This window comes from Phoca vitulina, unplaced genomic scaffold (genome assembly GCF_004348235.1).
Source record: "Phoca vitulina isolate PV1807 unplaced genomic scaffold, GSC_HSeal_1.0 scaffold19, whole genome shotgun sequence".
NCBI lineage: Eukaryota > Metazoa > Chordata > Mammalia > Carnivora > Phocidae > Phoca > Phoca vitulina.
The window spans coordinates 24,112,577-24,182,677 of NW_022589722.1; the positions used below are offsets into that span (position 1 = coordinate 24,112,577).

Here is a 70,101-nt window from a genome sequence, read left to right on the forward strand (position 1 = left end):
TCTAGTGATGAAAACTGATTTTGAGCGAGCAGTTAGATGGGTCCTAGGATTCTGGCAGGGTGTGCAGGAGCCATGAGCACTCGGGTTAGGACACAATGCCCAGAGAAAGCACAGTTTAAGCAAAGACCTAAAGCATGGGTAGGAGCTGGCCAGAGATGGTGAGGAGAAAGAGTAAGTCAGGTGGAAGGAGTGGCATATACAAAGGCCCTGGGGCATGAGAGAACACGGTCTGACCAAGACAAAGAAGGATGGTCCATAGTGCTGTAGCATGGGGTGGCAGGCAGCCGTCAGCTTCCAGAGGGTCTCCCAGGTCATGTTATGGAGTCTCAATGCCATCCGGAGGGCAGTGGGAAGCCCCTGCAGAAGAATGATGTGATCAGTTGGCTTCCAAAGCTGGAGGTCCCAGGGAGCCCTAGCACTGCCCAGAGATGACACCAAAATGGCCAAAAGGGGACCCACAAGAACATGTGTCAACAGAGCACTTTGTCAAAGTCTATAATCACAATTTTGAGCCAAAAAAATGAGACTCTGCGGCAGACTGAACCTGCCATAAGTTTAAATCCTCAAGTATCAGATTTCAATCTTTGAAGGACTGACAAAAACTCTAGAGGCGTGGCCTCCCAAATAACTAGAACTGATGTCCCAGAAATATGACTCAACCTTAACCACGAGAACACACAAGTCAGAACCAAACTCTGGGCCGGAATCCCTGCGTGTTTGCGGCAACCCCTCTGAGCCTCTGTGTTGGTCTTAAAAACACTCTGCACACCCCAACCCCTGCTCCAGTGGACCCCACCTCTTGATCTTTTCTTGACACCCGACCTTTCTGCCTCCACGTCCTCAGCTCCCCCTGCTTGTGGCCCCTGCCTCACCACCTCCCACCCCGAGCTGCTGGGCGCCCAGAGACCTTCACTTCCCCAACACCCACCAGAGGCACTGCTGACCACTTCTTCAAAGGCCCTCAACTCGGGGTCTCGGACATGCCTGGTTTCCTCCTGGGCCTCCACCTGCTCCCTCCTCCCCGTCCCCCGTCCCTGTGGTAGCATTTCCCACCAGGGCTCCATAGACCAACACCTTGGTTCCCACCAGCAGCCCCTTCCATCCTGCCTCCCTGGCTGGGGGAAGCCCACCTCCCACCGACATGCTGCAAATGCCAGGTGCTCCGTTTCCCAGGATGCCTTGCATCCAGGTGTGAGCATAGACCTGCCTGGACCAAATGGGATGAGCACAGCCTTGGCGGCCGTGGCCAAACAGGTACAGACACCTGAAACTGCCCAAGCCATCTGGCAACCAGGAGGGAGGCCCAGCCTAGGGACACACTGCCTCTGGCTGACCCCAGACCTTGGCCCCATCCTACCCCACAGCACAGCCACCAAGGCCCACTGGAGGCTTCTGCCTCTTCCAGGCCCCACTGAAGTGAGCTTTCGAGGAGGCAGAGCCCGGGGCCACCTCTCGTGTGCACGTGACATGCATGTATACATATGCTTGACGTGCAAATGTGTGTATTCCGGTCCCCAGCAGAAACTACAGTCCCAACCCGAAACTCCTGCCGCCTGTGTTGGAAAGGGGAAGTGGGAGTCAGGGAGCAGCTGAGTGGAGGGTGGAGGCCTGGGAGGAGGAGCCGGGGGAGGGGGAAACCTGGGGCAGAACTAGGGCCGGGTCTGGATTCCTCCCAATCCCGCCCTCCACCCCACCCCATCTCAAGCCTCTGAGCCTTTGTTCATGCTGTTCCTTCAACCTGGAACACGTCCCACCCCCACCTTCGCTGAAGCACACACTCCTAATCGACCTTCCACAGGATTCTTTCCTTTCTTGTACAAGTATCCAAGACTCTGGACGGGCATCCCTGCTCTGGGAAGTCCTCACCGAGTGGGTCGGAGCCCCTCCAGCCACAGGCTTACCACTGAGTGTTGGTGGTGGCTGCTGAGTTTTCTGTCCCTACCACCCAGCCCTTGGGGTCACACTCAGGAACTCAGTGTGAAATGATGACTCTCACCTAACAACTCCCCTCCCCTCGAAATTCCACTTTGCGAGTCCCATGCTCGGACTCAAACATTTGGGGAGGGCCCACGTTCTCAGCCGTCTGAGCTGGGCGGCACAGCTAGATACCGGCTGGCCCTATATCCCATACACACCTGTGCCCTGAATACTGGGCCCCGACCTTTACACGTTTTGCTTTTGCAATCTCCTCCACACAAAAGAAGGAGGCATTCCTATCTTCTCTTTGCCCATAAGGAAGCCGACTCACAGGGGAAGGTCACGTGCCCCAGGCCACACGGGTAGAGCTGGGATCTGAGCCCGAGTCTCAGACGAACATAGAAAATGCACAGAAAGTTCAAACCACCTTAAATCCCACAACCCAGAGACTATCTGTTAACATTTTGGTGAATATCCTTCCATCACGTGTTGGTAGCCCAGGCATCAAACAAGTAAGCCATGAGCCAGAGACAACCATTTTGTTGACTTTCACCTTGTTCTCCAGCTCAGCATTTTGTAATTTTTAAAAAAAAAAACTAACTGCTTATTAATATCACACACAAATTTATAAATCCAGTGATCCTTGAAAAACGGAGATCTGGCCATCCCAAGCTCTTGTCTTTTCAAGGCAACAGTCTGCTGGCCCTGAGGACCAGCTGCCCACCTCACATGGGACAAGCCTCTCCACTTTGCCACAGCCCTACCATTCCCTGTTGTGTCCTCATTTCGCTTACCTGCCTGACCCCTGTCAGGCTGACAACCTCTCTGTAGGCATCTACAACAGCTAACATTTATCGAAAACCTACAACACGCCAAGCACCACTCAGACGTGCTTGACATGAGTTAACTTCTTTAATTCTCAAAGTAATGATATGAAGTAGGCACTATTATTATGCCCATTTTACAGATGAGGCAACTGGGGAACAATTGCCCAAGACCACGGTGAGAAAGCAGCAAAGTCGGGATTGGAACCCGGGCAGTCTGGCTCGAGAGTCTGCCTCCGACTCCGTGCTTTATGTAAAGACACACACACTCAGCCCGAGGTTGAGGATAATATTCCATACCAATCCATACAGTCTAGGATCATCTGTATCATAAAAACAAGAGAAGCTAAGAAGTCAAAACTTACCAAAAAAAAAAAAAAAAAAAAAAAAAAGCCAGAGTGGACATTTGTTGCTTTTTCCACCCAGTTTTCCTTCCTTTAAAGAACTGCCCTCCTCCTGGCCGTTCTGGCGGGCCTGTCCCTCCCCTCTCACCTCCCTCCCAACCAGGTTGCGGGGCATGTGACCCAGAACTGACCAATCATGGCGTTCCTCCTATGATATTGCAGGGATTGGTCCAGAGATAGGCATGTGACCCAGGCCTAGCCAATCAGTCTTTCCCTGAGATTTTCTTTTTTTTTTTTTTTTTTTTTGGTAGGCTGTCTTTCCAAAGTCAAAGGTGACCTAATGTGAGTGTGGCACTGTCTGTGGCTGGAATGGCTGCACTATGGAGAAAACCCATCTAAGAAAGAAACCACTCAGACAGACTGAGAGAATGGGCAAGAGAATGAGAGAGAGAGAGAGACATCTTAAGTCTCTGATTTCCATATCCCCAAGGTCAACCACATCCTCGACTCTCCAGGAACTGAGCCAGTAAACTCCAGCTTAAGCTAGACTGAGTTACATTTACTGAAAACCAAAAGATGCTTGAATTCTACATCCTCATTATTCTCTTCAGTGACTCACACTGGCCCATCATCTGGACTCAGCATAATTTATTAACCATTCAGTCCCTGATGAGCATTTGACTCTTTCCAAATTCCCCTGTTACCAACGGGATGCTGGGAAGAATCTTCATGGGCTCGTCCTTTTCCACATGTGTGCAATTATCTCATCAGGGGCAATTTCTTGACATGAACTTGGACATCAAAAGTGTTCTCTGCTGCCCTTGACCCCCATCCCTGCCTTTGACTTACTGAGCCATGGACTGTCTCCCAGGCCCAGCTTCCTCCTGTCCCTCTGTGCTACAGGCTCCCAGTAAGTCTTGCGGCCAAACCTGGACAAGGAATGACAGGTCGGGGGGATATCAGGCATGTTTGGAAAGCCCCCTCTGAAGCCCCACTTGCAGCTGGAGTATCATAGGCCAGAGCCTAAGCAGTCCTAAGATTCAGGGGTGCTCCGGGGCGCCTGGGTGGCTCGGTTGGTTGGGCGACTGCCTTCGGCTCGGGTCATGACCTGATCCTGGAGTCCCGGGATCGAGTCCCACATCGGGCTCTCTGCTCGGCGGGGAGTCTGCTTCTCCCTCTGACCCTCCCCCTCTCATGCTCTCTCTCTATCTCATTCTCTCTCTCAAATAAATAAATAAAATTTTTAAAAAAAGATTCAGAGGTGCTCCTTCTGCCAGGCCAGTACCTAGTCACGAGAAAAAAATGAGAAATCTCAGAAAATTATGAAAGGGAGGGACTTCAGAGATGATTCATCCCAGACACACACCCTGCCTACTACCTGCCGTGTCCTACCCGGTCCAGATGACTCAACCACATACCCCACGTGGGCCAGGATTTTTGTCTGTCTTGTTCCAATGCCAAGCACAGCACATGGCACATAGTGAATGTACATACATCTACTGACTGGATGGATGGATGGATGGATGGAAGGTTTACTCCAACTATACAGCCCAAATGGGCTCAAGGCAGGTTCTGCCCCTTACTCACTCTGTTAAGACCCTCTCTCTCCAGGTCTCAGTTATCACACATGTAAATGAGGTCATTGAATTAGACCATTCCTAAGCTCTTTCCAGCTCTCTTGCCCTCAAGTCAGCTATGTCCAACAGGTGAGGAATTCTGAGCTTGTGGGCAACAGAAAGCATCACCTACATGGATTTACTACAGTTGGATTCAAGTGCCAGACCTTTCCTACCTCTCCCCCAAGGGGTGGGCAAGCTATTAAACTTCTTTCTAAATGTTTGAAAGTGATGCTTGCGTAAGTTCAGAGTGGGAATGAAGTCAGACAGCGCAGAGCTTGAATCTGAGCTTGCCTCTTCCTGGCTGTGTGACCTTGAGCAAGTAACTTAACCTCTCTGAACTCAGTTTCCACATCTATAAAACAGGGATAGTAATACACTTTGTTGGGTTGTGGAAAAGATTAAATGAAAGTATGTGCAAGCACTTAGCATAGTGCCTGGCATGTAGTGAGCACTCCATAAATGGTGGTGGTGGAGGCTGTCTAAAGACCTCCCAGACCCCATGTCTGCAGACTGCTGTGTGTTGTTCCATAGCCAACTATGGACCTCCATGCAGTTCACATGGAGGAAGCAGACACCAATGTCAGGGAAAAGGGCTGACCTCAGGCCAGAAAGAGCCTCAGGAAGAGGCCTTTAAAGGAAGCCCTTCCCATCTTCATCTTTCTTCTTACCTGAAATTCAGGCACAATGGCTGGAAATCAGGCAGCCATTTTGGGCCATGAGGAGATCTTGAGGATAGAAGCAAAAAGTTAGAGGGAGCCTGGATCCCTGATTCCCAGGCTTCTATGAGAACAGTCCTATATTACCTACCTCAGGCTTCTTTCTCATAAGAGATAAATATACCTCTAATTTCTTTAAACCACTGTTATTTGGGCTTTCTGTGTCATATAAAGAAACCTAATTTTATCTGTCCCCATTTTGCAGATAAAAAAAAAAAAAAGAGGCTCAGATTAGAGAAATTTACACAACTAGCCAGTGCTGATTTGGGGTTTGAATCCAGGTCTCCACAGTTCCCCTCTAATTAAATCTCCCAAACCCATTGCCACCCACAATGAGAGGGTCTCTCCCTCCCAGACTACCTGCATACAAGCTGTTAGACATGGCCAGGGCTGGAAGAGCAGAGGGAAAGGAGCTGTGATCACAGAAGGCTTCACAGAGAATGTGGCATTTGAGTTGAGTCTTAAAGAATGAGTTAGTCATAATAACTGAACCATTTAACCAGCCCTTCAGACAGAATGGGAAGCCCCAGATGCCAGCTTGTAGCCCCAGGCAAGGTCCATCCATTGGGCCTGGCTGCAGCATTAGGGCATGTTTCAGGGGTCCCCAAGACCATCCTCAGGTTCGGTGATTCACCTGGAGGACTCACAGAACTTAGCACATAGTCTTACCTACAGCTCTGATCTATGACAGCAAAGGGGTACAAAGCAAACCCAGAGAAAGTGCCTGGAGTGAGGTCCGCAGGAAACCAGGTGTGAGTGCCCAAGAGTCCTCTCCCACTGGGGCCACCCAGGAGGCACTAAATCCTCCAGTAGCAAAGTGTGCAAACGCATGTGAGGTGCTGTCAACCCAGGAAGCTCAATAGAGACTCGGCACCCAGAGTTTTTATTGGGGGCCAGGCATGTAGGCACCCTCTGCCCAGCATATACCAAACTTGCAGACGCCCAAAACAAAAGTAGGTGTTCAGCATAACCCACAGTATTTGTACAGTTTAGGCTCAGTGAGCCACTCTCATCAGGGAATAGCAGGAACCCTCCAGAAACCCAAGTTCCCAGACACCAGCCAAAAGCCAAACCTGCAAGCAGGCCTTGTAAAGGATAACAGTCCCAATCCTGATGTGTTAACTTTTCTGCATGGGGAATGACACCTTCCTCCCCATTTCTGTTTTTGAAGTGATCCAGGAAATGGGTTTTTGTGCCTCAGACCCAGATGTGTAGAGAAAAATCTAGTTTACTATGGAGACCATTTCAACAAGTTTCCTAGAGAATGACCTTGAGTTAGGCACGGGCCCAAGGGCAACAGGGGGGCTGGTTCCAAGAGTCCTGAGAGCACAAGACTGGCAGGTCTGGCCCTGAGCTGGCCACTAACTCAAGTTCCAACTTTGTCAAGCATGTCCCAGAAATGAGCCTCGGTTTCCACTTCAATGAAAGGAAGGCGTTGGATTTCACCTGTATCGGTGAGCTTTCGCTGCGTAACAAACCACCCCAAAAGTTGGTGGCTCAAAACAGCAAACATTTGTTATTTCTCACAGTGCTATGGGACAGCCATGAGGGTGGGACTCCACTTAGTGGTCCTTCTCCCACTGTTGCCCAGGCTCACTCATGAGGCTGCAACCAGGTGGCAGTCAGGACGGCTGGGCCTTTCTCCACGTGGCCTCCCATTCCCCAGCAGGCTAGCCCAGGCTAGTTCCCATGGAAGCTGGGCAGGCAGGTGGCCAGAGAGAGACACAGCCCAGCCCAGATTCAAGGGGCAGAGAAATAGAGTCCACCTCTTGATGGGCAGAGTGGCAGGGTAGCCTTGCAAAGGGGGGTGCACACAGGGAAGGGTGGAAAATGTAGCCAGCTTTGGCATCAACCACACTATCCCTATGTTCCTTTCCTTCCTTCCTTCCTTCCTTCCTTCCTTCCTTCCTTCCTTCATTGCTCTTACCAGACATGGAGACACAGAGGTGACCTTGTCCTCATGGGGCCCCCTACAGCGTGGTAGGGAAACAGATGAAGAAATCAATGGGTGCCAGAAAAAGTTACACCGAGTGAGCATTTATTTTATAGATATTTCTTTACACAAGACTTTTTTCCACAAAGAAATTGGATCAGCCTGCCAGAAAAGGCACAAGGGAGAAAATTGGGATCCAGAAAGAAAATCAAAACCAAAAGGGAAAGGAGATAGTGCTCATTGAGGACCCACTATCCCAAGCATCCTACGCACATTCTCTCCCACCATCTTTTCTGTAACCCTGAGGTGAGCATTATCATTCCCTTTTATAGGTAAGTAAACTGTGGCTCATTGCAGATAAGTGGCCTTGCCCGAGTTCTCACAGGTCCCGAGTGGCAGAGCGGAGAGTCACACAGCTGAGTCTGGTCCCGAAGTCCATATGCTACAGTAGGGCAGCTGTAAAGGAGCCTCAGATTTGACTCTGAGTTTCCTAGCAGCCTGAGGGAAAAGAGAAACTAAACATATGATTGCCAATTGGTCACTAGATAGGAAAAAGCCAGACATGTCATGGAGGGAAAGCAAAGCCTTTCCTAGCACTGAATCCCTTTTCATTTTCCCAAGGGAGAGTAGACAAAAGAGAGCTTGTAGGGTAGAATCTTTGGGGCCCAGCTGTCCAAAGGTGACACTTCAGCTTATATCTGGGGAGGTTGCTAAGTAAAGTCCCACTGTCCCCTGGAGAAGACTGTGGCCCCCAGCAGCCATCATTCACTGTGTGCGCATGCGCGCGCGCGCGCGTGTGTGTGTGTGTGTGTGTGTGTGTGTCTGTGTGTGTGTGTCTGTGTGTGTCTGTGTCTGTGTGTGTGTGTGTGTGTCTGTCTCACTTTCTCTTTTTATCCCCCAACCCCTCCCTTTGCCTCTGTTGTCTCTAAATCTCCCTTGCCCGCACCCAAAAATGCAAAGAGTCCCTGCGACACGAAACTGCTGGTTTTAGGAAGTGCCGCTGTGTCGAGAGCCTGCACACCAGATCCCAGCAGACAGACTGACTTCCTCCCCACACGGGGCTGGGCGGGGCCCCCCGGAAGCGGCCTGCTGTAGCCGAGGTGACACATCTCTGCCCCGCCAGCTCCAGCAGCAGCTGGGTCAGGAGGAACGGCGGTACAGGCCACCCTTCCCCAGGGCCTCAGAATGGACCTGTGCCACCCAGGTAAGCACCTGGGGCCAACCTCTCTGGGCCTCAGTTTCCTCTTCTGTAAGATGGGGACAATAGTGCCTGCTTTCGCAGGATCCTGGAAGGAATCGATTAATAAATAGATGTAAGACAGGTGGGAAACGCAGAAGGAAGCAACAAATGTTTATGAGCTCAGGCTGGGTGCCAAGCTGTGCTCCAGGAGCTGGGAGTCCAGTGAACAAAGCAGGCCCTGTCCCTTCCCGCCTGAGCTCACGCTCCAGATGGGGAGACAGACAGTAAAGGTATTAATGTAATATGTCAGGAGGTGACAAGCAGGAGGAAGAATAGCCAAGTAGGTAAGGATGATGGGAGAAGGTGGTCGAGAAGGGCTCAGGAAGAGACACCATTTGGGCAGAGGCCTGGAGGAGGGAGGGAGTGATCCATATGGGTTTCTGGGGAAGGAATATTCCCGGGGGAAGGAACCGTCAGTGCAAGAAAGGTTGCTCGAGGTGAAGATGATGATGTTGGTGACAATGGCTGTCTGGGCAGCACAAGGGCCCTGAAGCTCCCGTTTGGCCTTTGGGGATGGGGGGATGAGGACTGCCTTTGGGGAGGCTGAGGCCACCACCTAGAGCACTGGTGGAGGGGGGCCAGGGAGGAGCAGCAGAGAACCAGGGCTGAGACCCTCCCCAGTGAGCAGGACCGTGTGTCCGGGGGGAAAGAGGAGAGGCACAGTTGGCACAGCTGGGAGGGGAGAGAACAGGATGGTGCTGCGTTTCTGCAAGGCACGGAGAAGAAGTGGGACAAAGCCTCTGTGCCCCATGCTCAGAATATCCCAGCATTGCCTGGAAGTCCAGAAGCCGAGCGCGGCCAGGAGCTGTCCAGGTCCCCAGGTTCAGGTGACATCCACCCTGTGAGCAACAGAACCCTTTCTTCAAACAAAACCTAACACGGAGCGGTCTGACCCCGCCCCCCAGGCCTCCCGGGCCCTGCGGGCTCTGGGGAACCCAGTCAGAGAACCACCCATCCCTCTCAACTGCCTTTCGGCTTTTGGTGGCAGGTGGCTCACAGACTGGGCGGGCTCCAGGAGCATGTCTTAGGTGGTGCCTAGAAGACAAGAGGGGACCCAGCGAGGAGCAGCGCCGGGCTCAAGGTCACTCAGCAGATACGAGGCGACAGGAGCGAGGGAGGTCATGTCCGCACACACTGCCTGGCTTCCCACCCTTCTTACCTTGTTCTTTCGGGGCTTCACAGACTGAGTCCTTCAGAACGGGGATGGTTGTCTCCACAATGAGGAAATGGAGGCTCCCAGAGGTGAACTAGAGGAGAAGGCTGACTTGCTTGACGTCAGAGGGCCAGAGCAGGGACAAGAGCCTGCAAAGAGAGCCACGGGTTAGCCTGGGCTGTGGGAGACGGGAGGCCAGAAGCTGGGGTGCTGCTCTGCTTTAGGCTGGCCCTGGGGAAAAGTGGACTGAGTAAAGTCAATGCAGGTGGTGTGTTGGGAGGTCTGAGATCTCCGTGGATTGGTCCATCCATCCATCCATTCATTCATTCATGCTATCAACAGTCCTCCTGTGTGCAGGTCCTGTGCTGGGCAGTGTTGGGGACAGCAGTGACCCCGCTGTGGGCCCAGCCGTGGGGGAGCTGCTGGTCCAGGATGTGGGGGAGGGGAAGACAGATCCTGCAGCACAATGACCCAGGGCCGATGAGGAAGCGACTCCTTCCACCTGGGAGGGGGAGAGCCAGGAAAACTTCCTGGAGGAGTCAGAGGGAGGGAAGGAAGGTCATCCTCCATTACCCAGAGTGGGTCTTAATCAAAGCTCCTCCACAGCCAGGTGACTTCCCCTCTCTGAGCTCAGATTCATCATCTGTCAGTGGGCACCATCCTCCCGGCCCGAGCTGGGAGAGTAAGTAGGGACTGGGAGTCAGCCCCACCTGGCTCAGGTCCCAGCTTGGCACCAACCCACCCTTGGCCGTGATGGGCCTTTTCCTTCTTTTTTTTTTTTTTTTTTTAAGATTTTATTTATTGAGCGAGATAGTGATAGAGAGAGAGCATGAGAGGGGGAGAGTCAGAGGGAGAAGCAGACTCCCCACTGAGCAGGGAGCCCGATGCGGGACTCGATCCCTGGACTCCAGGATCATGACCTGAGCCGAAGGCAGTCGCTTAAACAACTGAGCCACCCAGGCGCCCCGGGCCTTTTCCTTCTGTGGGCTCCGGCTCCCCATCTGCACTGTAGACAGGATGATGACCAAGGTCCCCCAGGACAGCCTCCCCTCCTGCCATGTGTTCTGCCCAGAAGCAGATCAGGCCCCTCCCCCAGGGCCTGCCGGGAAGGCTAGAGGTCCAGGCAGCAAAGCCCCTACGTGACCAAAGATAGCACCTTTGGGCTGGTGCAGGGAGGCTGGGCGTAGTCAAAAATAGACACAGCTTGGCTCTGGGGGTGGGGAGGAAGCCACACGACACCCACAGAGCCTCGGGGGCTGGGCTGGGGAGCAGCTCCGCCAGACACCCCCTCCTGCCCCCGTGCCCCTCATGCTGAGACTCTGAGGCACCTCTGCCCTCGGGGCCCCAGGATCGCACCCTCCTCCTGCCCTGGAAAGGGGAAGCAGGGCCAGCTGTTCTGGAAGCGGGGCTGCAAGCAGAACAATTTCTAAAAATACGATGGAAAAGAGGAAGGACAAAGGGGAAGTTGGGAGGAGCTGGGGAACGGGTCAGGGTGGGCACCAGGGCACCCCCAGCTGGCCTGGGCAGCCCCAGCCTGCAGCGTGGGGGGCGTCTGTCGTCCACGGGCAGCCGTCGTGAGGTGGGAAGCTCAGAGCCCAGGGAGGAGTCAACAGAGTTCATGGTGGTGGCTTTGGTCCTTCTCCTTTTATTATTTGTTTGTAGTTTTATGTCTATTGTTATCAAAATGCGCCTCCCATGAGCTGCTCCGGTGTTTGAAACTCCAGCATCACCAGGCTCTCACTCTGTGTCCTTGTCACCCTCCCCGAAACATCTGTGCCCTCAGCTCTGAAATGGGGAGAAGTCCCCGCTTTGAAACACGGAGGTCAAGGGTTGGAAGGTGGGGTGCTTCCCGTGATTGTCGGGACAGCACAGGGGTCAGAATCCTGTTGGGGTCAGAATCCTGCCAGAAGGGGACAGGGGACAGGGAGGATCCATGAGCATGCCTGTCAAACCCCAAAAGAAGCTCTGTGAAGAAAGAAGGCAAAACAGCCCCCTCCCCACCCCCACACCATCCCACTATCCCGAGAACACTCTTCACCCACACCTGCACCTCGGTCTCCCCAGCTCGAGGAAGTTGGCTTGGTTTTCTCTCTCACCCCCCAGAAAGGGAAAGAGGAACCGACTGTGGGCATCATTCCGCATCTGGCCTTCATTCTCAAACACATCGTCATGGTCAGCATTTCCATGTCAGGACCACCAGGGCTAGTGTCTGATGGGGCTTTGATGATTTGCATGAAAGTATCTGGCATCAGAAGATCCCCATCAGGGCGGTAGCCTCGGAGTCCTAGCTGGGCCTGGATGTCACCACTCTCCAGCTGTGTGACCTCGGGCAGGTCACTGGACCTCTCTGAGCCTCGGGTGCCTCACGTATAGAATGAGATCAGACAGACCTTCCTCCGGAGCTGTCATCGGGATCCAAAGGGATAGAGGACGGCGAGAGCCCGGAGCCCACAGGGCCTGGCACATAGTAGGGGCCCCAGCAGCGTGCTGCCCCCAACAGATAGCTTAGCTTGTTTATTGAGCAGATCCCGGAACCACTGCGGAGACAGGAGGGACGTGAGGGAGAGGCCCAGACACCGCACCGGAGGGCACCTGAGAGGGGAGAGGATCAGTGGGAGCTACCAGGCCGAGGGGAGAAGGAAAGGCATTACAGACGTGGGGAGGGCCCACGTGGGAGCAAGCGGAGGACGTCCAGGAGGCCGAGGGCCGGGGCAAGGACATTGCGGCGTGCGCTGAGGATGGCGCTGTGCCTGCGGGACTGGTGGGCCCCGGGCAGATTTGGGGTCTTATCCCCAGGACACAGGGACGCCGTGGGAGACTGGATTGGAGGTGCCGAGGGGAGGCAGGGAGACACAGGGATGCCCTGCAGTCATCCAGGGCAGAGCCTGTGGTCTGCGTGGGGGTGGGGCGGGGCCGTGGGAACAAAGGGGATGGGCAGGGCGGGGGGGGGGGGGAGACTTGAGGGAGAGAGAGCAAGAGAGCACTGTGTGTCACGTGTCTGCTGGGATCCTGGCCACTTCCAGGAGCTGTAAGGATTAAAAGGCACAAGTTATACAGAGCTACTGGCATAAAGTAGGGGTTTTTGAGCTGAAGGTTAATGGGCCTCTTGCTTTGTCCCCTGGTATAAGGGCCGCCTCCCCCCTCCTCTCTGGAAGCCAGGCTCTCTAGGCCTGCCGAGCTCAGAGTTGCAGGGACAGAAAGGAAAATTCCCAAATGGGGGTCACCAGGAGGCGGGTACACGGAGTCACTCCTCCTTGTGCCTGGATCTGTGTCGGTGACCTGTTGGGGACAGAGCACCACTAACGGTCATTGGCTTAGGGTGTGTACTGCATCCGGGTGGATGGTGCCTGGTCCAAGCAGGATGTCGGCTCCAAGCTGGTATGTCTGCTGCACCTTCAAGAAGCTGTGCCTTCGCTCCATCGGGCTGGCAGCCTCTGGGGGCGAAGTGCCTGAGAGGACCAGCAGGGCCAGGGCCGTATTCTCCTCCCACACCGGCTTCTCTGTAAATAGGGTCCCTTGAGGGCCGCCTGGGTGGCTCAGTCGTTAAGCGCCTGCCTTCGGCTCAGGTCATGATCCCAGGGTCCTGGGATCGAGCCTCGCATCGGGCTCCCTGCTTTGCGGGAGGCCTGCTTCTCCCTCTCCCACTCCCCCTGCTTGTGTTCCCTCTCTCGCTGTGTCTCTCTGTGTCAAGTAAATAAATAAAATCTTTTTTAAAAAAGTTCTCTCTGTTTGCCAAACTATGGAAAGAGCCCAGATGTCCATTCGCAGATGAATAGATAAAGAAGATGTGGTATATATATGTACAATGGAATATTACTCAGCCATCAAAAAAATGAAACCTTGCCATTTGCAATGATGTGGATGGAACTAGAAGGTATTATGCTAAGTGAAATAACTCAATCAGAGAAAGACAATTATATGATTTCACTCATATGTGGAATTTGAGAAACAAAACAGAGGAACATAGAGGAAGGGAGGGAAAAATAAAACAAGACGAAATCAGAGAGGGAGACAAACCATAAGAGACTCTTAACCATAGGAAACAAACTGAGGATTGCTGAAGGGGAGGGGGTTGGGAGTTGGGGTAACTGGGTGATGGGCATTAAGGAGGGCATGTGATGTAATGAGCACTGGGTGCTATATACAACTGATGAATCACTGAACTCTACCTCTGAAACTAATAATACACGGTACGTTAACTAAATGAATTTGAATAAAACTTAAAAAATATTCTCTCTGCTTTCATTTGAGAGGGATAATGTCTGTCCTTAAAAAACCTTAAAGAAATGTGAGCAGGTATTCCGTAAAGCTAGGACTTAAAGGGTCGGGGAGTGTATGGACAGGCAGACAGGCATGCCAGGGTGGAGGATCTGCATGAGCAAACGTGTGGAAATAAGACAGAGACAGTTTGGGGACAGTGAGGAGCTGGTAAGGGGACTGTCAGGCTCTTAATGAGAATAGTGGGGAATAAGGCTGGCTGGGAAGGCCAGGATCAGGATGAGAACTTTTCTCTCTAAGTAGTAGGGAGTCCTTGGGGATTTTGACCGGGTGAGCGTTGTGGATGGAACAGGATGCATGATGGGTTAGAGGTGGGTCGCTGACCCCAGTGTGGCACCTTGCACAGAATACCAGCACACACATGTCTCCCTTCATTCATTCCCAGGTGATGAGGAGGGAACCCAGGCTTTGTAGCCAGCCCAATCCAAGTCCCACTCTGGCTCAGCGGCTTGTCCCTGTGCAACCCTGAGCAGGTCACCTCGTCTCTCGGAGCCTCAGTGTCTAGAGCAGGGACTGTGAATTGTCCCCCAAAACCCAATCTCCCCATCTTACATAATAAGGGTATGAGGACCACCATACTAAAGGCTCATTTCCCAGCTTCCCTTGCAGCTAGGTGTGGTCATGTGACTACTTCTGGCCAATGCCATGTGAGACAAAATGATACACCACTTCCTGGTTATGCAAATAAGTAAGTGGATAAATGATAAACACGGGATCCAGGGAAAGAGTAAATGAAAGTTCCAAGGAAGGACAAACGCCTCCAGCAAGTATTCTGAGTACCTGCTATGCGTCGGGTTCTTTCTAGGGGCTGAGCAGTGAGCAAAATTGTTGATGTGTCTGCTCTCATGGTGCTGGGAGTATAATGAGTAGAACAGAAAAGATGCAAATAAACAAAATGGTTTCAAGGAGTCTGTACCGAAAGGGTACAAAGCTGGGTAGGAAGGGAAGGTAGAGGAAGGGCCTGCTTTAGAGAAGGTAGTCAGGGAAGGCCTCCTGGAGGAGGTGACATCTGGACCAAAGCCTGAGTGATGAGGGCAAGCAAGCCATGGGTTTCTGGAAGGAAGAGGGCCCTGGCGGAAGCAAGAGCTAGCCTGTGTGGCTGGAGGGGAGTGATGGAGGGGAGGGTGGTGAACGGGCCAGTGACCACTGGTTCTTCTCTCTCCAGACCCAGCAGAGCTGAGCAGCGGGGAGACAGAGGAGCTGCAGCGGATCAAGTGGCACCGGAAGCAGCTTCTGGAAGACATCCAGGTGTGTGCACACTCACACACTCACACTCACAAATGTGCGTGCGCATGTCTACATACACATTCATGCTGACACACCTTCCAAGCACACCCACCCGGAAGCAAGCACTCCTACACGCTCACACACCTCCCCACTCCTGACCGAGGCTGGTCGGACAGCAGGGCCAGGCTCCAGCCCACACGTGGCCTCGGCCCCGGCCCCCAGGAGTGGGGAGACCAGAATCCCAGGGGGACTCCCCACTGCCGGGCCCAGCTGCCAGGACCCGGAGAGAGCCAGGAGCGTGGGGGAGGGGAGGGGGCAATTGGCTAAGCACCTACTGTGTATAGAGCCCCACCCAGTGCTCTCTACACTTCACAGCACGGCAGGCTCTACTCCCATCCGTGTGGCCCCCATCAGGCCTCACCTCCACGCTGGGCCTCAGTTTCAGCCCCTCTAAAACTTAAACCATTTCGTCAAGATAACACCGGTATGTGCCCGGCACTCGCCAATGCACCAGTTGCTCAAACATTCACCCATGTGATTTTTAGCCCCCTGTGAGGCAGGCCCTGGTTCTGTTCCTGGAATGTGCCAGGCTCCGTCCTGCCCCTGGGCCTTTGCACTCACAGTTCCCATAGCCTGGGACTCTCCCAAGCTCTCCTCGTGGCACCTCATTCTCGTGACTTCACTGTCAGCTCGAATGCTGCCTCCTAGAGACTGCCCTGACCCTGACCGCCCGGCTGGGGTTGCGGGGACCCCACCCCCACCTCACACACATCTACCTAAGAAAGTTGAAGTTACAGAATCATTCACTCAGCAGGTATGTTCTCGAGACCTACCATGTGCCAGGCTCCTCCCGTACCATAACTCTGATCATTTTCCTTTTTTTTTTTAATTTGAGTAGCGTTGACACGCACTGTTCCATTAGTTTCGGGTGTATGACATGGCGATTGGACAAGCCTATCCCTTACGCCGTGCTCACCACAGTGTAGCTACTCAGATCATTTTCTGCACGGTCATTTCATTTGCCCATGGCCCCATGATCCCAACCCCACCCAACTGGGAGCTCCACAAAAGCTTAGGTTTCTCTTGCCCACCATCATACCCCAACTCAATAGTCAAAGCATAGTAAGTGCTCAATTAATAATGGCAAGTGAATCACGGGGAAGTCGCTCAGTGACTTGGCCAAGATCATCACATGGGCAGACGCTGACTGGGCTCAGGTCTAGTCTCCAGGCCCCCATGCTGCCCCTGGGTTCCCGGACAAGCCTGGGGAACCACGCTCATGCCACAGATTGCAGGGAAAGGTGAGGACGGGCTGGGCTGGGTTCTAGGGGCTCTTGCCAGGGACTCATGTTGCTGCTCCGCAAGGGGGTGCTGGACAAGCTGCCACTCTGCTATCTGCCCAGGGGTTGTGGTTGGCGTAATTAGGGGGTCCTCTTCCCCTGGGCACCTCCTGCAGGGTCAAGATGAAAAAGGCTGGAGGGGAGTGGGGAAAGCACAGACTTGAATCAGACCTTGGACATGGCACGTCACCTCTCTGCACCTCAGCATCCTCTTCTGTAAATTCCACTGGGATTACAAGGTCCCTGAGAAGAGGGCCTGCACTCTCTGGTACCCTGGTGTACCCATAACTCCTGGCCCATAGTGGGCACGGAGTCAAGGGCGAATGGCAGAGTCATTGGATGCGGGATGGAAGCCGGAGAGGAGTGTCTAAAAGGCAGGAGACACCACAGCCACAGAGGGGAGAAGGAAGGCTGGAAATAGAATGGGGGGAAGGGTGGGGACTTGGGGACTGCCTCCCCCAAGACAGGAGCCTTTGGGGAATTGGGTATCAACAGGCAATAGGTTGGCTTGGGATTGTGAGGATAAGAAATATCTGGGAAAGTGGTCTGTCAGGGGTAGGGGCACTCAGGGGCAGCTCCGTGGAGTCGGGGGTCACGCCCACGGGTGCAAGTGGGTGTGGGGGAGGGTGTTCGGGAATCTCTTTCTGTCCCACCCTCCGTCCCTGACTTTCCCGCCCTGTCGTGCCCCCTGCCACCCCACAGAAGCTGAAAGACGAGATCGCAGATGTGTTTGCCCAGATTGACTGCTTCGAGACCGCGGAGGAGAGGTGAGGGGCCGGGCCAGGGGACACTGAGAAGCTGCCATGGTGGCTTCCCAAAGATGTCACACCCCAGGAATGAGCATGAGGGAGCAAGGGGCCATGCATGGGGCTAGGGCCCTGGTGAAACCAGGGGTCGGCCTGGAGGAGGCGGCAGTGGAGGTGAGATAGGAACAGGGAGGACCCTAGACTCCCATCGCGTGGTCTGGTCTGGTCCTTACTTCCAACGGCCCCCTCTTTTGAGAGACACCCCACCCTCAACCCCTCCACCCAAAGTCTCTCCCAACCCACCCTGACCCAACCCCTGATCAGTTGCTGGCCACGAGCATCATGGGATGGGCCGGGAGAAGGGGAGTTCAGCCCCAAGGAGGAGGACCAGGAGCCAAGGGCCTCACAGGGACCAGAACCTGGCCGTGGCAAGGCCAAGGCTGGCCCACCTCACTCCACCCATAGTGTGTCATCCACACGCCCCTCCTGTGGGAAGACTCCCACTGGCTCTGTGACCTGGAGCTGGTCCCCTTCCCTCCCTGGGCCTCAGTTTCCCCACTTGTGGAGAATAAGAATCTTGGTTCAGGAGCTGCTGGGTGGCTCAGTCAGTTAAGCGTCTGCCTTCAGCTCAGGTCATGATCCCAGGGTCCAGGGATCGAGCCCCAGTTTGGGGTCCCGGCTCAGTGGGGAGTCTCCTTCTCCCTCTGCCTCTGCCCGCCCCCCCCCCACCGCGACTGCTCATGCTTTCTCTTGTTCTCTCTCTCTCTCAAAAAAAAAAAAAGAAAGAGAGAGAGAATGTTTGTCCCTACATAATCCCCTAAGGCCTCAGACACTGACTGCTACAACTTTGTCTCAGGAAATCAGCCCTGCCCCTGCCACCCCTTGGTCTCCGATCACCTTTCTAGCCCCACACACCAATCACACAGGCAAGCATGGACACACACGTGGCTGCCCTGGGTCTCCAGAGGCCTTGTTCCAGCTCCAACAATAACACACATTTACAGAGCACCTACCACCGAGCTATTTTGAACGCTTTCACCTCTCCACAATGCTGGGAGGCAGGTGATGGTGTCATCCCCATTTTACAGAGGAGAAAACTGAGTCCCAGAGAGATAAAGTGATTCACCTTATGTGGCTCAGCCAACAAAGTAGCGGAGTGGGATTTGCACCAGGAGTCCAGCTCCAGAGCCCGTGCCCTCACCCCCAGCCTCCCTGTTATCCTGCAGAGGCCCCTCTAAATGCTCTCCCTGGAGCAACTCTGGCCTCCCAAGGCCATGGCTCCAGAGCTGGTTAAAATGCTGGCGCCGGGCCCATTGGAAGAGTCTGATTTAGTAGCTCTGGGAGGGGCCCAGATCCTGCATTTCTCGTGCTCTCCCAGGTGCTTCCGATGCAGGGTGTGAGGACCCCACTTGGAGGCTCTTGGGGAATACTGGTTCTAGCTGAGCAAAGCATCCTTGGGGCTTGGAGGGGGTGCCCTGGGGTCCTGGGGCAGTAGTCCAGCCTGACATCTTTGTGTCTACAGCCGGTTGGTGCAGAAGGAGAAGGAGCTATGCATCGGGCGTAAGAAGTTCAATATGGACCCCATGAAGGTAGGCAGTTGTGGGGGGCTCAGGTGGTCCTGGGGCCGGGGGAGCTATAGGCTGGACACCTTCACAATGGCCTCTTGTTCCCCTCAACTGACAACTACCCACCTTACAAATGAGGAAATTGAGGCCCAGCAGAGCTCAGTACCTGTCCAGTGTCCCACAGTCCGTCAGGGCTGAAGGGCTCTGTCACCCCATAGCATAGCATGAGGTGGGAGCCAGGAGGATGTGGGGACATTGCGTGAAGCCCACAGACTTGGAGTCCGCTGGCTGAGCGTCCGCTTCCTCCTTTGTGAGTAGGTCTTTGGACAGTGGGGCCCTTAGATCCTGGGGCTCAATCTCCAGAAGTGTCTTCCAGCCTCTCGGACAGGGGGAGCCAGTCTGGGGCCCCTGGCACGGAGCACCCAGGGCTTGCCCCTCCCCCACACCCCCTACACCCCCCCACCTCTCCCCCTGCCTCCGAGCAACCCCAGCCCCACCTCTCAGCCAGCTAGGTGGCAGCCGGTTCCCTTCCTGCTCGAACAAAGACGGGAGGAAGCCACAAGCTGACACACGGAGGTGGGGTCAGGGCAGCCAAGGGGTCCCTGGAAATTTACTGCCCTGGCTGAGAAGGCTGCCTCTTCCCCATCACAGTGTCACACACCCATTCGCCTTCCTTGGACCCCGGCCCCATCCACGCGGCACACACACACACACACACACAACGCATGCACACACACATGCACACTAACTCCTACTCCCACCAGAGCACCGGAGGACCTTCTGTCTGTCACTGAGAGCCTCCCTCCCACCTGCCCCCCATCTTCCAGCAACCTCTTCCCCAAGACAGACAGGGACATGAAGGAGCCCTCACAGAAAACCAGAGACCAACTCCTCAAACTCCCAAAATTGGACAGATTCTGAGTGCCGGGGCTGGTGGGGGGCAAGAGGTGTGTGTGATATCGTCAGATCAGAAAAGCAGTTTCACGTAGAAAGGGAAGGAAAGGCGCCACGTTGGACACTGTCTCCCTCTGAGTGGTGGGATTCGGCCATTTCCTCTCCTTTGGATTTAGCTGGGTTTTTTCTGATTTATATACAATGGACATAGATTATTTGTGAGAAAAAAAATGAAACACTATTTTTAAATATATGAGTTTTAAGGGGACAAAAGAAATCATTGAATCTTAAAGTTATAAATTCATAGAATCATTGAAGCATATAATCCTAGAGTTCAGACTGAAGGGGACCTGGGGAGACCATGGCGTGAACCTGGTTTGCAGAAATGCTCTCTCTCTTTGCATGCCTCCAGTGATGGGGGACTCACCACCTTACAAAGTCAGCTTCTCTTAAGGAGGACAGAACTTCCCAAAACAGTCTGTGCCTATGTCAGAATGCCAGGCCCCAGTGCCCCACCACCTGTCCCGCACTCTGGCCACGGAGGCCCCCTCCCTTCCTCCTCTCAGGCCAGCAGCTGTGTGGGGGCTGATCGTGGGCTCTGTGTACCCCCTCCAGGGCATCCAGTATCTCACTGAGCACAAATTGCTGACCCCCAACGTCCAGGACATCGCCCAGTTCCTGTACAAGGGCGAGGGCCTCAACAAGACGGCCATTGGCACCTACCTGGGGGAGAGGTAAGGTGGGGTGTGGCCTTAGGGAGGTAGGGAATGAGGGTGTGCACAGGTGTGTGTGTGTGTGTGTGTGTGTGTGCAGGTAAATGAGGGAATGAATTATGTTAGGGGAATCATAACTCTTGGACTTGAGAGGGCTAACTGATCACTCCCCTCCACCTTCTGAACCAAAGCCTGGCTTCCTTCCTTCCTTCATTCACTCATTTGTTTAACAAATAGATATTTTTTAGTATCTACCATGTGCCAGGCGGTATGTAATCCTTGAATTTATCCCAGTGAACAAGACAGACAAAACTCCTGCCCTCGGGGAGATAACATTAAAAGACAGATCCCAACATATGTAAAATATGTTAGAAAATTGCAAGTTCTTTGGAATGCAAATAAAGTAGGGAAGGGAGATGAGAACCACTAGGAACCGTGGGTCAAGGGCTGTGACTTTAAATATTATAGATAGGAAGGGTCTCGTGGAGGAAGGGTCACGTGGAGAAAGTGATGCTTGACACTTAAAGGGGGTAAGCAGTGAAGACATCTGGGGGAAGAACATTCCAAACAAAGGGAACAGCACATGCAAAGTCCTGGAGTAGAAGCATGCTCAAGGAACAGCAGGCTGGTGAGATTAGAAGAGACCAAGGGAGGGCAGAAGTAGTAGGTGACAAGGTGGGGCTCCATGGGAGGGTTCTGGGCAGAGGAGTGGTGAGAAAGGACCCCTCTGGCTGTTGGGGGTGCCAGGTGGGCTGTAAGTGACAAGAGGGGAGCTAGACCAGCGACTCTTCTCCCAGGCTCCCCGGTGAACACATTCCTTCTCCTAAGAGAGCAGAGGATGCAGGTGGCAGAAAAGGGCAGAGCTTCCAGATTTGAGCTGGGAAGTGGGAAGAAATAGGAGTAGGCGTGGTTCTCTCCATTTTACGGATGAGGACACGGGGGCTTGGGGAGGTCCAGCGGCTTGAGTAGGGTCATCCAGGCAGGAAGTGACAGAGGAAGGACTTGACGCAGGGCAGGCTGCTCCGAAGCCAGGGCTCTCCTCCCGGGTGAACACACCGTGGTGGGGTGTGGGGGATGATGTGAGCTCAGACAGAGGTGAGCAGACCAGAAGGTGGCTGGGTCCAGAAGGAGGACGTGGCTCCCGTCCCCCCTCCCCCCCCAGCCCCCTCCAGGAGGTGGGTGCCAGCAAGTTCCCAAGTGCATGTGCCCTCCTTCCTGCCCTCTCCAGGGATCCCTTCAACCTGCAGGTCCTCCACGCCTTTGTGGACTGCCACGAATTTGCCAACCTCAACCTCGTGCAAGCCCTCAGGTGAGTGGTCCGGAGAGCAGGGCCCCGCCCCCGGGGGTGGCCCAGCCTGGGGCGGGGCAGGGGGATCAGGAGCCACACTCATGGCACAAAACAGCATCACCCCTTGGTCTCTGATGCCTCTGATCACCTTCCTGCGGCCACTGCTCCTCGTGATCTTACATTATTACAGCCGTATTTGATTATCGTGACGACTGTTACTACTACTTCTGCTATTCCCACTACTTTTGAGATTAGTGTTACAGCGCAGTAGGTATTCCCTTTATTATTACATATTAAACTCTGGAGCCAGACTGCCCGGTTCATATCCCAGCTCTGCGACTCATCCCTGGGGCAAGTCTCTGTGCCTCAGTTTCTTCATCTGCAAAATGGGAATAATAATAGGACCAATTAGGGGCTCCTGGGTGGCGCAGTCATTTGGGCATCCAACTCTTGGTGTCGGCTCAGGGCATGATCTCAGGGTCCTGGGATGGAGCCCCACGTCGGGTTTGCACTTAGCGGGGAGTCTGCTCGAGGTTCTTTCCCTCCCTCTCTGCCCCACCCCACCCCGTTCCCTCTGTCAAATAAATAAATAAATCTTTAAAAAATAATAATAATAGGGGCTCCTGGGTGGCTCAGTTGGTTAAGGGTCTGCCTTAGGCTCAGGTCATGATCCCAGGGTCCTGGAGTCAGGACCCGTGTCCGGCGCCCTGCTCAGCGGGGAGTCTGCTTCTCCCCCTGCCTCCGCCCCTCCTCCTGCTCATGCTCTCTCTCACTCGTTCTCTCTCAAATAAATAAAATAAGTAATTAAATATTTAAAAATAAAGAAATAAAAATAATAATAATAACAGTACCAAATTCATAGGGCTGTACCAACTAAACAGAAAGTACTTAGAATTGGCTTAGTAAGTCTTGCTGCTATGAGTAATGCCTGGAAAATCAGCTCCCGAATGGGGGCATTTGATCTGGGCTTTGAAGGGTGATTAGGAGTTTGCAAGGCAGAGAAGGAAGAAGCCACTAGAACCCAAGCCATGTGGCCTACCCTCCAATTCCCACGCTCTTTAAGGGAGAGGGGTAAGTGCTCAGGAGTCTCCAATATTCAATCCTTCCTTCTTTTGCTCGTTACTGAGCAGTCCCTGGGCACCCAGGCCGGGGTGAGGCCAGCGGGAGGTGTGAGAGGAGCAGTACAGACAGCCTTTGCCCTTGGGGAGCTAAGTTCGAAGCTCTGGAAGGGTTTAAGTTCACAGAACAGGAAGCCCAGCCAGCGGAAGGCACCTGGCCAGGGGTCCCCAGTCAGATCCCAGGGCAGACAGAGGCCTCCCCTGGGCTGAGGCGGAGGGGGCCACAAAGGGTTCTGGGCCCAGATGGGGAGGGGGGCCCCACTCCACTTTGAAAGAAAAGGCACCTCCCCGAGCACCTAGAGGACAGGGGCAGACTCTCCCATGTACAGAATAAAGACTAAGGCTAAGAGAGGCATAGCAGCTTATCCAGGGTCCCCCCACCCCGTGCCACCGGGATCCCCACCCACCGCCCCATTCCTCCCCCCAGACAGTTCCTGTGGAGCTTCCGGCTGCCAGGCGAGGCCCAGAAGATCGATCGGATGATGGAGACGTTTGCCACCCGATACTGCTTCTGCAACCCAGGCGTCTTCCAGTCCACAGGTGCCTGTGTGGGAGGGGACGTGGGGCTGCGGGACCCCTCCGGAACTGCGGGACTTCTCAGGTCCCCCCCGAGCACCCAGACCCTGGGAGCCCAGACTTCTTCTCTGAGTGCCAACACTGGGCCAGTCCCTCTGCTGGACGCTTGTCAGGCAGGGCTGCCTCAGGGCCCAGTCCTTGGGAGAGGAGGCAGGAAATGATGCACAGTCCCCCTGGCTGAGGGCAGCGATGGCAGAGTCAGCCTATCCAGGACGGCTTCCCAGAGGCAGTGGGGTCTGAACAGGGCTTTAAAGGATGAATAGGAGTTCTCCAGCGGGTCAAGGTGGAGAAAGGACACTTCGGGCAGGAGTTTTCATCTGGGCAAAGGCCAGAAGCAGGAAACACGCTGGGCAGAAGGTCGGGGGCACAGGGGTATAGAAAGATACCAGCAAAGATCAGTACTGCACACACCGCCCCGCCCCCAGCAGGGTGGACAAGAAGTCTCCGCGGCAGGCTTGTCCTGGCTTCTTCTCTGTACCTGAAGTTACCGCAGCAACAATAACGAATCCCATTTCTTGAGCGCGGCCTGTGCAGAGTCAGGTAATCCTTGCCTCCGCTCTGAGGTCAGCAGTGTTCTCCTCTCCACGTCTAACACAGACTCCGAGAAGCGCCGTGGCTTGTCCATGGCTGTGTGACCATAGTCAGGTCCCATGGAGCATCTGCCCTCTCTTGTAGTTGCCTATAAATTGGGGGTGTGTTTCTTTATCATCTGTCACCTCCACCAGTCTAAATACCCCACAGGGGTAGGGACCATATCAAATTTATTCACCAATGAGTCCCCAGTCCACAGCATTTCATGGGTGCACAATAAATACTTACAGAAAGGACGGAATTTTAAAGCACCAGATTTGAATCACAGTCTAACTGCGTCATTTTGTGGCCTTGGGCATGTAACTGAAGCTCCTTGTGCCTCAGTGCCCTGCTCTGTACGATGGGGTTAGTAAGGACACTTGCCTCACAGGGTTGTGGTGGGAATGGACAGCTATTAGGTGGTTCTGTTGGATGCCACTGTTTTCAGGGGTAGAATCGTTGATGTCCTAGAGCATGACGATACTTCAGGTTAAACCTCCTGATGTCACAGATGGAGAAGCCGAGGAGGTCAGGTACATTCCCAAGGTCCACCAGGGAGCTGGGGACACAGCTGGACTTCTCTGGCTCTGGACCCAGAGCCTAAAAATGCCCCAGAGGAGCAATCACCTCCCTCCCAAATGCTCAGCCCGGCCTCGCCCCCAAGCCCATGAAAGTCTGAAGAATGGAACAGGAGCTTGGGCCCCAGGAGCCCTGCAATGCCGGCAAGATTGCCAAGCAGCACGTGACTAAGCCTTGAACAGTATAGCCAACAATAAGTGTTCTCCGAGTTCTGAGGAGGCAGAGAACAGAGTGGGCAAGGAGGCTGGAAGAGCTCGGGGAGAGGCTTGAGCTCAAGCTGAAAGGGGAGGGTTGAGATGGGTAGCAAAGGGAAGGGGAGGGCGTGCCTGGCAGGGGGCCCAGCAGGAGTCAAAGTGCAGGGGTGGGAAGGCGTGGGAGGGCCTCAGGAGCTCGGCAGCTGAAGTTTCTTTGGAGCAGGGAGGCCTGTAAGAGCGGGGAGGAGGCCCGGTCTCGAATGCCAAGCTAGGACAGCATGGACCTTTGGGGTGTTGAGACAGCTGATGCTTGGCCCCTCGAAGCGGTCAGGGCAGAGGAGGCGAGAGTGACCAGGACCAGGACTGTGACTGCTGTCCCATCTCGCAGACACCTGCTACGTCCTGTCCTTCTCCATCATCATGCTCAACACCAGCCTCCACAACCCCAATGTCCGGGACAGGCCGCCCTTCGAGCGCTTCGTGTCCATGAACCGAGGCATCAATGGTGGCGGTGACCTGCCTGAGGAGCAGCTGCGGGTAAGAGGAGTGCGGCCCGACCCTCCTGGTCCCCAGGCATCCAGGAAGGGCCCGTCTTTAGGTGGACAGTCCAAGAGGGGCTCCTCTGAGATAGACCACTCCAAGAGGGGGCTCTGAGATGGACCACCCAGGTTGGTGACCGTCTTGAATTGGGCCACCACTAAACGGGTCGGTCCTGACATGGGCACTCCCAAGTGGCCCCCATCTTAAGGGGGATGTCTGCTGTAGACCACCCAGGAGGTCCTCCCAGACTTCATCCTTTGGGGAACTCTGGGCACCCATCAGTCGCACTTTCCAGAAAGGGCGCCTCACACAACTCGGGTGTGTTGCTTGGAATCCCAGATTCTTAGAGTCTCTGCGTGTCAGGGCTGAAAATCCTCAGACTCTGCTAAAAGCCTTCCCTCCTCCAGAGAGGGGGAAACTGAGGTCTTCCACAAGGCAGCTTGCGAGCCAAGCAGAACGCGGGCCTCCCCGTCTCTCCCTCAAACAGCCCCCACACTGCACCAGGTCCTGTGCCTGGCACGGGGCACCCGGGGATGAATCAACCACCCAGGCCAAGTTCAGGGTCTGGTGGGAAGATGATGCCTATGTGAATTATAGCCCCATGTGATCCATGCTGTACTAACTATGGGGACATAGCGGCAGAGACACAGAGGACATTACTGTCGCTCTCCTGGGGGCAGAGAAAGGAGGCCATCCTGGAAGACTTCACAGAGGAGAAGACTTTTGAACTGGGCCTTGAAGATTGAATGGGAGTTTTCACAGAGGGAAACAGGGAAAGGACAGTCCAGAAAAGGGAAACTGCCAGAACCCAGGCCTCGCCTGGCTGGGAAAGGGAGAAGGGTCCGCAGTGGCTGGCTGGGGGTGTGGGTATGTATGGATAGGGACACGTGGCAAGGTGGGGAAGGAGGCTTCGAATGAGCCTCAGGGGGTTGCCTGGTAACTATGGGCAACACGGAACTGGAACTGTTTTGTAAACACAGGAGTGAGCTGCAGAACCTGGTGCAGCAAAAATGAATTGACAGTTCATTTCCAGGACTAAAGATGCCCCAGAACTCAATAAAGCTCCCGTTGCTTCCTGGTGACAGCCTGGCAGGAGGGGAGGAGAGGGTGAGAACCCCACCCTCCCAGCTTAGCACCCCGTCAGGTCTGGGGGGAAGCCTGGGTCTGGAAGGACTCGGGTGCCCCTCCCTGTTTGAGAACTGCCACGCCCTTAGCCCACCACCCTCCTCGGTCCCCAGAGGAGAAAGTTTATCATGGGGGTGGGGGTGGGGGGACCACAGCACAGAATGAGGCCTTGAGAGCTGGTTAGAGCTCGAGTCAAATCCCCGTCTGCCCCGTTTGTCTGTCGGTGACCTTGGGGAATGACTCACCCCCCTCTCCAAGCCACCATTCTCTCAACCAGGATAATGACGCCTGCGTCACCGAGCTGCTGGGAGTAGCAATTTGTAAAAATGTAAAGGGCACAGCCCCTGCCAGGTACAGAGCACAGGGTCTAAATGGTGGCTTAGGTCACTATGAAGAATAACTAATAATAATTTTAAAACCCCAGCACTTAGCAAGGTGCCCGAAATCTAAAATAAATTTGGGAATCGGTAAGTCCTCTCGTTGTGGTGCCGGTGACAGGAGGCTGGGCACACCTGGTCTGGCAGATAATGAGTTAATGGCATACCAGCATTATTGCCTCAGCCCCCCAACCTCCCCCATGAGCCTTCTTGAACACCTCCCTCCTTGGGCATGTTTCCCAATTCAAGCCTTTTGTTAATAACAATGCGCTACATTTGTGTAGAGCTTGTAACTTTCTCCTCCTGGGGCTTTAGGGTCTAGTATCTCAATTTAAGGTCACACTCTGCCTGGGAGGTCTGGGAAGGGTTTATTAGCCCCTTCCCAAGGTGCAAAGAGAACCACACAAGCCTGGTCCTTGCTGTTCGGGGCTTTTACCGCAGAAGTCTGGGGGGAAACCTGGGTGCTGTGTGGTTGGGGGGCATCTGCCTGCCTTCTCTCTGGGCCTCATCTTCCCTATATGTAAAGCAAGACCTCACCTTTAAGCACCTTCAGATATTCAAAGTTTGTCACTTTGTGGAAAGATTCCCCATCGTGGTACTGGAGCTTGGGCCCTGCTGAGGACACATAATGCTTTTAAGCTGGGCAAGGCTTCAGAGAGGTGCACTATGGGAGGCAGGGGACAGGCGGGTTGAGCCCGTCTTGCCCTGGCTATCCTGATAGGGATGAGGCAGAATGCCTAAGAGACTCAGGGCAAAGGTACAGGGTGCAGACTCAGAGGATAGGAGATCAAATCCTAGCTCTGCCCTTTATGGTTATGTGACCTTGAGTGTGAGCCTCAGTTTCTTCACCCCCAAAGTGGGCAGATGATGGTGCCCCCTGGTGGTTCTCTTGAGAAGCCCGAGTTAATGCACTTCAAGCTCCTGGCACTTGACAGGCACCCAAGAAATGCCAAGAATGGGGCCACTCACCTTGAGAGAGCTGCCCAGAGAGGGAGCTCAGGTGGAAGAGCAGAAAAAGGAGAGAGGCCAAGAAGGAGGGCTCTCCAGCCTCTGGTGTTATAGGTGGAGAAACTGAGGCTCAGGCAGGGGAACAGTCTCCCAGTGCAGGGCATCTTCTGCTGTGGGCAGCCCTGGACCTCCTGGGTTTTTGTCCAAACATCTTCATCAGAACTGACCACATACCGGGTCCGGTTCTGAGCACTCTGTTCTCATTAACTCCTCCTGACACCCTTAGGCAGTGGGCACCCTTCCCAGTTCACAGCAAAGGAAACTGACCTCCTAGAGCGGGAGCTGGCCAGGGGTCTCCTAGTTTGCGAGGACATCAGATTCGAACCCATGCCTCTCTGACTCCAGGGCCCTTCCTTCAGCAGAGAGCAGAAGGCAGGATTTGGGGATGGAGGACTTGGCTGTGTTTCCCAGTTACCGGTTGCTTCCTGGCTAAAGGAATCTCAACTTGTGTAATGGAAAAGATCAGGGATCGATTTGGCTTCAGATCCGCCGGCTTCAGGCTCAGCTGGATCCAGGTGCTCAGTGAGGTCAGGACTCGATCTGGTCTCTCCATCTCTCGGCAACCTTTTCCTCCATGTTGGCTTCCCTCCTAAACAGGCTCTCTTCAAGCTGCGGCAGAGACTGCCCAGGCAGCTTCAGGGTTCATTCTCACTTAGCAGCTAAAACTGAAGTCCCAGAACTAAGGCTTATTGGCTGGCTTGGGTCACACGTCCTCCCTGAACCAGGCACCGTGGCCGCAGGAGGAAATGTTCTGATTGGCCAGATGGGAGTCATTCGCTCCTTCCTGGAGCCTGGGGCAGGGGGGCAGGGGGTGTGCACCCCCTCAGCAACCTGGACAGAGAGTGTCTGGGGGGGAGCCCCCAGAGGAAAACCGGGGGTGGAGAGAGACAGAGACAAGACCAGCAGAACCGCTGGAAGGTGGCATCTACCCAGCCAGGTTTGGTGGCCACCAGCCCCGCCCCCCCCCGCCCCCGCGCAGGGGTGTTTACTTACAGGGGAGGGCTGGTGTTTACAAGGTGCAGGAACGGTTGATGAACCGTGCTGTTTCCTTTGTGGGGGGCAGAACGTGCAAGCTGATAGGCCACCCGCAGAAGCTGCCAGGGGGCCCCTTGTGGGTACCGCGGAGGATGAGACCCCCCTGTCTGGCCCCCTGCTTGCGTCCTGGGCCTCCCAAACGTTTGTCTGTGCTGACAGCTCTGCTGACAAGGCCTTTCTGCCACTGGCCTTTGTTCCATCAGCCAGCACCACCTGGGAATTCCCAGGGCTGGGCCTGGGCAGGAGGGGCAACAGGGCTCCCCAGCTGCACTAGGGGTGCGGGGGTTCCAAAAAAGGGCCTGTGGTCCCTGCTTCTCCCTACGCCCACCCCAGCGCAGCCAGGCTGAGCCAGGGATTCTGGAGTCCATCCGAAGCCCAGGAAAAGCTGCTTCTGGTGGGATTGTAACCACCCCCACCCCCGCCCCACCCCGGAGCTATCGGGTCAGCAAAGACCTTTTAAAACCCAGCAAACACCATTTCTAAAACCTTAGGGGAATCCAACAGTACTTGTGAAATTTTTCATTTCAAATCTCAAGGAAACCATCGGAACAGCAGTATACACAAAGGCAACAGAAGGGAGCTAATTATCTTCGAGATGGAGATCCAGCACTGGGTCTGGTTTTAATAAGCTGAAACAGTTGAGAATGTTTTTCCAAACACTTGGAAACACGGGCAGGTTGATCACAGAACACAGGGCCCTGTGGCAGGGGGTTCAAAACACACCGGGATGACACTGCGGACAGGTCTCCGCCCTGGCTTGCATACCTCCAGTGACGGGGATCTCATTACCATACCAGGTTGCTCCATCCATATGCTAGCAGCTCTAACTGCTAGAACGTCCTGCATGGAGAACTGAAATCTGCTTTCTGGGAACTCCCAGCCCTGCGACCACAGCCCACCTGGAACAGGTCCCTGCCCTTGAGAGCCAAGTTCGGCATCCCATGTTGAGTCTGTCCTTGGGCTGGGCTTCTTGACACAGGCAGTCAATCCCCGTCTCCCTGGTCGCTCCTCCGTGTCCCCCTACCCAGGGTATACCTGGAAGTCTCTGCTACTGCAGCTAAGCAAAAGGGGGGCCCCCCTGCCCTCATGGATGTTACCTAAGGAGGCCCTGACTCTGGCTGCTCTGCCCCAGTGTGTGTGTATGTCTGAGCGTCTGTGTGTGCACACACAGGCAGACAGGTGTGGGGGTGTACAGGTCCCAGCCGGGTGTCCTTGTCGGCAACACTCTCAGACACTGGGGTGATGGTCTCTGACTCCCTCATCTGACCTGTAAGAGGGGTGCTGGGTGGCTGGGTGAAGGCAGAAGCTGTACTCCTCCCTCCCTCCTCTTCACCTTCCCCTAGACTTAGGGCAGGGAGGGGCTCTGACCCCTGTGTAGTCCATTTACCCCACCCCACCCCACCCCAGAACTCTGAGGGGTCAGCATCTTTCTCTCTATTTCTGCTGATGAGGACCAGCAGCTCAGATAGGTTGAGGAACATGCCCATGGTCACACAGCCATCGAGTGACTAAGCTGAGACTTTAACCCAGATAGCCTGACGCCAAAGCCGGTGCTCTTCTGGAATTCTAGCAACGGGGGCCGGGGGGGGAGGAAAGGGGGGGACCATCAACCGACTGGTCGGTAAAGAGTTGCCAACCTGCTTGAGGCCAGGCCCTGGGGGAATCCTGGGGGTTGTGACACCCAGGCTTGCCCTGGGGGAGCGCCCCATCCGGTGGGGGAGACCCAGCCCAGCAAGCAGACAGGCATGGGCGAGGCAGCTGGGCACAGTCTCTCTGAGGAGCGGCCTCCGCGTGCGTGCACTGCTCTGGCCACAGAGCGGGGGGACCTGGCATGCGGTGGGGTTGGGGGCCCCAGCGGCCTGGGGGAAGCAGGGAGCGTTTCCAGGCCACGCGGACCCAGCAGGGTCCAGGCTCCGGACTGGGGTGGACATCACAGCCCGCTCTTCCCCGCCCCTCTCTGGGGCCAGAACCTCTTTGACAGCATCAAGAGCGAACCCTTCTCCATCCCGGAGGACGACGGCAATGACCTCACTCACACCTTCTTCAACCCCGACCGCGAGGGCTGGCTGCTCAAACTGGGTGAGGCGCACGCTCGGGCACACTCAGGCACGTGGCACGTGCGCTCAGACACATGCAAGCACACACCACGCACGCACACATTGACATGCAGCCTCAGGGGTGGAGTCAGGCAACACCCCCGCCCCCCAGCCGTCCGCCTGCCCCATCCCTCCATCTGTCTGTCCTGGGCAGGAAGGGGACAGTGGGGGAGGGGAGGACAAGCAGGAAGAGGAGATGAGAGGCCCATAGACCCTTCAACTACAGGCCTCTCTCTCTTCCTGGAGGGCTTCTGAGGAAGCCCGGCCCAGAGAGGTTAGGGTACCTGTCTGAGGCCACACAGCCAACAAGTGGGTGGGCAGAAGGTTGGGTGTCCCTGATGGATGGGGGAGGAAATGGGACGGAATGTGGCTCAGGGGAGCTTCCCTTCAGCATGACAAGGGGGCTGGGAGGACCTCCAGCCTGCAGAGAGGAGCCACGGGTGGGGGCTGGGGTGACGGCTCTCGCAGCAGGGACAGACTGCCAAATCTGGCAGGGGAACTGCAGGGCCCAGCACTCCTGGATGCCTCCCCAGCGGAGGTAGCCCAGCCAGGGATGGTGGCGTTTGGAGACAGGTAAGGACAGACACCTCGTGTTGCAACAGAGACCTGGGCTGGGGATGCCCGCCCGAGCCCTCCACGGCCCCATGCCCGGATGCCAGCCGTTCTGCAGACCATGGCGACTCCTTCCTTGCCCGACAGACAGTTCCCAGCCCCAGGGAGACTCTAAGTCACAGATCCCAGCTCCTCCCTGCACGTGCCAGTGGTCAGGTTCCTCGGCCTTGGTTTCCACGGCTGTGAAATGGTCATCACGAGCACTGGGAGGGTTCAATGTGTGGCAAAATGGCCAGGCACTTGGGCTCTGGAGCTAGGACACCGGGCTCGAATCTGAGCTCCGCTGCAGGACTTTGAGCAGATGACTGCGCCTCCCTGTGCCTTGGTCTCTTCATCTGTAAAATGGGGTTAATAACAGTCCCCTCCTCATAGGCGGTTCTAGGGATTAATAAGCAAATATTTTCTAAAAACATCTAGAACATTGTCTGGCAAGCGAAAGACGAAATACTTAGCACGGTGCCAGGCAGGGAGCCGGCCAAGGGATGAACTGAGGGGGAAGGGCGGCCACTGGTCCTGGGGCCTGATCTTGGAGGAGCCTCGAATGCCAGCTCAAGCGGACAGGGGTAGCCTGGGGTGATGGGCGCCGCTAGGGTGTTTGAGGGACAAAGTGATGGGTCTGGGGGAAAGTGTGGTGGGCTGGGGGTTAGGAGGCTTGAGAGGAAGGGGCAGAGGAAAGCTCTCCAGGCCCCGCTCTCACGGAAGGAAGGGTCAGTGGCCCAGGGAGAGGAAGTCTGGCTGACTGCGCCATTGGCCTCTTGCAGGGGGCCGCGTGAAGACGTGGAAACGCCGCTGGTTCATCCTGACCGACAACTGTCTCTACTACTTCGAATTCACCACTGTAAGCAGGGTGCTCCTGAGCCTGCCCCTGCCCCTCTCCCTACTCCCAGACTAGTGCTAATCAGTCCACTCACAGAGCTTGGGGCCCCTTTGAGATCATTCAGCCCCCCTCCGCACCCATTTCACAGGGGGGGAAACTGAGCGGCAAGGAGGAGGAGGGGCAGCCTCCTAACTCCCTGCCCAGGCTCTCTGTGCGCTGCTCCCCTCCCCCTCCAAGGCTGGACAGAGTCTGGGGAGATGAGTGCACTCCTCTATGAGTTTGGGGAGCCCCACAAGTTCACTCCCTGCCCTGGGTGTCAAGGCTGCATTTGCTGATCCTGGCCTTCCCCGGCCCCTCCTGCAGGACAAGGAGCCACGGGGAATCATACCGCTGGAGAACCTCTCCGTGCAGAAGGTGGACGACCCCAAGAAGCCAGTAGGTGGCGCAGTGGGGTCCTGAGAGCCCCAGCCGCTGGGGGAATTTCTGAAATGGGGAGGGAGGCCAGGGGGCGGCTGGCCTGGACCCTCCAGAAAGCCCTCGGTGGGGTTTAGGCTTGCCTCAGTTTCCCTCCCGAGGCCGTGGGTCCTGGGGGCAGGTCAATGGCATCAAAAGGGCATGGTCTCATTGTCTCTCAGAGCCTGCCTCTGACACTGGCCGATGACCTTGAGTAAGTCTCTGCTCCTTTCTGAGCCTCAGTTTCCCCAGCAGTCAGCTGGGGGTTTTAGGGGAAACGGTGGATTTAGGTCGTGCCTGGCACATAGTAGGTTCTCAACGTGAGGAGGAGCAGCTCCTGCCCCTTGGCCCTGCACGGGAAGCCGGCCCGGGGTGGGGTGTGTCTTGCTGTCGGTCCGAGCCCCAAGTGGCTAGTCCTCGCTGAATGCCCGGGAAAGCCCGGCCCGGCCGCCCTCTCCTCCCACCCCTGCCCAGCCCTCACCCAGCCACCTCCCCGCAGTTCTGCCTGGAGCTCTACAACCCCAGTTGCCGGGGCCAGAAGATCAAGGCGTGTAAGACGGACGGCGAGGGCAAGGTGGTGGAGGGCAAGCACGAGTCTTATCGCATCTCTGCATCCAGCGCCGACGAGCGCGACCAATGGATCGAGGCCATCCGGTAAGGGCCGGCTGGGCCTCTTGTCCCTCCCGGAGGCCCCTGCTTCTCTCTGGGCCTTGTCTCCTTGTCCGCAAAAGGGGTTAAATCCAGAATCTCCCTCTTGTCTCTGGCATGCAAATCCCTGCCACCCAGGTTCTGTAGCCAGGCCCCAGGACACAGGGGAGCAAGGCCCCAACTTCATGGGCTGGCGGAACGATCCCATGAGATGTTGCATGTAAAGCTCTCTGCCCAGTGCCTGACCCGTGGTCAGTGCTCTTGAATGACGCTCTCATTGGCACCAGGATCCAAAGTGGCCCTGGAAAGACCTGGTGGAGAGGGAGGGAAGGGCTCTCTAAGGGGAAGGACCAGTACCGGCAAAGACGAGAGGGCAGGTCAGTGCAGGGCCTCCCTGGACAGCAGCCTGGTGTCCTGGGGGGCCTGGTGCCGGGCAGTGCGGGGGGCCTGGCTCTGCAGGGACCGGGCAGTGGGAGACCAAGTCCTTAGTCGCCATGGCAACTAGTGCGGGTTTCTCCTGGGGGCACTGGGGAGACTAGTAAACAGAGAAGGGGTGTGGCCAGGTGAGGAAGGCCATGGTGTAGGAGCTGATTTTGAGGTGCCGGGATGGGCAGTGGAGGGAGCCAGGTGTGGGGCAAGAGCCAATGGGGAGACGTGGGTGATGGTGGGTCCTGTCAGCCAGAGGATGACACCGAGGGGTTGCCGGGCCAGGGGCTGTGTCCCAGGGACTTGCAGGGTCTTTCCCCTCAAGCCGTGCAGCAGTCCTGTGAAGTGCCCTGGCCAAACCCACTCTGACCTCCATTTTACAGATGAGGCCCCGAGCCCCGCCCAGGGGAGGGCCCTGCCCCCGCACATAGCCAGTGGGGGGCAAGCAGGCCTGCTGGCTCCATCTGGGCTCCTTCCGCCTCCTTCTGGGAGTCTGAAGAGGGGTCCCGAGAACTGGGGGAGGGGGCAGAATTCCCAAGGCTGTCCGCTCTCAGCCTCACCCTCTCCCGCCCGGCCTGTGGGACTCCGGGCAAGGCTGACTCACCGTAACCTGGTCCTTGGTGGGGCCATCTGGCCTTTCTCCTGCAGCCCGGCAGGCCATCCCCTCCCTGGGAGACCCGCGCCCCTGCTACAAACCCTGGGAGCTGGGAGCCCCTTGGCAGCCAGCCCAGCCCTGCGATCTTTTCACCTGCTCTCATTTCAGAGCCAGCATCACCCGTGTCCCCTTCTACGACCTGGTCTCTGCTCGGAAGAAGAAGATTGCCAACAAGCACTGAGCTTCCTGAGAGGTGGTGCCGGGGGGTCCAGGGGTCACGGGAACCCCATGACCTGTGGTACCTGGAGACTTATATCCCACCCCAGGACACCCTTTTCTGGCGCATAGACATTGTCCCCGCCCCCATGACTTTGAGCTACCAGGAGTGGGGGGTAGAGGGGGCAGGGCTCAGGAGGGTGGGTGGGAAGCCTCACGGGCTCAGAGGTGGCACTTAGGTCCCCCGGCCCCCGGCACCCAGGCACTGCCAGGAAAGGCCCCCGCCCCCTGCCCACGTCACTGCAGCAAGGAGCGAGGAAAGCAGCCCCAGAACCCAGCACACTGTCCTCCCTTTGGGCCTCAGTCTCCTCTTCTGTGAAACATCTCCTGGACTCTGAAACGCTGTCGGCCCTCGAGGGAGGAGGAGCCGTGGGGATCCTGAGTGCTTCCCGCCCTTGGCCATGGTAATGCCTCCTCCTTCTGCTCAGGGGGTTCTCAGCCAGCCCCTCCCCTGTCTTTGGCTGGGGCTTGGCCGTCCCTGCCTGAGGGACCCACACACACAGCTCAGACCCACAGACAGGACCGCCGGGAGATGCCAGGAGCACTGGACTAGGAGCCCAGCGCCTGCAGACTCCATCCCAGCTCCGTCTCCAAATTGCTGTGTGTCCTCTGCGAAGTCACACTCCTCTGGTTCTTGGAAAACTGCGGGGTTTGGATAGAAACGTCTTGGTGCCTTCTCTGTCTGTGCCCTTCACCCCCAGCAACGGTAACAGCCCCAGTGCAGATCCCAGCGGTGCCCCACCTGCCACCTCCTCCTCACGGACCACTTCCTTTCAGTAGAAGGACAAGATTGTACTGGATCCACCTAAGGAGCTTCTGGCTGGAGATGTCCGCACTTGATGCCTGAGCTGGTGGGGCTCCGACCGAAGGCTGCAGGGAAGCCAAGAGCAGAGTGGGCTCCAATCGCAAGGATGTCCATTTTGGAGGAGGGGCAGGTGGGAATCCTCAAGAAAATGGCAGAGAGCATCCCTGACAGATGTATGCAAGCAGGGCTGGTGGTACAGCCACGAAGCCAAGAAGAGAGAGCTTTGTGAACCGTGGTGACCAGGAGGGCGGCCTGGAGGCAGCGCCCGTGCCACTGAATGACATAGAAGCTTGTGGCAGAGCCTCAGCCCCAGCCTCTCTGCTGACCACTGACCAGGGGTCCTGTGGTGGTGAGGGGCTGCCCCGGCGGGTCCTGGCACCCTGAGACCCGCGGGAGCGCATCAAGGCTTGAGCTGACTTCCCAGCACGCACGCAAGCAACTCTGCCTTCAGGGAGGCCCCAGCCTGGAGGAGGATTCCTTGAACAGGCTCCTTCTCAGAAGCCCTTCTCACCCCCTCACACGGGCTCTGGGGGAGACCCTGGAGGGCAGTTCCCTGGCAGGAAAGCAGGAGATGTGGTTGCGTCTGCCCCACCACCAGCCTGAGTGGGCGAGCCGGAGCGAGGTGGGCTCCCCAGGGGAGGGGAGGCAGTCTCTCGTCCCCTCCACCCCCACTGACACACGCACACCTTTCGTGGGGTCAGGGAGAGAGTAGCTGTCTTGTAAGGGGTGAGATCCCCGTCTCCGGAGGTGTGCGAGTGCCTGGTAATGACACGGTACTGAAGAGGGTCTGGGATGGGCATCTGCAGGGGGCCTTGGCGGACATCTGAGGACTTCCACAGACCCCACGTCAGCCTGGGAACTGGATGGCACCGCTGCCGCCTCCTTAGGCCCCTGAAGGGACAGCCGGGGGTCACGGAAGGAGCACTGGGCTGAGGGTCACGGGCTCCGAGGTCCTCTCCCGCCCCTGGCACACGCTCGCTGTGTGGCCTTCACCCCCCGCCCCCCTTTCCCTCTCTGGTCCTCAGCTTCCTCCCCCATCGTTGAGAGGATGGAAGCAGTGTTTTGCAGGCATGAGTGGCTGTCCTGGAAATCACTCAGAAGACAGAATAAAGCTCATGATACATCTCGGGAGTGGGGTCTGTCCTCTCTGTGACCACATCTGCCGTCCTTGACATCCCCCCCGTTCAGGCCCTTCACCCTCGTTCCTTTCCCAGCTGAAGGCAGGAGGACCAGACAGGGAAGAGTGGGCCCTCAGAGGGCCCTGGACCCTCATCCTCAGGGCAACACGGCTGCCACCCAGACAGATGTCCCCAGAGGCTGGACTTGTGACGGAGGTCCCCTCAGAGCAGGGGCAGGGGAGAAGTGGCCCTGTCAAGGCCAGGGAAAGGCAAAAGAATTTCCCAACAGGCAGTGCTGGCCAAAGAGAGAGTGAGCGGCTGCCTCGGAAGGCAGGTATCCAGCCTGGCTCCGGAAGGACGCAAGTACAGGCTGACCCCAGCGGTCACTGGGGAGGGGGAGGAGGGTTCCCAAGCTGGAATTCAGTAACCTTCACTCATTGGTACTTTCCACAATGTTTAAGTAGCTACAGTGTTCCAGGCACTGGGGGGATAAGCCCACATGGGGTTTACAATCGGGCGATCCTGAATTCCAGGGTTCTAGGCAGCCCCCTCTGGATGTAGGGCGATGAAGTGGCCCTCACACCCTCTCCCGGGCCCCTGCCTGAGATTCCACCATTGAGCTGCTCCTTGAGGACTGAAGGTGCCAAACCGATCGATCAGTCTCTCCATACGTTCTTTGCTCCGGTCCCGGCGCCTACCAAGTACCAGGCTCCATGCAAGGAACCAGGCATCCAAAGATGATGGAGATAAAGCCGTGGCCCTCAAAGGGAGCTGGGGGCTGCTGGGGAAAACAGGTGCGAAGGGGCAGGGACAGCCTAGACCAACCCGCGCTGTTACGGCCGGGGGCACGGGGGCCAGTGGAGGGCTGGGCTGGGCAGAGAGGCTTCTCAAAGGAGCTGTGCATGAGTGTTTGTTGGCAGCCAGGTCGGGGGAAAGACACACACCTGATCTTGCAGTGAGCTCACCTCGTGTCTGCTGCACCCCACCCCGACACACACACACACACACACACGCACGCACACACCAACTGTGAACTCCTCCCAGGCCATCCTGTCCCTGCTCAGTGCTCAATAATTCTTGCTTAGGATGAAACCCACTGAAAAGGCCCTCTGGGCCTCAGCCTCAGCGGGTGCAGGTGTGTAGAGACACAGGGAACTGGGAGAAAGTTGGTGCTGCTGCGGGTGGGGGGATTGGCCAAAGAGGTGGACAGCCAGGGCCACATCACAGTCGGGAAGGACCAGTGGGCTCGGACTTGCTGGCCCAGGCCCCTCGCTGCTCCCAAGGGTGGCCCTCTGCCCACCTCCCCACCGGCCCGCCACTCCTCATTTTGGGCAGCAGGGGGCTCCCACCACACATGAATGAGAGTTGCCACTGTGTAGGCAGCCGCGAGGCCTGAGAGCTGCCCTTTGCGGGAGGGGAAGCTGCCCAGAGTAGAGCTTGGGCCTGGGCATCCCAGAAGGGGAAGCAGCTGGATCTGCAGGCTCAAGCAGCCTGCTCACAGGCACCGATGAGCACGGGCCTGCGCTCTCGCCTCCTGCCGGGCACAGGGCCCCTTGCTCAGCCGAGGAATCAGACACCCTGGCTCTCTCACTTTCTGGCTCTGGGACCCTGCCCTAGCGGCCTAGCCCCTCTAGATGCGATCTTCCTCCTTGAAGGGTTGAGCCAGGTGAGTTCCATGACACGACCTTTAATGCGGACTTCCCTGTACAAGGGGGTCTCAGACATGGGCCCGATGCAGCCCCTACCCTGGGGTGAATCGAGACTGTTTGGAGGTTATGTTTGGGCGGGGTGGGAGGTGGGGGAGGAGGGGCGGAGTGGATAAGAAGGTGCCTCAAAAGCCACTCACTGTGAAGAGCCACAGGGGGGCAGTAGTGAGAGCCACCCAGAGGGCCTGGGTTCAAGGCTTAACTCTACCGTGTCTTAAGCAAGTTTCCTAAGAGATCTGAGCTTCAGATTTCCCATCTATAAAATGGGAATAATTCAATATGTTCAAAATACTTAGAACAGTGTTGGGTACCTACTCAGAGTTATGTTAAGTGCTATCATTTTCATTACAAAGCAAACCATGCACATGCTTTCATGGTACAAGACAGGCTGGGGCCATAGGAGGAGGAAAGAGTCGTGGAGTCAGGAGAATTGAAGATCTGGGAAGCCTTCTTGGAAGAGGTGCCTGTGAAAGATAAACTAAGTGGAGGCTCTTCCAGCCGATGGGGCCAAGAGGAGCTAGGACAAGGAGGCATGACAAGGCCAGGTACTTCTGGTATTCCCTTGGGCCCAAAACACAAGTCTCAGCAGGCCAAGAGTTTGAGGGAGGCTGGGCCCTGGCAGGGGCTGAGCTGCAGGCGCAATAATCCCTCCGGTCTCTCACACCACAGTGCCCCTTGTCATGATGCTCTGACTGGGGATCCAGGAACGTGGTGCTGAACAGAGGCCATCCCAGAACAAGGGAGGACAGGCTTGGCACAGGATGCCCTGGGATGGAGGAGAAAAGAGCAAGGGGCTCCAGGAAGCAAGGGGGGGCGTCTGCCCCGTGCCGGGGCGTGGGAGCACTTCCGACCTGGAAACCCGGAGCTGGCACTGGGACCCTGGGCCCGGACGCCAGCAGGCAGGAGATGGGGGGCGGGCAGCCAGGAGTCGAGCGGCAGGTGTGAGAGACCTGGAGAAATTGATTTATTAGGGACAATGAAAGAAGCTAAATATGTTTGCTGGCTCAGCAATGACTCAGGCGTTCCCCAGGGGTCCAAAAAGTGTGAACATCAAAGAATCAAAGACAGGTCTCCTCCCACCCTAGCTGCCAGCTTCGAGCCCCTCCTTCCCCTCAATGAAAGGCCCACCCCCGCCCAATGCCGGAGGCAGCAGAGACCCAGCCATTCCTCCAGCCTGCATGCCCCCCACCCTGCCAGACCTCCCCAGAATGGCTGAAGAAGTAAGACACATCTAGGTCAAAGTCCTGGCCTTGCCCTAAATTTCTGCATGATCTCAGACAAGTGGCGGACCCTCTCTGGACCCACAGTCACCAGAGAGGACCAAACCCCACCAACAGCCCTTCCCACCCCCCACCCCTCACCCCCCCACCCCGCCACCCCATTTGACTTCTTCTAGGCAGCTGTGAGCACAGCCTCCTCTTCCTAAAATCCAACTTCCCTCCAGGAGAAAAGCCAGATTCCACCAGGCCTCCTTGAGGGAGAACATGTTCTTCTGATACCTGGTTCCAGGCCAGCACTGGGCTCCAGGAGAAACATGGATGCGTCAGAGGCTGAGGCCAGAGGCCGGGAAAAGAGAAGAGGAACAAATGACCTCCTTGAGGGGCAAAGCACTGGGGCCTGCAGTGAGGGACAGGGGAGAAGGGCCGGTAGGGATAGGGTGGGGGGAGGGGACGGTCCTGATTGGAGGGACTGCCCAGGGAAATGCGCAGAGCCCCAGCACAGTGGCGTGGCCCCTTGGGGAGCAGCGAAGTGCCCAGTGGGCATAGAGGGGACCCGCAGACCCTGGAGCCCGGGAGCCAGGGAAGAGCTCACTGGGAGAGTGGCCAGAGGCTGCTTGTGGGGATGGATTAAGGAGGCGCAGGGCAGCATGGGGGCTGGAGGAAAGGGGTAAGGGACAGGCAGAGGTTGGATAGGAGCAACATGGGTATGGGGTGGCTGGGAGAGCCAAGAGGCTTGACAAGCATCTCCTGCCCCCGCCGCGCAAGGCAGGAGCTAAGGCCTCCATCACCTTTGCCCTCGAGGGCAGTATTTACGGAGGTCTCCCTTTATATCCTCCTCTGAGTTCTTAGTTGACGCTCAAAACCAGCCCACAAAGACCCGCTGCTCCAGATTTGGCCCAGACACCCAGCCACCCCACCGTGCTGAGCATCAGTAGGTCATGGCCGGGGCCACCGCTCACGGAACACCAGCCATAACACTGGGGCCTCTGCCAACACGGTGCCTCCCCACCTCCCAGTGCTCTCCAGCATGAGCACTAACGTCCCCACTTTACAGATCCCCACTTCCCAGGGCCACATGGCCCAGACAGGAGGGCCTGCACCAGCATGGAACCAAGGCTGCCCGGCTTGAGACCATGTAGATTTAGAGCGGCCACAAAATCATCATCCAAAGTAGGACCCGTCAGAAAGTACTAGAATGCTGGGTTAGAGGGGATGCCAGCACAGGAGGAGTAAACCAGGCTGCCCCAGGTACCCCGAGACATATGCTCACCCAAGAGACTGGTCACATCCACAGGAGTCCACCTGGGGACATCCAGGTGGCCCTGTGGGCCAGAAGGGATGTGACCTATGGCTGCTAAATCCTAGAGAAGCAAAGGGCTGAGGTTCTATCCAGAACACATTGGGCCCCAGGCCTCTACCACCACCCAATGCCCCGGAACTCTTCCCCTTCGTGAGTTTCCCCAAGTCCTGCCCCAGTGCTAGTGTGTGGGCTAATCCCAAAGACAGTGAGCCAAATCCACAATATGCCCTCCACAGATGTTACCTGCCACTCTTATATTCTTGTTAGGGGCTTCCTTACAAGGCCCAGAGCAAGGGTACCCCCACAGGTGCCCGGGGCTGCCCATACCATCCTTCCAAGACCAGCTGAAGCCCTCCTCCTACAGGAAGTCCTCCCTGACCACCCCAGCCCCTTTAAGACTCCAGAGATGTCAGAAAACAGGTGTGCTAGCCCCAAACCTCCAAAGGAGACCCAGCACCTGCTTTTGTCTTGATCTTAAATGCTCGCAGTTTTGGCTTTTGGCGTGCCGGTCTTGTGGTCGGCGGCTGCAAGTCTCAAGGGAGGGTATAAGCTTTAGTTCTGCCGCTGGACTCCAAACTCCCCAAGCCCTCTCCTTCTCCCCATCTCTCAGCTTCTGCACAGGGACTTCCAGCCTCATCCAGGGATGCCTAGGCCTGTAACATCATCCTTCTCCTTTCTCATGAGGAAACTGAGGCTCATGGAGCTTAAGAGACATGTCCAAGGGGCGCCCCACCACGGAGGCTCCACGAGGAAGACAGAGGCAGGCAGAAGGTACCAACATGTATTGAGCATGCTTTCTCTCGTTTGCTTCTCTTAGTATCCCACGAGGTTGACAGGGTTATTCCCATCTAACGGATGAGGATGTGGAGGCTCAGTGAGATTGTGACTTGCCCAGAGTCACAGGGCCAGGAAGTAGCATCTGCTCAACTTGTTTCCACTGGGCAGTTGAGGCCAAGAGGACCTGGGAGCCAGCAGGGAGTTTGCAGATGCCCGAGAGGATTAACTCCTTGACCTTAACAGTCCCTTTGATCCTTTGAAGCAAAAGCTTAATTCCCCTCTCTCCCTCCTCCAGATTTTCATTTAATGAATAAGAGCCCAGAGAGGACCCTGCTTTGACCCAAAGAAAGTATTTTTTGAATAAAATATCCCCTGTTAAAAAAAATAATAAAACATGCTCATTATAGAAAAGTTGGATCATGCAATGATCAGGAAGAAAAAAAGTTAGCTCAAGAATTCCTCTACCTGATTAATATAAAAACTTCAGATTATTCCCAGCACACCTGTAAGCTTTATGTGTGCAATGCTGTGGCATATACAAGTCTGTAATGTGTGTCTTCCTAACACCGTGGAATTCATATTCCCCCCGTGTAGCAGTCAGGACAGGCTAGGTTATGCCGTGGTAACAAATAACCCGAAAATATCAGTGGCTTCACACACAAGAGTTTATGCGTTGCTCACACTGTCTGCCCATTGGGGGGGGTGGCCAGGGGCCTCTGCTTATCAGTCACCCAGGAACCCCGGGCTGAGGAGGTGTCATCCCCACACAGGCTGTCAGGAGCATTGTCTGGATAGGACACATCACTTTGGCTCACATTTCATGGGCCAAAGCAAGTCACTTAGCCACCTAACTTCAAGAGGGAAGAGAAGGACCATCCTGCCACCTGCCCTTTGAGAAGACAGAACAGAAATACTTGGACTGCAGAACTAGTCCTGGTTACAACTGGGATGGCCAACTGTCCTCATTTGTCGGGGCCAATGGGTTTCCTAGAATACAGGACTGTCAGAGCTAAAACTGAGAACATCCGGGGCAAACCAGAACACGTCGTTCACCCTCACTGTGCCCTGTTGTCCATTCTTCACAAACTCACTTCTCGATGACAACAGACCATCTAGTAGATGAGTCCAAGTTTTTCTCCCCTAACCCCCTATTGTTGGAGACTTACACTGTTTACAGTTTTGCACATGTATAAATACATTGTCTAAAATAGCTTCAGGAATAAAAGCCCACTTGTCCAGAGGACTTCTCGGGAGTGCAATTCTGGCCATTTACCGGCTCGGAACACCTGCTATCCATTCATATTTCAAAAGGGTTGGGCCAGTCTAACTTGTCTTTTGTAACAGGAGCAAGAACCCACTTCTGAATGCTTACCTGGAGCCCGGAGCCTAGAGCACTAATTCTTGAATCTTAGCATCAGAATCACCTGGAGGACTTGTTAAAATGCAGAGAGCTGGGGTGCCTGGGTGGCTCAGTCGTTAAGCATCTGCCTTCGGCTCAGGTCATGATCCCAGGGTCCTGGGATCGAGCCCCGCATCGGGCTCCCTGCTCGGCGGGAAGCCTGCTTCTCCCTCTCCCGCTCCCCCTGCTTGTGTTCCCTCTCTCGCTGTGTCTCTCTCTGTCAAATAAATAAAATCTTGAAAAAAAAAAAAAAAAGCAGAGAGCTGGGCCCCACCCCCAGAGTCTGATCTAGTAGCTCTGAGGTGAGGCCTGGACACCAGCATTTGTAAAAGTCCCCAGGTAATACTGACGCCTCTGACCTGGGACCGCCCTTTGAGAACCACTGGCCTAGGGGTGAAACGCCCCTGCTTGGCAGTGTGACGGGGGATTCTGCTCAGCTACTCTGCAGCTGTGTAACCGGGGGCAAATTACATAATTAACCGCTCTTAGCCTCAGTTTCCTCCTCTGTAAATTGGGGCCATTGTAAGGATTGAGAGCAGCTAACATCTGCAGAGCTCTGGAAGGCGAGACACTAGAGTTCAGTTAAAGAGAGTTTGATTCAGCGGTGGATTAAATAACTTCATGTTTTAAAATATTGGTTAATTTGAATGGAATTACATTTATTAAAGTTTGCATGCCTTTCATGTCTCTGAGTGGGAATGGATTTCTTTCCATGGGATGGTTAAGCCCCTGTGTTTCCTTTCTGGTGTGAATTGTCGGCTCCTGCCCTTTGCCCGTGTACCTGTGGGTTTCTCGGCCTCGTTAGCAGCTCTTGTTCGCTACAGTGATTTTTCCAAGGCTGCTGCCTGCCTTTCTACTAGGGTCATTTTTCCGGCTTACAGAGTGGCCAAATCCATCTGACTTTCCTAGTTTTATTTCCCCAACACTTTTAAGCCGAGATGGTTTCCCTTCTCCAGAATGTGGAACATATAAAGGAATTGGATTTTGAATGATGGGATTTTGTGCACCTGCGGTTGGCAGGGTGAGAGGAGGGTGTCCTCCTGGCTCACCTCAAACCCTCTGGTCATGGCATAGGGCACAGGGCATAGGCAGGAACTGGGGATCTCAGCACTACCGACCACCCCTCACCCTCAGCTCTGTCCCACACATAGGCAGAGTGTCTGTCTCCCCATCCTCAGAGGCCCCCTCTGGAGAGGCGTGGGGAGTTCAGGGTGGGAAGGGGCCCCTGGAGGTTCAAGTGGCCCATCCTCCAGCTGGAGACAGGAGGACCAAGGGTGTGAGAACTGGCCACAGGTGTTAGCAGCCTCAGGTTCAGATTTCTCAGGTCTTTGCCCTATGAGCTTTGCCTCTTCGGGTCTCTATCTTCTCGTCTATAAAATGGGAGTGATAACGCCACATCAATGGAAAAATTTTAAATAGACTAACAGCCACAGTGCGCTGAGCAGAGTGCTGGGTGCGAAGTGCACACTGAATAAGAGGGACTTGTGGTTATGCCCCATTCTACTCCCACGGGGAGGGCGGGGGCCCCACAGCCTTTTCCTCCCTTTGGACTGAAAGTAACCAGCACCGCGGCCCCCAGTCCCCAGCGCCTCAAAGCCCAGACCCTCCAGCTGCAGCTCTGCCCATCAGCCCTGCGAGGGAACAGCGCCGCCCAGGCTCCCTGGCACCACCCCACCCCCGCCCCGGGCGAGGATAGGGCACGCTCACACGCGGGGCAGGAGCGCGGCGGGGACTGGACACCCCAGCTCACCTCCCCCAGCCACCAGCAGGTGCTCACCCCAGGCTCCCAGCTCCCGCGCCACCGGCACGCTGCTAGGGCCCAATTTCCATAATAATCAGCCACAGATCTTCCTTTCGAAAGGCCTGGAACAGCCACAGCCGCCACCCACCCAGGAAGTTCCCCCGGCGCCCCCCTCCCGACCACTCCCGCTGCCCCGGAGGGAACCTCATTTTTAAAAGCTTTCGAGAAACCGTTGGTGCTGGTGGCTGCTGGGAAGACACCTGGGGTGTGGTTCTCGGCGTGAAGGACGGGGCTGCCGATGGGGGAGGCAGAGGCAGAGGTGCGGAGCAGAGGGGACCAGGCTTGGAGACCAGGGGCGGAGGAGGGAAACTGAGGCCACCAAGGGAAGAGGCGCGTTTCCAGGCCTACTCTCACAGTGGCCTCACAGCGAGCCTAACAGTGGGTTCCCTGCTAAGCCCCACTTTACAGATGCGGAAACTGAGGCCCGGAGAGGTTTCGGGTCTTCCCAGCTGGTGAGTGGCTGGGCAGGGACCCCCTTCCAGAATGGCAGATCCAGAGCTCATGGCCTACTCACCCTGCCTCCTCCCCAAGACTAGCTGCCTGGGAGCAGAGTGCCCATGTGCATCCTGGATGACTGGACCACGGGACAGACTGAGCAGAGCCCAGGGGAAGGAGGCAGAGGTGGGCACAGCACTTGGACCTGGAGGTCCACAGACTTGCAGATCTGGGTTGGAAACCCAGCTCTACCACCTCCCAAACAGGGGTGGCCAAACCAAGCCCACAGGCCAACAGCTGTTTGGGGACAACCTGGAACTAAGCATGGTTTTTACATTTTTGAATATTAAAAAAAATATATCAAAAGAAGAAGAATATTTCCTGACACGTGAAAATTATATGAAATTCAAATCCCAGCGCTCATGCGGTTTTATTAGAACACAGCCATACTCATTCATTTTTGCTACTGAATACGGTTGCCTTTTCCACCACAATGGCAGACTGGAGTCTGGTTGACAGAGAGGTATGGTCCCCAAAGCTGGAAATATTTCCTACCTAGCACTTTCCAGAAAATGTTTGCCCACCCTTACACTAAGGGGACAAGTGCTGAAGTCTCTGGGGCTCAGTTTCTTCATCTGGACAAATGGGAACGCTATTAAATGAAAATTAAATGAAAAGACCAGCAAAGCACCATACACGCAATTAGTCCTTTCTACTCCCCCATTGGAAATACCTTTTATTTTCTCCCAGCCCTGCTCCTCGCCGCCTCCCCCGTCCCCAATCACAGTGTCTGGAGGAATGCTCCTTGAGCTCAAAGTGTCCATCGCCCATCTCCTAATTCTACTGTCTTTTGTCTTCATTCCATGCTCACCAGCTGAGTCCCCAGCCACCTACCCAATCAATGAGCAAGCCCGCTGGTTCCACCTCCAGTGCCCAGCACAGTCCCTGGCATACAGTAAGTGCTCAGCAAACATTTTCTAGATGTATGGATGGGTGGATACTTGGCAGTCTTTTCCTTTCATCCATCCCCTCTGTTCTGACCTTCATCATCGCCTGCCAGGTCTCTCTGTCCCCCTGGAGTTCTTTCTCACCCCCTGGGGTGACCTGCCTGTGTCACGTGACCTGCCTCTGTCATGCCTCCCTACACCCCCTGCTCCCAGCTCCTCACTGTCCTCTCCATTCAGGCCATGCTCCCCAGTGCAGTCTTACTGAACACCCAAACTACTAGCCATCGCCTGAATCCAAGAGGTTGGATCAAGCCTCCAGGTGGGGCTCATGCTATTCCCACCTGCCTAGAATCTTCTTTTTTATCTCCAGTCCAGTGGGCCTGGCATCCTCTACAGGACCCCCCAAGACTCAGTTCAGACCCTGACTCTATGAAACTTTTCCAGATCTCTCACCCACCTCCACTGCCCCCAGTATACCAAAGCTCTCCTCGCACCAATGGGGCTTCAGGGCCATTATGAATATGCATGAATATGAAGGCATGAATATGCATTCTCCTGGTGAGCCTCGGAGCCTCTTGAGGACCAAGAGTGTGACTGGTATTTTTATATCACCAGTCCCAGCAAAGGCATGGCCAGAGAAGGCACCTAATACGTGTTTTATAAATGAACCAGTGAAGGAAGGGAGGAATCGATACGGATGATATTGAGCAAGTTGTCTCTTGCTCAACAACCGGTGGCTCCCCAGTTCTCTCTAAGGGCCAGCCACCCTGCTGGGTCTCCAAGTCCCCAAGCCCTATATAAAGTGCCTCTGACCCCCTGCCTGGCCTTGTCCCAAGCTGCATCCCCCAGGCCTATCCTCCCTAAAGTGTCCCAGTCTCCAAGCATCTGCTCTTGCAGTTCCTTCCCCCCTTCCTTCCCTCTCCTTACCCCCTTTTGTGCCTATGGGAGCCCTGACCATCCTTGGAGATCTCATGGGGCTTCGGGGACCAGGGTCACCTGAAGTCGGGGGCCAACTACTCTCACGTTCCCCAACCCCACAGCCAAGGACTGTGAGCGGGGGCTCTGATGAGGAGGACTTGGGTGCAGGGTGAAGCCTGTCCATGTCTACCACAGAGACATTGGTTCCCCTCTTGAAGTGAAATGGAGAATAACACCTGCCACAGAGGGCCGCCGGGGGGCTAGAGATGCTACTGTCTGAAGTTCCCAGCACCCAGTAGGTGTTCAATAAAGAGCAGCTATTTCCAATCCTGCTTGGAGGCCCCCTGCCCGGAGAGGAGGCCCAGGGAGCAGACCCAGACCTCCCCCCAACCCGCAGCCCCGACCTCTGTCTGTCTCGTTCTCTCCCTCACCCCGACAGCGCCTGCAGCCAGCGACGGATGCCGCTGTGGACAGAATGCCAATGAGGCCCGTACCTAAGCGAGCCCATCTGCGAAGCCGAGCCCGGGACAGGGCTCAGAATGAAGGCAGGGCTGGACGGGGACACGGGCAGGCAGAATGGAGGCGGACATAGGAGAGGAACAGTGGCTGGGCTAAGAGTCCTGGGTGAAGATGAGGCAGAAGATGATGATAGGAGAGGGGCCAGGGCAGTGCGGGGGGGGGGGCTGGCACTGGGGAGGAACCAGGCTGGGGCAGGAATCTTCGGGCTAGAGCAGGGGGCTGGGTTTAAGATGGAGATAGGGCTGTGGCTTGGGGGACCAAAGAAGCATCCAGACCCCAGCAAAGGGGGCAGTCAGGGTTCAAACAGCCTATCTCCCCACCCAGAGAGGACGCAGGAGGGAGGGGAGTGGGAAGGAGTAAGATGGGGGGGGCAAGGTTTGGGGGCTAACAAACCAGACAGCCCACTGCCACGGAAGGAGAATCGGACCCCTGCCACATGCCCTGCTCGTCCCACACCTTCCTTTTGTGAAGGCCGGTGGCCCCGCCAGGGATGCTTTTATTTCCCCATTCCGAACCGGGTCCTCTCAGCCCCAACTCATCCCCCATGTCCGTATTCATGGACTCTCGCAGCCCTCATACACTCCGGCCCTGACCTCCCCCAGCAGTGACCAGTCCCTCCCTCGCCCTCAGGGCTCGACGCCGCCGGTTCTGTCCTGGTGGTCCAAGGTGTGTGCTGGGGTGCATGTCCCCATCAATGGGCTGAGTCCCCACAAACATCATGGGGAAGCGGCGTAGCCTGGTGGTTAAGCTCATGAGCTTGGGACTCTACTGGGCCAGGTTTGAGTCCCAGGAGCTTCGTTTTCATACAGTAGGTGCTTCCTAACTGCCAGCCCACGTCCCCTCCCCTTCCCATTGCATCGTAGTTCGGGACACACACAGAGCAGGTACCCAACCATGGCTCCCAGGCTGAGCTGAGGGGGCCTCCTGTTCCCTGCGGGCCCCTCAGGCCTGAGAGGACTCATAGGTGTCTCCCCTGCCTGGGCTTCCCAGCCCAAACCCTGAGCTGTCCAGCTTGGGAGAAAGGCCCATTGCTCATTCCCCTTGAGTCTCTGCAAGTCGGGCAATCAATCGGTCACCATGGAAACCAGCTCTCCAATCAGAGGCAGGCACTTCTTGGTAACGCCAGAGCCACCCACCCACCCGTTCAGGCCAGGCTGTGTGGGTCTCTCGCCTAGGACTGCTTTGGGGGAGGAGGGGGGACAAGGGGAGACCTGGCATAATCTGCGGGCACCTGCCTGCATCCCCAAGATTCTGGGGTCCCAAAGAAAGAACATTTTCTTGGAGGTGGGGAGAGGGACCACTCTAGCTGACCTCCTGATTTTTACAAGTTTCACCCCAGTACATTACTGCCCTCAGGGCTCAGAACAGACCTGGGAGGTGGGGATCATTAGCCCACTGGGCAGAAGGGAAAGCTGAGGGAAGCTGTGAAGGGAAGCTGGGCACACGCCTCCTCCCTGAGCCCCCCATCTCCACCCCTTCCTTCCTGGCCAGAGGAATGGGAGCAGGAAAGAGGTGGGCAGAGCTCCTGGTCCCGTTACGGCCAGCTCCCACTTCCCCACTAGATCTGCACCTGCCACTCACAGTGGTGCTAGGCCCACCTGGTGCTAGGCCCATTAGTGCTAGGCCCACCTGGAACCCTTAGCCAGGATCTATGGGCCTGCCCCCCCCCCCTCCCCCCCCGCCCGGCTGTAGCCTCCAGCCCCAGGACATCCTCCTACAGTGCCTACCAGCTTGGACAGAGCCCAGACTCTGAGTCAGAGAGCCCCAAGTTCAACAACTGGCTCCTCGCTAGTGAGCCTGAGCAAGCCAGGTCACCTCTCTGAGCCTCAGGACGATTATCCCTGTCTTATAGGGGCGTAGTAGAGTCAAACAAAGGACCTAGAAACCTTAGCACAAGGCCTGGTATGTGACTCATACTCAGTAAATGGAGAGAGGCCCCTGTCTCTATCCCTGTTGTCCCCTCTCAGTGCCCCAAACCATCCCCTGATGCTGCGCTAAGGCTTCTCTGGGGCCCCCTTGCTAAGAAGAGGGAGGAGGCAAATGTTACTGTCATCAATAACCAGCCTGGGAAAATGGAAGTTACGGATGAGATCTAGAGAAGGCAGCAACGTGTTCCCCAGACACAGGAAGGGAGAGGCAGGATTTGAACCCAGGTCTGTCTGATTCGGACCTGAGCCCTCTCTGCTGCAACACACCCTCTCCTGGCCAGTCCAGCTGCAGCCAGAGCCCGTCACCCGGTGCCACTGCTCCCAGCTGCCCACAGTGCTCAACGCGGATTGAGGACCGGCTGCGTCCCCAGCCCCGAGGGGTGCGCACCGAGCTACAAGGGGAGACGAGCTGGGGCTGGGGCTCCTGACCTGGTAGGGGAATGGGGAGACTTCTGGAAGACAGGAAGAGGTTATTTTCACTCTTCAGGCTGGGGTCCCGGCACCACACAGTTGCTGCTGCTGCCCACTGTTTGGAGTTTTGGCCTTCTGCCTAGAAGGGCCCCATCACTGCACCCCGTCTGCGGGCACCCAAAGGATGCTGTGCCGAGAACCATCTGGCCCACCGCCCCAAGCCCGGCTCAGCGGGGGCAACTGTCTCAGCTTCATTTCCTCCCTCCCAAAGCCAGTGTTCTCTCTCTCGTCGCCTTCACTGAACACCTACTACGTGCCAGACACTGCAGGAGACGCATCTACCAATGGCCCAGCCACCCTGCTGGTTTGTGCGTCTCTTAGAGACCAGGAAGGAAATAGAGGCACAGAGAGGTTAAGTGGATTTCTCAAGGTCACACACCTGATAAATGCTAGAACCAGGATTTGAACTCAGCTCTTCCAGTCCTCGAAGGCCACTACGTCAGCACGCTACCTGAAGGAAGACCCTGTTGCCTCCTTGATTGGATCTGCCTCTTTTCCCTGCACCCCTTCCTAATGACTCCTGTAGGACAGGATGGAGCAACTCGATTCCAGCTATTATCATATTTCTGCTTCCCTTTTCCCTCTTCCCTCCTCCAGAAAACAAATTGATTCATCAAATTATACCTTTAATCTATCCTGGGGAAGGGGCGGGATGAGCCTCAGCCCCCACAGGAGGAAGCAGGACTGATAATCAGCCCACCCAGCCATGCACTGGGAACGTTTCCCCGTGCTCTACCCTCCCATGATTAAACACTAATTGTCGCCATGCTCTCAAATTGAGGACTTTAATTTCCCGAAACGAAAAATACATTTCAATCAGTTCCTCTCCCAAACCATCCTTCCTAAGAGGAGTCAGGACCAGAACACAAGCTCTTGGAGAAGGAAGACGGATGAGCCTACTTCCTGCATGCCTGCCCCCACCTACTGGGGCCTCCACTTCTGTCCTTCCCAGGTGCCCCTGCAGGAGGGGGCCCTGCGGGGACCTGAAGTGTTCAAGGAGCACCCAAGAGATTCTTACAATTGTGGGCTCAGAAAAGTGAGGCAGGGCCCCTGGCCGTGAGGTTAGAACAAGGATGGCACAAGGGGGCACAAGGATGGTCAGCCACGGGCAGGGTGGCCCTGCCCCCCCCCAACTACCCCCAGGTCAGTCTGGTCCCAGTGAGAGAAGAGACTGAGAAGGGGGCAGATGACCTTCCCTTTCTGGGTCTCAGGGTCCTTATCTGTCCCAGAGGGGGCTGCAGAGGGGCTCAGGGTCAAAGGCCCTTTGTGCTGTGCTTCCCAGGACCAGGACTCGGCTAGGTGCTGATTCCCCAGTTCAGATCCCAGAGGAGCTGGCTCACCGGGTCTGCAAAGGGGTCTAGCTACTGACAGTTTATTAAAAGCTCTCGGACTCTAATGCATGGCTAGGCTTTGGGAACTGCTAGGCTAGCCCAACCCCCTCAGTTATCAGGTGTGAAAGCGGGCCCAGAAAACGTGAGTGTCTAGCTCCAGGTCACACAGTGAGCCAGAGGGTTAGGCCAGATGACCCAACTGCCCTTCCAGTTTAGATATTCCAAGGAAGGGAGTAAAGACGAAGAGTGAAGGGGGGCTCAGCTGCAGCTCCCACTGTCAGGGAGAGGAAGTGCTGCAGAGCACTGGGGGGTCAAGGACCCTCAAATTTCCACTTGGGAACCACATTCCCTCCCCAGTGTTGGTTTTAGACTTGAACAAGTTACTACTTTATTCCTGAATGTAGAGGGGGCTGGGGATTTGCATGCAGTCTCTCTAAGGTCCATTCTGGCTCCAGAATCCTCCAGCCAGGCCATCTGGAATCCTTATCATCATCACCATCACCATCACCATCACCATCCCGTCATCATCCTGGCAGACATTTATTGGGCATTCACTAAGTCAGGCGCTGAGCTAAGCATTACTCTTTTCTACCCTCTCAAACATCCTAAGATCTTATCCTCCTTCCCCACCGCACCCCAACCCTTACAGAGGAGCCAAGAGAGGCTCAGGGAGGTATCTCTCAGAAACCAAGCAGATAGCTACGGCTCTGGGCCTCGAACTCTGCTGTGCAGCAGTGGAGGCCATGCTCGAGGACCCGGCAGGGCACCCCGCAGGGGGCCTTCACCAAAGCTCAGCGACAGGGACGCTGCCACGGCGCCTGGGCGCTCCCCGCACGGACCTGCTGCATCACACGTAGATCCTCCGGGAAGGGGGGCGGGCTGCCGGGCCCCCAACGCTCGGGGACCGCCTCTCCTCCAGCCTGGGCAGTGGGGGAAGGGGCGCGAGTGCGCTGGGACAGGGACGGAAGGGGGACACCAAATAGGGGACGGGCGGGACCCATAAGGAGAGTGGCCCCGGAACGTCCAAGGGCGAGGCTCGTCTTCCTTGCCTGCGCCCGCCGACCCACGTCACAGGTGGCTTGTCCTAGGTCGGACGGCCGGAGCAGGACCAGAACCAGGTTGCTTTCCGCCGGGTTCCCAGCCCTAATCCAGAGGCTGGGAAGGGGGGGGACCGGATGGCCCCAAGCGCAGGATTTGGAAGGGGGCAGAGGAGGACATCCAGGACGGCGCCCCCACCCGTTCCCCCCGCCCCCGCCGCAGAGGAGGCCGCAGGAGATGGAGCCTCGCCCGCCCCAGCGCCTCCGCCGCCTCCGCCGCCTCCCGCGCCCGCCCGGGCTGGCGCCTCCGCTCTCCGCTGTCGTGTCTCCCCACCCGCCCACCCCCGCCTCCGGCCCCTGTCGCGCCTCCGCTGGCTGCCCCCGCAGGGAGAGCTCCTCCCCTTCTCCCCCACTCCAAACCGATCCTCTCCCCTCTCCCCCCAGTGTGCCGTGGTCTCTGCCCACCTCGCCAGCCCTGCTGTGCTACCCTAGACGACTGTCTTGACCTCCCGGAGCCTCAGTGCTGGCCTCCGGTATAAAATAGATTTAAGCGGGGGGAAAAACTCAGAAGCGCCTGGTGATGGAATGTGGCCCTTTAATGGGTTAAAAAGGGGGGGAAATGTCTGTGTACATATTTGCTTTCCTATGCATATGTTTGCATGTCTCTGCGCAGATACCCTAGCGCAGAGCAGACTTCCAGAATCGAAGTCGCTGTTGAAGCTGTCGGCCTCCAGGGAGGGGAGCCTGGTCCCTGGAGGAAGGGACCAGGAGACAGAGACCTGGTGTTGCACACTTGTCTTTTAAATATTGAAATGCATGAATGCATTAGCAATTCCAATGAACAGATTAAATAAAACGCAAACATTTACAAAACTAGGCTTTGGAAATAATACCAGTATCTGGAGGTGTTGGGATTAAATGAGATAATGTGTGTGAAGCAGACAGACACACGCAGGACTCAGGCAACCGCCCCTATTTTGTCACCGCTGGTTTGCCAGCTCTCCCTCGCCTGCTCTCAATTTCTGCCCCCCTTACCTCCCCCACCTTCTCCCAGTCTCTTCTCAGCTCCCTGCCTCTTCAGTCTCCCTCCCCTCATCTTCTGCTCCCCGAAGCCCCTCCCTGCGCTGAAGCCCCTTGCCGCCCACCCCCAGCCTATCTCCAGGGAGGGACGTGAGGATGTGTGGCAGTGGAGCTGGGCTGCAGTGTAGCCAGGGGAAGGAAGAGGGCCAGCTGTGCCGCCCACCAACCCACAGGATTCCCCTTGGCTAGGGGTGCCCAGCCTGACTTCAGCGATAACCCCCCCTTGGAGCTTTGAGGTGGTGGTGGGGTCCCTATTTACCCTTTGATGGGTCATGAAAGGGTGGGAGGAGAAAGTACAAACAGCAGGTGTAGCCCCCAGTGGACTGCTAGGTTTCCCCGTGCACTCCCTTCCAAGGCATAAACCCCCAGCTACACACACAGCGCGTCACAGCATCGGGAGGACCCCATCACACTGCACACTGCAGAGCCCCCGACTGCCCTCCCTCTCCTCACTGACAGGCTCCTCCTCCCCTCTCCTCCCCAGCCTCCTCCAGCTCTCCGCCTCCGGATCTAGGCAAGAATGAACCAAGGCGGCAACAAGTAATCCGCCGGAGTCCAGTCTCGGATGTGGCAGTATGGCCTCAATGCGGGCCACAGGGGGAGGACTGGGGAGCTTTCCAGAATCCAGGCAACAGCATCTCCCAGGGCTCTGGGGCAGGGGAGAGGGATCACCCTGGCAGCCCCAGAAAGCCAGCGCAATGGGGGTGGGGCTGGCTGGGAACTCAGGGGACTCGATCTTGGGACCCCCTAGAAAGACCCTCCTCACTAGTCTCCTTGTCTTGAGCCTCACTCCCTCCAGGCCACCACCCACAATGCAGGTCTTAAGGGACCTGATGCTGGGCTTGATCTTAACAGGTCTTTCCCAGTGCAGAGCTGCCCAGTCTGTCTCTGTCTGTCTGTCTCTATCTCTCTCTCATCGTTGGTGACTCCCACAGCCTTGAGGACCAAACGACTCCACTTGGGGTTCAAGGCCCATCAGACCTGCTGTGTGCTTTCTCTGCATGGGATACGCTCCCAGGCCTTCAAGGCACAGCCTCCTACCACGGGGAGGTCTTTCGGAAGGGGCAACCCCACCATCGCACCCCCATTTTGGAAGCTGATGGCACTCACCTGCACCTGTGGGAGCAGCCCCGTGCAGTCTGCAACCATCGGCCGGCCCTGAGCTGGGGGCGTAGAGGCGGGGTCTGACCCAGCTCTGAGGCTCCAGGACCACGGGGACATGGTGAGCACTGACGGATCCGAGGAATGACAGGCAGTGGGGTCTGCAGGTCAAACTTCGGGCAGAAGAGAGCCAAGCAGGGTCCCGGCCATACTCTGCTATCAGCGGCCCAGCAGAGAAACGGCCCCCTTGCCTTTACCTCCAGCCTTTACCAAAGACCCGCAAGGTCCGTGGGATTGGTCCCTTTAACAGATGAAGGAACTGAGGCTCAGAGAGATACAGAGACTTGCCCAAGGCCACACAGGCCACAGTTCCTGAGCTTCCGTATCACCTGCCTTTCAGCTCGTGTCAGCCAACCGGAGGCCCTACTAGGAGCCTGGAGGGAGAGAGGAAGGGAGGTGCCCAGTGGTCCTCCCCTCTCTGACTGCTTGCCCATGGCTCCCGTTCCTCCAAGGCCCCAGCTCCTGACCTGGTTCCGTGGTCCTTGGACTCCGGTAACACCACCCGACCCCGACTCGGTCCCCCAGCCTAGGGGATCTCTCCTCCTTGTCCCCTACTAACTCTTCTGATCACCCTGGGTATGCAGTCCCCTGTGGTGAGTCCTTAGTGTCCAGGCCCCAGCCCCACGGCCCCCACCCTCCACTCACTCAACAAGGTTGCCGCTCTCTCGCCTCCTCGACGTTCCCCAAGCTCACCCCTGGGCTATTTCATGTGCTGTTCCCTCTGCCTGGGACACTCTTCCTGAAGCTCTTTGCCTGGCTGGTCCGTCCATCCCTCTGCCCCACAGCCTCTTAAGGAAGCCTTCCTCGAACTCCCATTCTGAGTCCAGCTTGCTCTCAGGTCCCTCACAAGGCCTCGGAGCTCCCTGTGCACTGCCCGTGGCCCCAGGTCATCGGATTGTTTGTTTAATGTTAGGTGTTGCTACGGGGCCACAAGCTCGGGAACTCCAGGCAAACAGGGCACATTCGTCTTCGGCCCAGCTGTGGCAGGGACCCCAGCATCTGACGCCGTGCCTGGGCATAGCCCTCCTCAGTCAATACCTGCTGAATGAACGAACGCATCTATGGAATTTGCTGATGGACACGTGGGCTGGGCCAGATCACAGAGGGTCTTAAGTGTTGGACTAAGAAGGTGAGTAGGGTATGGGGGAACTCTTTCTACCTTCCCTTCCCTCATCAGACACCTGACTTGCTTATGTCCCCCCACACACTGAGAGCATAATAAATGTGTTTCCCAGTAACTGTAAGCTTCCCAGCCACTCTGGACCTCTCTAAACACACACACACACACACACACACACACACTGAGCCTGGAAGGCCTAGGAGGAGGACATGGGAACTGTGTCAGGAAGTGTGGGTCACCCCAAGGCCAGAGCCCTGGATCAGGCTCTTCTTTGCCTCAGGCGGCCCTTAGGGCCATGTTGCTAGCTGCTAGCCTGTCCCCTCCCTTACCCAGAGAGCCCTGGGGAAGGGGGTCAGCACAGCCAGAGGCGATGGGCAAGGTCTGTCTGGTCACCGGGTCAGCATCAAAAGAGAAACACTGGGACCTCCAAGGGGCCTAGTGGTCTCCGGCATGTTCCCCATCAAGCCTGGGACTGCCAGGCCTCCCCCAGGCAGAGCCAGGTGGCCCCCTGAAGATGTGGGCACCACATTTAGAGTCTCTCAACCCAGGGGCTCTTAGCTCCTCTCTCTCTTCCTCCAGGAAATGGGACTCTGGAGGTGTGACAGGCAAACTGGGAGACTCACAGATATGTGGAAACCGAAGAGACAAGATGGAGGGATGGGGGCTAGGGCCCGCAGCTTGGGCAAGCCCCGCGGTCTCTCTGGGCCTCAGTTTACTCATATGTTGAAAGAGATAATCCAAATACAAAAGGACGAATATTTAATTCCACTTTTGTGAGATGCCCAGCATTGGCAAATTCAGAGAGACAGGAAGTAGAAGGAGTTCCTGGCGGGGGGGGGGGGGGGGGGGGGGGGGGGGGGGGGGGGGGGGGGGGGGGGGGGGCACAGGGGGAAGGGAGAGGGGAGTTATTGTCTAATGGGCAGAGTTTCTCTTTGGAAGATGAGAAAGTTCTGGAGATGGACGGTAGTCATGGTTGCACAACAGTGTGAATGCGCTTAGAGCCACAGAATTGTTTGCTTAAAACTGGTTAACATTTCACATTATGTTATGTTACCACAGTTTTTATAAAAACTATACACACACACAAAGTGGCCAGCCCCCACCCGGCAAGGCTGGCTGGGGCGCATACCAGCAGGAGGAGCCCCGGGCCCCAGTGATGAGCCACGGGGACCTCAGGGGCTCTCCGGCCAGGCCAGCCCCATCACCCAGCATGTCGCCTGGCCCGCACTCCATCTGCAGTTTCCCTTCCTCCTGAGGAGGGACCACCAGGTTCATTTCGGGCCCCAATAGGCTCAGACACCCCCCCAGTCAAATAACCTGGGCTAGGGAAGTGAACCGTGCAAGCCCACTCCGGAGTCTCTTCTGCCACACTTGAACCCAGCCCGGCGCCTGGGGACTGTTCTGGAAACGCACTGCGCGATCCAAGTCCTGCCCGGACCAGCCCCCCTCCCATCCCTAAGGGTCCCCTTAGTGAGGCATTTGCCTCCCCTCCTTCCCTTCTTCACTGAGACTAGCCTGAGAATATCCTCCCAGAGGAGAAACAAGCAGAGGAGACTCGGAAAAAAGCCAACTACCCCGGTGAGAAGCTGCTATTAACCTCCCGGAGGCTTGAAAGGAGAAATAGCAGGGAGTGGGGAGTTTTCCCGGCCTCCCCCGCCGTGATGGAGAGCCGGAAGGCGGCTGTCAGGTGGCAAGTGGGTGGCGAGGCGCCTGGAGTCCAATGATTTCTACCACAAATCCCCATCACCGTCTGGCGGCTACCACAGAGGGAGCACCTGCTTGATGCTCAGGGGCCTCTTTGGACACGGAAACCCTCGAGAGGGGCGCCACGGGGACGAACCCCATTGTACGGATGAGAAAGTGAGGCCCCGGGCAAGGCCACGGGCAAATGGATGTGGCTTCACGAAGGTCACACAGCTGAGAGATGCCTGCCTCCGAAACCACATCTGTCTGAAGCTGAAGTCTGAGAGGCATCAGGACGGATGGAGGGAAAGAATGAGCGAGAAGGATCCTGAGGGAGGAGATCCCCTGTCCTTACAAGCGGCCACGGGGCAATGATAGAAACGGGAATTTGGGGCTCAGTGGGTCCAAAGGGGTGCAGGGAGGCAGAGATGGAGGGCAGGAGTGGGCCAGGCCTGCCTCTCGGGACTCTGGCTGTCACGGGGGGGGGGCCCCCAGCAGCTGGGGGAGGCTCAGCCCCCGCTCACTACACGATCGTCCACTTCGCAGCGTGCTGCACCAACACTGGCTGGTGACCATGGCCCTCGCCCTCTCCCTGCCCATCCTGGGCCCGGGCTCAGAGCCAGGGAGCGCTTGCCGCAGCGCCCACACTTCCTGCCCAGCTCAGGGCTGAGTCCACGGTGCCCACCAGCCTGGGCCCAGAGCTGGGGGGCAAGTCTGAGGACCTGGGTCTTGGTCCTTGCTCTGCCATGGTGTGGCCTCAGACAAATCGCTTTCCCTCTCTGGGCTAGGTTTCCAAGATGGTTGAACATTTCCCAGATGGTTCTATTTCGGGGGTTGTCATGCTCTCTGACAATAGCACCAGCTCAGAGAAAGCGCTATGGTGCCATCTGGAGAGCACTGATTCTGGAGTCCAAAGAGCGGGCGGGGTCAAATCCTGGCTCCCATCCATTCACTACGCACCTTCTCTGTGCCAAACACTGGTCCGGAAGCCAGAAATATGGGCTTCTTTGATGGCCGCTAACCCTTAACGATTCTGAAACCCTCGGTTTTCTGATCTGTAAAATGGGCCCGTGAGGACAGAGCCCCTCACGGGGAGGAGGAAGAGGCACAAATGAGACCATTTAGGAGAGCTCCCCCCACAGACAGGTCACTGCAAGGGTCCCCTTCCTGCTGGTGCTCTGTGGTCAGACAAAGCCACTTACAGCTTGTGTCGCCTTGCAGGGAGCCCTGAGATAATCTGGCACGAGGGTGGTGCTCCATCTGTGTTAGGTGGGTCTTCCCCCAGCCTCCCGCCCTCTGCCCTACCACTCCCTGCACTCCCCACCCTCCCCCAAGAGAGGATTTGGGCTTGGGTCCTTGGAGGCTGACTGAAGGCCCCCATCCCAAAGGAGGGCAGAGAAGACAGGTGGCACAGAGCAGATCAGGTGACACAGTTCTGTCTCCTGCTCCCAACCTTCCATGGCTCCTAATGTCCTCCAAGGGAGCCCAACTTCTCCTGGGCTCTCAGGCCCTTCAGAGCGGGACCCCTCTCTCCGTCTGTCTTCCCCTCCCATCTTCCTCTGTCTTCCCCTCGAGCAGGGCCTGCCTCGCCCCCCACACTCCCCCCCAACCTTCCCCCCCCACACCCCGCGCATCCTCAGAGCAAGCCCACCATACCACCCTGGCTTACTCGGGCCGTTCCTGCTGCCCGCAAGGCTGGCCCATCTCCTTGAGGGAGCTGGGGAGAGGAAGGGTCGGCCTGGGCAGAGGCTCCCGATGTGATGAGAAGGGCAGCCCCTCCCTTCGAGGTGCCAGTGCGGTCCAGTCCCGGCCGCACAATGTTGAGTGTGGCTGTCCCTCCCTGTTCCCCTGCCCCCAGATCCCACAGCTGTCCCTGGGTTTTTTTCCACCCTGTTCCTCCGGAAATCCACTCAAATTTCTCCGGGACCCTGGGAGCCGCTGGGCTTCACTGTTGATTTTTCACAAGAGATTATTGGCGGCAGAATTTGTCACCTGCACAATGAAAGGAAAATGAACCTTTCATCAGAGCCAGCCTGCGGAGGCTTCAAGAGCTGGGGAAGCTAGGTGTGGGGGGTGGGGGGGGAGGAGGCACTCATCCAGCTAGTCTGTGCCAGGCCTGGGCAGACAGATCCATTTCAAGCCCCTCTATCCCATCAGAGCAGGGGGAAACTGAGGCACAGAGAGCTGGAGAGAGTGCTCCCACAGCAGCTAAGGGACAGTCCTGGGTAGGGAGCTTAGCTGTGCCCATCGGCTCTCCGTGAATGTCAGCAAGGTGGGTCTCGTGGGGTTCGAGTCACAGAAGCTGAAAGAAATACGGCAGATGATGCAGTTCAAGGCCTCCTCCACTTCACAGACAGAGAGACTAGGACCCACCGTGGGGCAGTGACTGGCCAAGGACACACAGCGAGGTGTCACAAGGTGGAGACTAGATCTCAGAGCTCCCGCCCTCAGGCTAGCCCCCTCCCTCTGTCCAGGAATCCCCAGGCATGAGGGAGCCCCAGCCCAAAGGTCTAGACCCCACATTCCCCCCCACCTCCCCTTCCCCCTCCCCTCCCCACCCTCTCCCTACAAAACCCTGGGCTCTATGATCCCCCCTCTGCCTGAACACTTGCAGGACCACCTAAGCCTCAGTTTCCCAGGGAAACGGGGCATCCCACAAGCCCATTGTCTCGCCTGCTGTGAGGACTAGCTCCCCGGGGCCTGGCGCAGAGGAGGTGCCTCCTCCAAGCCCCCCCAGGCTGTCTCCGGCCTGAGGTTTCTGTCTGTCTCTCAGCCCCCACGGCTCCACTCCGCAGCCTGTGGTTCTGCCTCCTTCTCCTCCTCCTCCTCCTTCTCCCCCTCCTCCTCCTCCACGTTGGCCAGCGTCCCCCACTGCTGCTAAGTCACCCCCCCCAGCACTTCTGCTGACCCCAGCTGCCAGCCAGGGAGGGAGGGAGCCGGGCCTTGCCGGCGCTTCTCTCCCAGGGCCCCCCAACCTGCCCCCGTACCCCCACTGACCTCCAGGCCCCACCTTCTGCTGCCCCACCTCCCTGCCCCTTCTAGATCTCCCCAACCCTCTTCCCCCCTACTCTTTCTGGCCTCAGCCTCCCTCCCTCAGGCGTCAACCAGAGGGTGGGCAGAGCAGCGCGGGGAAGGGGCGAGGACCAGAGGAGCACCTGCCACGGGACGGGCCAGGCTCTCTGAGAGCCACACTGAGCTCCCACACTGCAGTGCGCGGCAGCCGAGCCAGCACCCCATCGCCCTCTCCCGGACCGAGCACCCCATCACCCTCTCCCGGACCAAGCACCCCATCACCCTCTCCCAGACCGAGCACCCCATCACCCTCTCCCGGACCGAGCACCCCATCACCCTCTCCCGGCACCTTCCTGCCCTGGGCTGGCTGCACCGTGTCCGCACCCGCCACCATCACCACCACGAGACACACACACATCCCTCCCCCCCACTAACCCAGCAGCCACCTCACACGCAAATCCACACACCCTCACATGCACACGTACCCCACTCGCCCCGGAGCTCTAGGCTGCCACAGAAGGCCCTAGCGCTGCCGGCTCTGGGGGCCCAGGAGGAACAGCGTCGGGAACAGACAGACAGGCTCAGGGTGCCTCCTGTCACACCCCAGGAAACTCTGCCTCTGCCTCTCCCCGTGGGCTGCCTCTCTTTCCTGCCCCTCATGCCCGTGCCTCTGCCGGGGGCAGGGGAGGGTGGCAGGGGGAGCCCTGGTCACACCATCACCCCCACCCTGCTCCTGGAAGACTCCACAGGCCCTCAGCGTTCAGGGGAAGCCCCAGCTCCTTAGCATGGCCTACAAGGGTCCTCCCGTGCAGGCCTCCACAGCCCTCCTCCACGGGGCCTCACCCAGCCCAGCCGCTGGGGCAGCCGGCCCTCCCACCTCCCCGCTGCTCTCCTGCTCTCTCTCCCCAGCAGAGCAAGGGGGGGTTAGGGGCGAGCCTGCGTGGGAGTCCCAGCGTTACCACTTCTGAGCTCTGGCTCAACCTCTCCGATCTCCGCGTTCGCATCTGTAAGATGGGATCGTCCTGGTACCTGCCTCACTGGGCTGCCAGATTCGTTCATGTGAGACCCTTAGAACAGCGCCTAGCCCCTAGTAAGCCCTTGCTGTGGGCGCCACCATCACCGCCCCCGCCCCCGCCGCCCCCCTGCCGTACCCTCTGGCAGGCAGCCCTCCCCATCCACCCCCTTTGCCTGTTGAGACCAGGAGCCCTCCCCCTGCCCCCTCACAGGGGCAGAATTGGCCTGTTACCTGTCCACCCCGCCTCCCTGCTCCCCCGGACTGTGAGCCACCGCCTCGCCATCCCCACTCTGTGCACCCTCTGCCTGTCACTGTGCAGTTTCCCCTGCCAGGAATACCCTCTCTGCCGTTCCCTCTCCATCACCTTCACTAGCCACCTCCTCCGGGAAGCCCTCCCGAGATGCTCTCTGTGGGGACCCTGGGTGGTGTACCGGCTGGGGACCCAGGATGATCTGGTTTTCTCCCTGTGTGACCTCGGGCAAGTTGCTCCACCTCTCTGAGCCTCAGTTCCTCATGTGTAGAATGGATTCATAAATGCCAAAGTCCCTGGCACACAGTAGGGACGCAAACAAGCCCTGAGGCACACACCTCTTCCCCCGTGAAGGGTCTCCCGCCCCCCCCCCCCCCACCCGTCCTTCCTTGAATGCTGGACTTGGCTGTGACTCTCCTTGGCACGGAGCTGCCCCCCTCCCTTGACCCCGCACCGACCGTGGTACAGTGCTGAGCCATTCACATCCACCTGAACTGGAACCCTCTACAGGCAAACACGACAGCCCATCCTTCCTGGGCTGACTGTGGAGCCCCGTTTCTGCCCCCGAAGGGCTCAGACCTGCACGTGAGGTGGGCACTTGCCGGGTCTCCCACGCCAGGCCGCCAGGCCCCCAGTGCAGGGTCAGGACTGAGGGCCGGCAGGGGTGGGGGAGACTGTCCAAGCTGTGGCTGGGCGGGGGCGGGGGGGAAGGTGAGGAGGGGGGGCCCCAGCCTGGCCAGGGCACCCCTTTGGGCCCTCAGAGGCCCTGGCAGCTGTTCTGTCCCCACCCTCTCCCCCTCCCACCTTCCTCCTCTTATTTCTCTTTGGAATCGCTTCTCCAAAAGTTCATTTTGAAAGAAATCGATTTCCAAGCTGCTTGGAGATGCAATTTGATTTTTCATTTTGAAGAAATGATGGTTAAGAAAAGTTTGGAGACTTAATCACCGTGGAAGGCCGTGGAAATAAAGAACTCCTCTGCCCTTGGCCAGAGACAGCAGGGCCTGTGGACAGCTCTCTCTGCGACAGCGGAAAACAGGGGTGTCCGGGAAGGCCCGGGTACCAACACAGGGGTGCACTCCACATGCACACCCACTAGGCACCCGCACACATCCACACAGCCCCCACTCGGTGAAGAGCCTGCACCCACCCTTCAGGGGGCCTCAGCCACCTCTCTGCAGCCCCTTCAGCTGTGTGGGGGGGGGTTGCAGCCAAACCACCTCTACCCCCGGCTCTCTTTGCCTCTACTCCCCCAAACCCCCAGGCATCCTGCTCCGGAACCAACCTCACCTTCATTATTTCTAGAAGGGGTTGACTGCCACGCTTATTCCAAAGGTGCAGGGGTTCACCATCAGGCAGCTCTGCTTCATTCCTCAACACGGGCTTCCGACTGCCTGGCTGGACAAAGATCACGACCCAAACCATGGACATAACAACCCTTACCTCCGGCCACTGAAGCCCAGCTGTTCTCAGTATCCATCTGCCCCGTGGCCCCCAACAGATCAGGCAGCTCCTGGGCTGGGCCTGGGCCGGCGGCCTCCGTGTCATCGGGGAACACACTGAGCTCAGAGAGGCTGAGGGACTCCCCCAGGGTTACACAACTGGTAGGGGGTAGTACACACACACACACACACACACACACACACGCACACGCTAGTCACCAGGCCTCCGACCTATCATTATCAATCCATTCCTTTGCATCTGGAAAAGTCTTCTCTGAAGATGCAGATCCCCCCAGAAAAGGCATGATGTCTGATACTCTAAGGCAGAGAACTCCCAAACTCCTTGAGTCTGGGGCCAGAAGAAACCCTAAATCCAACATCTCTACTATTCAAAGCCCCTCTACGACATCCTTGCCTAGGGTTGCTGGGCCTGCAGTCCAGGACTAGAGAGCTTACCTGCCCTCTCCCATCTCCCCTGAAGGCCACAGCAGAAAAGGCCACAGCCTAGAAAAGGCTAAGCCCTACCATCACAGAGGCCAGGGGCCAGATCCCAGCCCCGCCATACAGCTGTCCTGGGGTTGGAGATGGGCTACTTTCCTTCTTGGGGCCTTGGTTCCTTAGGATGGAACGGAGGGCCAGCGAAGGGCTATGCAGTGGTGAGGGCCAGGGACTAACCAGCGGGTGGACAGCCAGCCCTGCCCTGGGCTGCCCCAGCAGGGGCAAGCAGCAGAGAGGTGCCAGAGCACGAGGCACAGCCCTGGGGACCAACCAGGCCCTCGGCCCAGATTCCCTGCTCCTGCCCCAGTTTGGCCGACTGGCCTACTTCTGCTCAAGGATGCCTGGAGGTTCTGGAGAAGCTCCCCAGGGGCCCTGCCCACCTCCACCTCCGGCCTCAACCCCATCCTAGACCCACATGCCTGACTCCCAGCTTGGCACAAGGTAAGCCCAGGGAAGGGGAGACCCCTTCACAGACCCTCCTCCCTCCCAGGTACATCGGATCCCTTGGTCCCCTCCCCTTCTCCCTCATCCACCAGAGAATCACCTGGCATGGTGGGGGGGGTCACCGATGCATGTGAGGCTCTGCATGGAAACACATGTCAACCCATGCTGGGCTTACATCCCCCTCTCACCACTACCGACTTATGCTACTGGCTTTCTCCAGCCTGGAACATTCCAGACTCACCACCTTCAGGGTGTGATTATGCCCACAGAAGTTAAGGCTCAGCTTTCGAGTTTCTAAATAAAAGTCTGAAGCGTGTGTCTGCGCACAGCACAGGGAGGAAGGAGATGCTCGCCCAGTCGGTGGGCACAGAGGAAGCCAGCGCTTCCTGAGACACGGGATCGGGTTGGGGGGGAGGGGAGGACAGGCAGTTGAGAGCTAAGGATCCCCCCCGAGAGATACTGCTGGGGGTTCTGGGATCCCCCCGGGGGCAGCAGCCGGCAGTCAAGAGCACCCCCAGTGGAAGGACACAGCGCCCAGAGGGCTTGGCAGCACCCACCGGCCACAGCCCTGCCAGGGGACTGCTGTCCCACCGTCCCCACCAGAGCCCAGGGACCCAGACACATCCCAGGAGAGCAGGTCAAAGGAGAACGGGATGCACCAGCGCAATCCCTGTTTGGGCCAAGCTTGTCTAAAAGGGGCCAAGTGGCCAAAACATGGAAAAAGCAGGAACGGGATGGAGGCAAGAAATAGATGAGGTTTAGTTCTTGTAAATGCCACGTGAAGTCGCAGCCTGAAGAAGCTTCTGCCGGGACACGGTGACCTCAGCTGCGGGCTGAGGCGGGGCGTGGACACCCTGGGCCCAGCAGCTAAGTGAATGGATGTCCACGACCGACCCAGCGTGGCTGGGGCACATCCTGAGGCAGGCCCAGGTCACCTGAGGGGCTGCAGGGGCTGGGCGGTCCCTCCCCTCCCCACTCTTCTCTTCCCACCATCCACCAGCCCCTCCCTTGTTGGCCTGCCCCGAGGGCTGAGCCCCGAATCTTGTCATTAGCGCTTACTACTCCAGTCGGCACCAGGGGAGCTGGAGGGGGCGGCCTTGGCACCCACCCTGGCCATCTACCCATCTACCCACCGTGTCAGAAGGCCAATGATCCCTGCTAGGCCCTCCTGCCATCACCAGGCAGAAGGCCCATGGGAGGGGAGGCGGGAGGCAGGCAGCCGCTGCCCAAGCACGCCCCCAGGACCCCAGGAGGAGGCCAGGGCCACCCCCAGTCTCCCGGGAATTCACCCCTTCCAACTGCCCCAGAAGCCTCTCCCTCTCTTCCCAGGATTCTCTCTCCCTCCTGTGGCCTGAGTCAGGAAACCTGCCCCTGCCTCTTGGTATATTGCTTCTGTCACCTGTTGGCTGTGTGACCCCAGGTAAGTTGCTGCTTCTCTCTGGGCAGTTCCTCCTCCCTTAAACCAGGGGGTGGAACTGATTGCCTTCCAGCTGCATCATCCTGCAAACCCTCTTCCCCCAGGGTCCGTGTTCCCCTGCAGCCCCAGGGGTCCCATTGCTTCCTACCCTTCTCCCCTTTACCCCCCCACTCCACTCCCTCCTCCCTCTGTCTCCCTCCTCTCCTTCCCTCCCTCCCCCTGTCCTTTCCCACCCCTGCTCCCCCCCACCACACCAGCAGCCTCCTCTCTCCCTGTCAATTAGACCGGCTCTGGCAGGGTGCTCAGAGAACAGGCTAGGGCACCCAGCTGGAAAATTGGGTGTTGGCAGCTGCCTGGAATCCTAATGCCCCCGGCCCTGCCCTCCTCCTCCTCCTCCCTCACTTCTCCCTATGCTGGCAGGGCTGCTTGCTGGGGATGATCCCACTCCCCTGCTGCTCCCCATCCTCCAAGGCTTGCAGGCACCTTTCACTTCCCCAATGGGAGCCAGTGCCCCCACCCCACTCCCCTGCACCCCACCAAGCTCCTCCATCCCCTCCCTTGAGTTCTGGCTATCTGGCTATCTGCAGAATCCAAAACTTGGAGGAAAGAGCACTGGGCTGGTAGTCCAGAGAGTGGCATCCCTGCCCATCCGCCTCTGGGCCTCAGTTTGCCCCTCTGTAAAATGAGATTTCTCCTCGAAGCCCGGTTGCATGGCTTCCACACCTTTCAGTTTTTCGGCCAAAGCAAGAGGCTGCCAACAGTTCACTCCAAACCTGCTCTGGTCCCTGGCCTCATTATTTCTTTTGTTTTGTTTTTACTATGTTTTTGTTTTTACTATGAGTGGGTTCCTCACAGACCTTCCCTCTGTCCTTGGGACCTCCTCATGCATCTTTGCTCCTCCCTGGCCCCCTGAGCAGACAGTGTTTCTGCGCCGCCTGGGGCCCCTAGGCTCCCCGACTCTGAGCTGGCAGTCATCCAGGGTGGGGTGGGGGGCACTCACGTAACCCCAGCACCCCGTCCTCCCTCCCAGGCAGCCCAGGAGGGTACCTCTGGCTGGAACTGGAAGATGCACTCTCCCCTCCCCCCACCTGCTCCCATCTGAAGCCAACCCCGTCTCAAGGGCCCGGCCCTCTGTGGGCTCCTCAGACCTCGGATATGTCGGACCCTGGCCGGGGTGGAGGACACTGATGGTTCATCCAGTTCGGTGGTTTTCTTTAGTAATTAATACTACTTTTCATAATGGTTGTTTATTTACCCAGGTAATAAGTAACCCTAGCAAGTAGCCTCTTAGTGTCCTCCCCAGAGTGCACAGTCCCTCATCCGGTGGGGGCCTACGCAGGATCCCAGGGGACCTCCCATCAGTCCAGACTCCAGCAGACTTCAGGAAAGAATCCTTATCAAGTACGGACTGTGTGCTGGGTACACGCTGGGACTCTGGGGACATAGCGAGGAACCCGACAGACAAGTCCTCTAATTAGAAAAGTAAATCATTTCAGAGTGAGTATAATGGAAGGAAATCTAAGAGTGAGGGGATAGTGACTTGGGGCAGGGTCAGATTCGAGAGCTCTGGGAAGACCCCCAGGGGGGAGGTGACACTGAGAAAGGGCCCGAATGATGAGAAGCCAATATGCAAACGTTTGGGGCCTGTCCTTCTAGATGGCAGGAACAGCACATGCAAAGGTCCTGAGGCTGAACAGGTGGTTGTCTGAGCCACGGGTGGCCAGTGCGGCTGGGGCCGAGGGCGGTAAAAGACACAGTCCAAGCCAGACCATGTCTTGCTTGGTTGACCCTAGAAATTATGGGCAATGCCTTCTAAGCACAAAAAGCAGCCCCTGGAGGTTTTAAGCACAAGAGAAATGTGTTCTTTTGTTCATTTTAAATGATCTTGAGACTCTGGCTGCTGGCACAAAGTGGGTAGTTAGGGATGGGGTGGCAAGAATGGAAGCTGGGTGGTGGCGCCTGGGTGGCTCAGTCGTTAAGCGTCTGCCTTCGGCTCGGGTCATGATCCCGGAGTCCTGGGATCGAGCCCCGCATCGGGCTCCCTGCTCTGCGGGAAGCCTGCTTCTCCCTCTCCCACTCCCCCTGCTTGTGTTCTCTCTCTCGCTGTGTATCTCTCTCTGTCAAATAAATAAACAAAATCTTTAAAAATAAATAAATAAATAAAAATTAAAAAAAGAATGGAAGCTGGGAGGCCAGTACGAGGGATGTGCAATGATGCAGGCAAGAGACACTGGTGGGTGGGGTGAGGTTCCATCCATGACAGTGGGAAGCACTTTCCAGGACCCTCTGCCCCCTTCACACTTCCTTTGCCCTGCCCCCTTCCGGCTCCATACCTTGGTTCTTTTTAATTCCTTCCTCTGACCGAAGTTCTGCCTCCTCTTGCATCCAGGCTTCATCAGGGGCTGTCAGGTCCTTCTCAGCTTTTGTCCAGCTCTGCCACTGCCCTGGTGGGGAATGGAGGGGAGGCAGAGGGGCGCTCAGGTCCTGGGGGAAGGAGGAGCAGAGCCTCCCCCCACCCCACCCTGGGAGGGGGTCTAGTCCAACAGTGGCACTTATAAAACGACAACCAGACCTTTCACACAGCAAAGGTTGACCTCCAGCTGTTCTTTCCCCAGGACCTTATTATGCTAAGAGTGTCTGTGACCTCCTCGGCCTTGAGTCACTTCACAAAAGTCCCCATTCTATTACCTGGGTCTGGGTGATGTCAAGGTCCAGAAAAGGACACAGCCCTGGCAGCGAGGAAAAAGGCAAGCCACACAATGGGAAGAGATATTTGCAAACAGGAACTCAGTTACAAATCAAGGAGAGAAAAGGAGACGACCTGAGAGCAAAGTGGACAAGCGACTTGAATGAGCATTGCACAGAAGGGGATATCCACGGGGTCCCCAGAGATGGGAGCAAGTGCTGAGCTTCATCATCAGGATCACACGGATTACCAGTGTGTGCACCCACCAGAGGAACTACAATGAAATAGCTAGACCGTATGGAGGGTTGGCAAGGAGGCGGCATAACGAGAACTTTCACGAATGGTTGGCAGACGTGGAAATCAGTGCAAGGACTTGGGAAGCTCTCTGGTCAGAAAGCTGAACGCAAACACCCCCTCGGGCTGAATGATTTCTGCCGCCGTGAGTAGCCGTCAGGAGTGAACACATATGCTCACCCAAAGGCCTGCGGAAGAATGTTCATACCAGCTTGATTCCTCGTGGGACCATTCTGGAAACAACGCACGTGTCGGTGAACAGGAGAAGGGCCGGATAAATGGTGGTATATTTCACAGCCGTGAGAACAAGCTAAGGCACACCCAATGTGAGCGACTCTCTCAGACACACTGCTGCAGGGAGGAAGCCAGACCCCGATGACTACATACTACATGGGTCTGTTCGAAGGTTAGGAGTCCGGAGAGCCGCGATCCTGGCAGGGCAGCCAGAGACCCGAAGGAGACACGAGGGGCCTCATGGAAGGCTGGGCACAGACCGTGTCTTCCCCTGCAGGGCTGTGTCGTGAGCATGTTCACTTTGTGAAAAACCGCACATTTTGGGCGCCTGGGTGGCTCAGTTGGTTAAGCAACTGCCTTCGGCTCAGGTCATGATCCTGGAGTCCCTGGATCGAGTCCCGCATCGGGCTCCCTGCTCAGCAAGGAGCCTGCTTCTCCCTCTGATCCTCCCCCCTCTCATGTGCTCTCTCTCTCATTCTCTCTGTCTCAAATAAATGAATAAAATCTTAAAAAAAAAAAAAAACGCACATTTTGATCCGTGTGCTTTCTGTGTGTGTGTGTGTGTGTGTGTGTGTACATATATAGTAACTTCAAATGTATTAACTTTAAAAAGAAGAAAACACTGCAGAAGTATTTAGATGGGGAAGTAATAAGCATTCCTTACTCCCACATGACTTTGGTGTGGGACCTTCCAAACCTTTCTCTATGCGATTGTATAGCTTGGTTGGATTTAAAACACATACACACACACACATACACGGGATTCTACCATATCCTACTGGATCGTTGTTTTTCATATAATACAGAGGCTCTCAACCTTGGCACTACTGACATTTGGGGCGGGATCATTCCTTGTTGTGGGCTGTCTTCTGCACTGGAGGGCATTCAGTAGGGTCGGGTCCCCGGCCTCTAGCTGCCAGGGTCGTTCCTCCCAGTACCGACAGTCAGAAGTGGCTCCAGGCGCGGCCGAAAGTCCTCTGGGAGCACAGTTGTCAGATAAAATACAGGACATCCAGTTAATAGGCACCATCTGAGACTTTTTTTTGACTTTACAAAAATTATCCATTGTTTATCTGAATGCAGCCCTGCATTCTTATTTGCTTAACCTGGCAACTTAGCTAGGGACAGAATCATTCAGGTTGAGAACAAACAGCATCTGCTGTGTCTGGGTCCCTTTCAGGACACGAGGTCACCCTGCATTCTTGGTGATGGCT

The 70,101-nt window shown here is 56.8% G+C and overlaps 1 protein-coding gene across 1 annotated transcript; it reads left to right on the forward strand.

The window, feature by feature from the left end:
- The first annotated feature begins 8,398 nt into the window (after positions 1 to 8,398).
- On the forward strand, positions 8,399 to 36,772 carry CYTH4 (cytohesin 4). The gene is made up of 13 exons (XM_032416663.1): positions 8,399 to 8,557; positions 15,190 to 15,272; positions 17,294 to 17,358; positions 18,860 to 18,926; positions 20,412 to 20,530; positions 21,738 to 21,818; positions 23,343 to 23,455; positions 25,223 to 25,371; positions 30,887 to 30,998; positions 32,389 to 32,465; positions 32,808 to 32,879; positions 33,397 to 33,551; positions 34,735 to 36,772. Exons 1-13 carry the CDS (start codon positions 8,539 to 8,541, stop codon positions 34,805 to 34,807), a joined length of 1,185 nt encoding a protein of 394 aa, XP_032272554.1. The 5' UTR covers positions 8,399 to 8,538; the 3' UTR covers positions 34,808 to 36,772.
- Positions 36,773 to 70,101: the final 33,329 nt, after the last annotated feature.

Bases quoted from the DNA above. Each gene is read 5' to 3' on its own strand.
- CYTH4 (XM_032416663.1), top strand. The intron at 21,819-23,342 runs GTGAGTGGTCCG...TCCTCCCCCCAG, and splicing joins AACCTCGTGCAAGCCCTCAG to ACAGTTCCTGTGGAGCTTCC. The intron at 32,880-33,396 runs GTAGGTGGCGCA...ACCTCCCCGCAG, and splicing joins TGGACGACCCCAAGAAGCCA to TTCTGCCTGGAGCTCTACAA.